Source organism: Fundulus heteroclitus, chromosome 11 (genome assembly GCF_011125445.2).
Source record: "Fundulus heteroclitus isolate FHET01 chromosome 11, MU-UCD_Fhet_4.1, whole genome shotgun sequence".
NCBI lineage: Eukaryota > Metazoa > Chordata > Actinopteri > Cyprinodontiformes > Fundulidae > Fundulus > Fundulus heteroclitus.
Window position 1 is genome coordinate 25,746,996 of NC_046371.1, and position 62,272 is coordinate 25,809,267.

At 42.6% G+C, this 62,272-nt stretch overlaps 7 protein-coding genes across 18 annotated transcripts in view; 1 reads left to right on the top strand and 6 right to left on the bottom strand.

Moving 5' to 3' along the window:
- The window catches only part of taf1 (TAF1 RNA polymerase II, TATA box binding protein (TBP)-associated factor), a 21,381-nt gene extending 17,683 nt beyond the window's left edge, over positions 1–3,698 (bottom strand). For 4 of the 10 annotated variants that reach the window (XM_036143260.1, XM_036143259.1, XM_036143252.1 and 1 more), the window contains exons 1-10: positions 3,366–3,697; positions 3,091–3,205; positions 2,776–2,899; positions 2,569–2,685; positions 1,815–1,934; positions 1,432–1,673; positions 1,112–1,327; positions 602–844; positions 272–509; positions 45–152 (exon numbers count right to left, since the gene is read on the bottom strand). In XM_036143260.1, coding sequence (XP_035999153.1) covers positions 45–152; positions 272–509; positions 602–844; positions 1,112–1,327; positions 1,432–1,673; positions 1,815–1,934; positions 2,569–2,685; positions 2,776–2,899; positions 3,091–3,204 — 1,522 coding nt within the window. In that variant the 5' untranslated portion in view covers position 3,205; positions 3,366–3,697. Of the gene's footprint in view, positions 1–44; positions 153–271; positions 510–601; positions 845–1,111; positions 1,328–1,431; positions 1,677–1,814; positions 1,935–2,568; positions 2,686–2,775; positions 2,900–3,090; positions 3,206–3,365 lie in introns of all 10 variants that reach the window. The other 6 variants (XM_036143256.1, XM_036143251.1, XM_036143257.1 and 3 more) reach the window with 2 other exon arrangements.
- A 1,728-nt stretch (positions 3,699–5,426) lies between these two features.
- Positions 5,427–11,965, bottom strand: fam76b (family with sequence similarity 76 member B). Of its 2 annotated transcripts, none has more exons than XM_036143262.1 (10): positions 11,399–11,963; positions 9,544–9,608; positions 9,397–9,451; positions 9,092–9,247; positions 8,803–9,002; positions 8,331–8,381; positions 8,158–8,235; positions 7,894–8,029; positions 7,710–7,811; positions 5,427–6,537 (listed from the first exon to the last, which is right to left on the bottom strand). In XM_036143262.1, the coding sequence occupies exons 1-10, from the start codon at positions 11,483–11,485 to the stop codon at positions 6,448–6,450; spliced, it is 1,020 nt and encodes a 339-aa protein (XP_035999155.1). In that variant the 5' UTR covers positions 11,486–11,963; the 3' UTR covers positions 5,427–6,447. The 2 variants fall into 2 exon arrangements, with proteins under 2 accessions (XP_035999155.1, XP_035999156.1); XM_036143263.1 differs by having other exon boundaries at positions 6,418–6,537; positions 7,894–8,026; positions 11,399–11,965.
- Positions 11,966–13,733: 1,768 nt separating this feature from the next.
- On the bottom strand, positions 13,734–25,090 carry mtmr2 (myotubularin related protein 2). Its single transcript, XM_036143264.1, has 16 exons — positions 24,835–25,090; positions 22,909–23,011; positions 22,790–22,813; positions 21,721–21,787; positions 21,488–21,582; positions 21,312–21,416; positions 21,044–21,148; positions 20,882–20,965; positions 20,633–20,782; positions 20,364–20,552; positions 18,640–18,825; positions 18,326–18,532; positions 18,146–18,238; positions 17,952–18,065; positions 15,369–15,545; positions 13,734–15,270 (listed from the first exon to the last, which is right to left on the bottom strand). Exons 1-16 carry the CDS (start codon positions 24,912–24,914, stop codon positions 15,106–15,108), a joined length of 1,944 nt encoding a protein of 647 aa, XP_035999157.1. The 5' UTR covers positions 24,915–25,090; the 3' UTR covers positions 13,734–15,105.
- A 1,765-nt stretch (positions 25,091–26,855) lies between these two features.
- cwc15 (CWC15 spliceosome associated protein homolog) lies at positions 26,856–30,984 on the bottom strand. The gene is made up of 7 exons (XM_012867227.3): positions 30,863–30,984; positions 30,328–30,469; positions 28,981–29,093; positions 28,768–28,871; positions 27,622–27,732; positions 27,371–27,501; positions 26,856–27,245 (listed from the first exon to the last, which is right to left on the bottom strand). Exons 2-7 carry the CDS (start codon positions 30,456–30,458, stop codon positions 27,116–27,118), a joined length of 720 nt encoding a protein of 239 aa, XP_012722681.2. The 5' UTR covers positions 30,459–30,469; positions 30,863–30,984; the 3' UTR covers positions 26,856–27,115.
- A 4,432-nt stretch (positions 30,985–35,416) lies between these two features.
- si:dkey-125i10.3 (zinc finger protein 185) lies at positions 35,417–52,144 on the top strand. The gene is made up of 8 exons (XM_036143265.1): positions 35,417–36,090; positions 37,600–37,690; positions 37,830–37,907; positions 49,167–49,259; positions 49,360–50,541; positions 50,635–50,697; positions 50,863–50,965; positions 51,632–52,144. The coding sequence occupies exons 1-8, from the start codon at positions 36,081–36,083 to the stop codon at positions 51,746–51,748; spliced, it is 1,737 nt and encodes a 578-aa protein (XP_035999158.1). The 5' UTR covers positions 35,417–36,080; the 3' UTR covers positions 51,749–52,144.
- si:rp71-1d10.8 lies at positions 41,335–45,908 on the bottom strand. Its single transcript, XM_012867170.3, has 2 exons — positions 45,605–45,908; positions 41,335–43,288 (listed from the first exon to the last, which is right to left on the bottom strand). The coding sequence occupies exon 2, from the start codon at positions 43,280–43,282 to the stop codon at positions 41,981–41,983; it is 1,302 nt and encodes a 433-aa protein (XP_012722624.2). The 5' UTR covers positions 43,283–43,288; positions 45,605–45,908; the 3' UTR covers positions 41,335–41,980.
- On the bottom strand, positions 51,932–58,100 carry plp1b (proteolipid protein 1b). 2 transcript variants are annotated; one of them, XM_012867174.3, is made up of 8 exons: positions 57,981–58,100; positions 55,810–55,996; positions 55,568–55,724; positions 55,159–55,336; positions 54,849–54,922; positions 54,616–54,681; positions 52,732–52,813; positions 51,932–52,623 (listed from the first exon to the last, which is right to left on the bottom strand). In XM_012867174.3, the coding sequence occupies exons 1-7, from the start codon at positions 57,982–57,984 to the stop codon at positions 52,742–52,744; spliced, it is 738 nt and encodes a 245-aa protein (XP_012722628.2). In that variant the 5' UTR covers positions 57,985–58,100; the 3' UTR covers positions 51,932–52,623; positions 52,732–52,741. The 2 variants fall into 2 exon arrangements, with proteins under 2 accessions (XP_012722628.2, XP_012722626.2); XM_012867172.3 differs by lacking the exon at positions 57,981–58,100 and adding an exon at positions 56,395–56,621.
- Positions 58,101–62,272: the final 4,172 nt, after the last annotated feature.

A 62,272-nucleotide genomic window follows, 5' to 3' on the forward strand; every position in this document is an offset into this window, starting at 1 on the left:
CTATTTGAGAAATCTATTTTGTGGTGAAAAATAAAAGCACACACCCTGATTGTCATGGCTGCTTTTTTCCCTCTTAGAGCCGGAGATTGAGGAAGCCTTTGGGATAGGCGGAGGTGTTGGCGGGACCAGCTGGGAATTGCTTCGGGTCAGACCTGCAGGATTACACAGCGTAGGATGTTATTCCCTTGTCTTCTAACGTAACAAGGTACCGAGGGATGTGCAGCGACGCAGCTACTTAGTTGTGACACGTTATGCAGGCGTCTGGCCGTACCCTGCTGTGCGTTATAAGCGTTGGCGTTCCGCGTCATGCTGGACGGGAGCCACCCTGCCAAGCTGGCTCTCTGGGTCTTGGTACCCTTGTGCTTTACATCTTCTCCGTTCCAAATAATATCATCCTCCCACTGGAGCTGGGTGACCATCAGGAACAGCTCGTTCTCCAGAGCCTGCCTTGCTTTATCTCCGTCATCGTCGTCCCCATCCGTGTCCATGTTGTCGTCGTCCCTCTGGACCTAAAGACGTAACATGGAAAAAAAAAATTAAAAAAAATCACTGCTGGCCCAGGAACTCTAATCCTCCTTTGAAAGAAACTGCGCAAACACACCTCTTGGGGAGGTTCTGTTATTTCTTTAGGCAGATCTTGTTCCTCTGTCTCACTGGAAGGATCTTCTTTGAGCCTGAACCCGTAGTTGAAGTTACTTCCGTCCTCGGGCACTCCCAGCATGTCGTACCAGAGCTGGGCGGGACCATATCTCCATTCTGCTACTTTGGGTCGAGACTCTGTCTCTTTGTCTGCGTCTCCTGATGTCTGCGAGAACTTTGATTCTACCGGAGCCATCATGGTTATCTAGAAAAACATTAAAAAAAATATGTGGGGAAAAAAGTTTTAGCGCTTTTGCATATAAACCAGGAACCGGGAGCTTAACGACAACTGATGGCGGTGGAATTTAAAATAATATTTAAACATTTTAAATCAGATTTTCGTCCACTAAAATATTAAAGTAAGTCTGGAAACTTAAAAACTATATTCCATAGTTAATTCTCCTTTTTTTTTTTAGCCTTATGACAACTCTTGACCAAGGCTACGAGACCTGGCAGCTCTGGAAAGCTTTACCTCGTCATCAGAGAGACACTGCTCTGGAGGTGGAGGCAGGGCGTACTCGTAAATCCATCCAGACTTCTTCTCCTGACTTTGCTCTGCGAGGTCCTCCTCCGGCGGAGGGGTCCCAGGCTGAGGGTCTCTGTGTTTGCGCTTCTTTTTCCGGCGGGCGCTTCTCCAAACCGAAGGCATGTTCTTTCCAGGACCGAATAGTCGCAAGAACCTAAGGACCTATAAGAAAGCAAGAAAATATAAAACTAAGTCGTATGTTTCAATCTAAAATTATTAGATGACATTAAGAATAAAAAAAAAAAAAAAGAAGAAGAAAGATTTACCTTGCCGGGCTTAAACTCAGGAAAGAGTTGGGTGACACTCGGCAATGCCTTGGCAGCATCCTTCTGCATGATGCCAGCGAGAGGCAGGGTGAGCCTGTCTGGGGGCCCTAAAACTCCTGAACCCTGACAGGGTCGGTCGGTTTCTGACTCAGAGTCCGAAGAGCTGCTGAAATCGACCTTGTCGGCCGTGGAAGACGGTGCAATAATGGAGGGCAAGATGATGCCATCGCCCTCTTCCCCAACTGCCAAGATAGAGACAAAATAAAGCAGGATTAAATGGTCGCATTGCATCATTTGATTTGAATAATTCAGTGTTCATAAAGTCATCATTTATTTAAAAAAAACCCTTCATAACAGTGTTCATAGGTGGTTATTTTCTTTACCATTTGTACCGGTGGGGGATTCCTCTTTCTTAAGTGGAGTGGGAAGAGTCGGCGGTGGGGGAGGAGGCATGAGCTTCGAGTCAATATCCTCACAGTCGGCATCATAATCGTCCTCATCATCTAGGATGGAAGAGTGTTAAAGGTAAAATTAGACAAAAAAAAAAAAAATCAAAAATCTAATGGTTGAGCATACAAACAATAAGGACTTTTAAAATCTAAGAAAGTGGAACAACATGAAAACAACAGTATTTCAGAATAGAAAAAAAGCACGCTTAACATTAAATTTCTTTTGCTAAAAGCTTACAGCCAATTGACTGTTCAGACCAATAAACCAGAGTTAAATAGATGAACGCAGGTCTTTTTGCCCACTCACACTTTTCCACCTTTGCATTGGTGGTTATTTCATTCATGATCAACTTTTTTTTGGGAAATGAAGACGTCTACCAAGGGACGTTCCCATACGGGGGCCACATTGTACCCGATGTGACAAACAACAAATTAAAATACATTTTTTTACATTGTACTCTTAAGGCTACTATAAGAGAATTTGGCTTTTGTCTCAAACAAATTACATCAGATTTTGACCAAAAATCGGTTGTATTTCATAAGTCAACTCCTGCAAAGAAGGTGATAACATAACGTTTTCAGGAAGTAGCATACAATTAAATTAAATTGTGATATGTACACTTCTATGATCATCTGTGGGTCCTAACGGGGAGTACACATTGACACCAGGGAGCTTTAGGACGATCACCTGTTTTCCTGCTGGGCTGCAAAGACCCCATCGCCTGGCGGTACTTTTTAGTCTCATCCTCTGCAACCTCGCTGATGTCAGAGTAGTCCACAGCATCGTCGGTGCTCTTCACCCAACCTGCAATAGCAGACACAAACACATTAGAAATACACCACAGCTGGGCGCCGACTACAATATAACCAAGCGCTCCCCATCCTTCATCCTCACCCTCTGAATCCACGCTTACAGACTCCCTGTTTTCCTCACGATCCTCGTTCTCGTTGGCCGTGAGCTCGGTGATGAGAGAGCCCAGACCCAAATTCCCCAAACCAGCCAGATGCTTCTTGGACTCCTGGAGCAAAAAAAATAAAATAAAAAAATCAGCCAAACAGAGACAGAACCTCTATTTAAGCTGGTGAAATACTCATACACCAAGATCTAAATGTTACCTACATAGTATGATGCTGTAATAACAACTAATTTGTCGCTGTTAAAAATCAACACTAGCGAAACTGAGGAAAAGGTGATGTTGAAAACGCTCACATTGTCAAGAACGCTGTCTCCCTCCAACTGGCCGTCTTCATTGATATTTCCGAACAGGAAGCCAGTGAGGGAAAAGGGCCGATCCTGGTCTTCGTCGCTGTCTGAATCAGACATCCTGCAGCAGAAATAAACAATGTAAACACGTTATCATCCTTAAACTCTCTGAGCTACAGGGGTACGCCGACGGGACGTAAGCTACGCAACAACGACGACGTATTCCGCGTTACTGTTTACATTATAAGACCCGTACTATATTTAGTGAGTGTTGCATTTACCTTCTCTGACTTCTCTTTAGAGTTAGTGGGTTTTTGGTTCAAGCCAGCTCGATGTATTCACTGCATGCTAACGCAGGCGGCTAAGCGCTACAGGGGCTAGCTAATGCTAGTTACAGCGACAGAACTGTAGCACGTCAGCTAAAAGCTATTTTGTTATGCATGATTTCCACCGCGGCTGTGTTAAACCTGCCAGGTTACGATAAATAATGTTAATGCATTCAACAGAAGCGTCACGCAGCCTGGTTAGACGCGAGGTTTTGGTTTTGTTTATGCAACACACTGACGCTAACAATAATACCCAACTTCTGGACGCTGTCCGCCTATAACTTCAACGCGAGACTTTGACGCGACCCGGATGGGCTGCGTCACAGCGTGACGCGTTTACTGGCTGCTGGGAAAGTTGTCAACATTTCTTAGTTTCTTATCTGACGAAACCCAAAAAAAAAAAAATAATAAATAAATATTGACATAAATATGCTGTTAGAATATTTTTTTGCTGAAAAAAAAAAACACACCACAAACACCACATTTCCCCCGAAAAACAATTTAATTTTTTATATAGCGATGTTCTTCAAACCATTATTTTTGGTGAATTGTGACGATTATGAAAATCCCAAATTCAGTTTCTCAAGAAAGAAAAATATCAGCTAGTTTAGATAGATTAAAGGGGAAAAATTATAGCACCATGATTGTTATGTTATCCTGACTTGACAGTTTCTGATTATAGTTTTCTGTATAACAGAATAATAAATGAGTGGAAGGGGGTGGGGGTTAGAAATGGCGTACAAGCAAAAAGGAAAACAGCCAAGCCATGTTTTTCACTGTTTGGGTTGTCTTAAAAGTTTTTAGTTATTGCTCTGACTTGCAGGTACTTTTTTTTTAAGCTGTTCCAGCAGTGGAAAACAGCTTTTAGTCAGTGTGCCCTTGCCAGATAAAGTCAACAATCTTATGGGCACTTCCCTCATATCAAGTTCTTGCTCAAGGACGTAAATAAAACTGAAAACATTCTTGAGTAATATGTTCACTAAGCAAAAATGACATTCCATAAACAACTAGATTGTATGTCCTCTGCTTCATAAACAGCTGAAAAAGTGCATAGACTTCTTCCCCTCTGTTGGACATTAAACCAGACAAACTTTTCCTGACTTAGGAATCCTGATTTAGGATTAGTCAAATTTGTTGTTTTTGCTAAATGCCAGAACAATGAGAATAGATTTTCGTTTTAAACTCTCATACATCATATTTGGTTATGTTGCCTTTTAAACTGCGTGTCTCAGATATTTTAAGCATCTCTTCACAAGACTTGTTCAGTAGTCTGTTAGAATTTTGGCCCATTCCTCTGGACACCACTGGTGTATTTATTTGTGGGCCTGCTCGCTTACAAGTGTCTTTTTTGCGACAAATTTCTCTGAGATCAGGACTATATGATGGCCTCACCAAACAATATAAGGACGGCATGTCATAAATATGCCCCAGGGAGAAGTCAGGTTAACAAATGAGAGTTCTGGATGTTTTTTTTTGGGGGCAAAATAACCAGAAACACATCTTATATACATTTTACAGACACAACCAGCATACTGGTAGAATACTTTAATGTGGGATTTTGCTCCTCTACTAAATAAATGTAAAAATTGTTTAAATAAACATCACTGAGATTATCCATCGATTGTTTTTACCCGCTTATTTTTAGTCTTTGTCTGGAGTGTCCGTCTCCAGCGGTCATTGGGCGAGAGGCAGGGTGCACCCTGGGTAGGTTACCAATCCATCACCAGCAACAGGACAAACAACACAGACACACTCGTTCACACACAAGGGCAATTTAGGAAAACCAATGAATTTAGCTTCTATATTTTTGGACTTAGAGAGGAAGCTGGAGAGAACCCACAACTTTTGAGATTATGCTACTGAAAAAAAAAAAAAATCTATATTTTAAGGCTTTTCATTCATCTTCATTAGGAATGCCAATAATAGACATTGTCACCATCTGTACAAAAAAAAAAGTGCTCACTAGATTCTAAGTTTAAAGTGAGGCATCCAAAGGTCAAGAAAACAGGCACACGGTAACAGTTTAGCCAGTTTTTAATAGTTTTAAACACTTGAGTTTGAAAAAAAGTACAAAAGTGATCCTGAACGCCACGGTATGAAACCAACCCAGTAATGTAGGGTGATAGGTGTGTTCCTTTAAAAAGCATCTTCTACAGACGAGTTCATTTCGACTGGCCGTACTATACACATTATGTACTCGCTAAAAACAGAAGCAATGGTTTAAATACAATGATCGAGACCAGAAATACATTTAAAAGTTAGCCTTAAAAAAAAAAAATTATAATTAAAAAGGAGCAGGAGGAGGAGAAATAAGTCTCACCACAACATCGTTCTGGTGTCTGGCAGTAAAATCATGCTGTGTTGCGACTGCTCCAGCGCAGAGGACCTGCAAAGCCCCTGCAGCTGTCGCACAGTGAGAACGTGGGGAGCCAAACGGCCTCAGACGGCCGTTCAGACGGCTTGCTGCTGGTTTTCCGGAGTCGTTCCAGGGAGCGCTCTGCTGTTCCACGATGACCCACTCCACATTTGCATACATTGTACATTTTCACATAATCTCTGTCATGGAGAGCTCATTTTGCACAATCGCATCCACATAGAAAAATATAAATCGATGACTGCTATTGAAGAGACCCCCTTCCCCCAAAATGTGGGCTACTAAAAAAAAGGAAAAGGGGTAAGAAATACAACTGAATAAATAAATGCATGACATCCATAATCACCAAGAGTCACCAGAATGCTCTCCACATTAGCACACCAAGCTTGTTTTGTTTTGGCCCGGCAGTGTTAGAAACAAGGGCTCCATCGAAAGTCCTGACCCTCAAGGCGATCTCGCCATCGCACACCTAAAATATGCATTTTTTATTTTTATTTTTTTCCAGAGAATGTAACAGCTGGTATCCTCGTACGACGTCGTCTCTCCCTTCGGCGTGTAAGCAGCGATCAAAGTAGATGGCAATGAGGAAACACAGGAGGGAGACTCTCACAGTGTAACGAGAATGAAGTCGCTCTTTGCCGTCGTCCGCTGACCGGCCCGTCGTTAGGGCAACAGCAGAGAGCTTCCTGTTCGGTCGAACTTTTTGCCCTTCGACAGGGCGGCGACTTGTTTCATCAGCTCCCTGTTCTTGGCCTGCGGGAGGACACGAACGGTGAAATCAGAGCGGACCCGTTTTTCTCCGATGCTGGACGCCACTGAACGCAGCGCAGCGGAGGAAACGGAAACTAGAAGATCAGACTGGCAAGTTTATAAAAACTTAACGATACGTCGCGGCCATATACCAGCCGTTGTAAGGAGATAAAGACTCTTAAAATTTACTGGCTAATTTGATTGGCAGTGCAAATACTCGGAAAAAACAGAAAGTTTCTATAGACAAATCAAAACTATGAAGCCTTTTCTGTGCACAAAACCAAACTAAAGGCATAGAGTTTGAGTCAAAGGTTAGAAACATACAAGTTGATGCATAAATTATGTATTTTCTTAGTTTTCTGTTGGATTCAACACTGCCTTGATATAGAAACTTAACTTTTTTGCGTTTTGTTAGTTATTAGGTAAAAAGAAAACCTGATCTGTGCACCCAGCCCAACTAACATTGACATTTTAAAAGGTTGTATTAGATAATGTAGTCTGATAGTTGATTACAGTGAAAACTACGGCAGGACAATAAATCAAGATTTGAAAAAATATCGAATAAAAAAAAAAAAACAGATATCAGACTATATCTTTTATATTGAGATGGTCTACATTTCAGTATAATTATTCTGTTATGTATTCCAGCAGGTTATTTTTCAGCTGTTTCTCATATTTATCTATAGCTATTTGTTAAAATAAAAAGGTGCCTGTGAGACATTTTGAATAAATCTTAGATTCAGAAGTGTCGTTGTGTAGTTACTGTTGAAAAACGTGTTGAGATAAATATTGTGTATCTGCATTCAGCCTAAAAACATTAAGATATTATTCTTGGTCCACATCACCCAGCCCTATTGAGAATACCATTTGTTTTTTATGCTGCCAAAATGAATACATACTTTCCCGGCTAGTTCCAATTTATGATTTTTCCTTACGAGACGCGGTGGCCATAAATGTGGGACAGCGAGCGAGAAGGCGAGGAATCAGAATAGTTCAGTTCCTAAAAAACTGGATCCAAGTTTTCCTGGTACCTGCACACCTTACCTGTTTAGCCATTAAACTTCCAACATAAATGGGTTTCTTGCTTACACGCATAAAAAGAACTTTAAAAAACCCAGGCAAAGAAAACCGCTCCAGACCAAACTGTTTGTTAGCGCCGCAGGACACCATCGTACCTGCTGCAGCTCCATGGACTCTTTGTGAGCCTTCTCCATTTGGTTCATCTTCACTCTCATATTTGACTCCTGGTACTGAAAGTCCGCTTTAAGCTCTGTGAGCTGGAAAGGGGGGTGGGGGAAAATTCAGATAAAGAAAGAGCAGAAACTCACAGCTTTGCTTGATCAGGGCTGGAAGACTCACCTTCCGATCCTTCTCCAGGATGGTCTGATCCCTCTGCTGAAGAAGCCTCTTTAGTGACATCACTTCCTCCTTCAGCTGGCTGATGAGGATGAAGTTGTCCGTTCCACCAGAGTCCATGGACTGGGTGATGGAACTGCTGTCGGGACGGAGGAGGAAACACAGAAAGGAGCTTGTGAAGGTGGGAGACAAACATAAACAGGTTTCTGCAGCTGTGGAGCGGCACTCCATGTTTCCCCCCCGTGAATTAAAGCAAACCGGGAATACCTGTCCCCGTTGGATGGCTTCATCTCCAGCTTTGGTTTCTTCTTTGGAGTCTCCTTCTGGATTGAAGACGATTTATGGCTGCGAAGAAAAGCCAAGAGGACAATTTCATTATGAATATTCAAAACTAAAATCTAAAAAAGTTATTGACGTGAAAGAGAGGGCAGCAGCCGTACCTCTGCTTCCACAGTCCCGGCTCTTGCTCAGGACTCAAGCTCCCACTCAGCCTGTTAAAGAAGGGGGAAAACTTAGCAAACAAACATTTTATAAATACTATTATACATATTAAATTTCATACTAACAAAACAAGTCAGGAAGACTCCAGATTAGCGGCCATCAGTACTAGTGAGAAGTTTAAAAATGAAGCTCAGAGACGTGAGAAGCTATTTAAGAGACAACTGTCGGCAATTCGTTCAGACTACGTGAGAGTAGAAGAGAAAAAAACTAAAGCGGATAACAGGAAGGCTAAATGTACTACGGCAAAGTTGTTTTCATCTATCATTGAGGGATTTCAACCTTTGTCTTGAAAAAGGTTAGCAGCCTTTTGAAAACACCAGAGTTAAGGCAAACATCTGCATTCTTCTCCAGATGGTGCACACAGAAGGCTAACCGCGCTAGCCGCTAACAGGCCGCCTGTGGCGCACGTACTTGTGGTGGGAACTGCTGTGTCTGTGCGGGTGGTGGTGGTGATGATGGTGATGGTGGTGGTGGTGCGATCTGGAGTGGTGGTCTTTCTCGTTCAGCGAGGAGGAGTTGGAGGAGCCGAAGCCCTTCCTCTGTTCTTTCGTCTTCTGCAGGACGCGGCGGTACGACAGAGTGCAGAGCCAGCACAGCAGCTTGCCGTCCACCTGCAACACAAGCAAGAGACGGCGGTCCATGAGACCCTGCCCTCCCCCACAGGCCGCCAACGCGCCGCACACACGCACACGGCCTTCACCTTTCGTCTCCCCTCCTCCTTGCGGTCAAAGGCGCACTGCTGCTTGCACTGCTCGCAGGTCTGTGGGGGTCCATATTTCTTCTCTGAGTTGGTGCAGCGCTGGCACTTCGTCCCGATGAAAGCCGCAATGATGTTACAGTACTGGCAGGGTTTGGGCTGTAAAAACAAGAGGGATTAAAACGTTTAAAAAAAAAAAAAAAACATCAGTCACATATATGCAACAACTAGCTTAAAAGTTGGGAGCGCGAGCGCCGCGGTCACACGCGAACTACGCCCTGACACCTTTAAGGGAGTCTCCCACTCACCGTTCCGAACTGCTTGACGTTCTGGGCACATTTCTTGCAGATTGTATTCGTTTTGCTGCGGAAGAACAAACAAAGAGGGTTTAAAAACGCACAAAGGAATCCCCAAGGATAAGATAACAGAAATAAAAAGGCTGGAGCACGTCTCACCTCTCCTGCTGAAACTCAGACCTGCAGTATGTACACTTTACGATCGGGTGCGCAATGCGACACTCCTGCAACAACAAACAAAAAAAAAAGACCTTTTATTTTTATTTACACATTCTCCTAAAGCAAAGATTTGACTCATAGACGTCGCAACAGAAATGCGGAAGCAAACCCTTGGTGGATAAGTACACGTTCTGTGACTGGGGGAGCGATGTTTCTTGGCTAAAACATCTGAGAAGGCCACCGTGTGATCAGGAAGCGGTTATCGGCACCCCGGGTAAAAAGCCTTGATTGTGTGTCGTTCAGGTGGAAAATATAAGCGCGCCCCCTTCTAACGGATGTGCCGTTGTGTTGTCCATCGACGTTCTGGTTAACATGGATCAACACAGCAGCCCCACTTGAAGGACCCGGCATGCTCTCTCGTCTTTCCCATTTTTGTTTGTTTTACTTTTTTTTTCTATTAAGCGTGAGATTATGCTAACGTGCTAATTTTTTTTAATATATTGCATAGTTCTGTTTAAACTAGGGCTGAACGATTTTGGAAAAAAATCTAATTGCGTTTTTTTATGTTAATATTGCAATTTAATGCGATTTGTTTATTTAGTTAATTTATCACGTCTTTTTAAACATATACAAACAACAAATCAATCCGTTTCATCGCTGTGCAGATTAGGTGCTAAAAGAGCCGATGCGTCTCAACGCAACTCAACTGACTACGATACATTTCAACCAAAATTGCGATTTGATTTTGACTTTTCTTTGCATTAACCACAAGCAACAAAAATTGCCTCTAGATAAAGACGTTTGTAAACAAGGACCATTTAAAACAAGAACTTTTTTTTTTTTATTAATCAGAATATTATTCAATAGAGCAGCTTTTAATTGATTTGGACATCAATCCTTATTGAACATAAAGTGCAACCAACAAGCAAAACTATGTATTAAACTGATTGACCACAACTTAATGCTGTGGTGAGATTCCTGAAAGTTCCTGGTAAAACAGTCTGATTATATAAACTCTAAAACAAGTGATAAAATTAGATTATCTCACTGCTGCAACTTTCTTCCCTTCCATGTGGAGGAAAACACTTTAAACATGTTACCAACACCTAAAAGACGCGTCTGATCCACTAATTGTTACATTGCAGACCTCTGCTATTTGGAAATTGCGCTTTATAAAATTACGATTAAATTGCAAATGCGAGTAATTGTGTAGCCCCTAGTTTAATAAACATATTTTACCGGGAAGCCAATACTTGTAAGGGGGGGGGGGGGCCTCTGTACACAAATAGCACCACTCATCTTATCTTTTAGGGACACTCTGGCGTTATCGCGGGAGATAAATCGCTTTAATTCGCCATCTTTTAACTTGATAAAGACGTTCATGATTTCATCCGGTCTAAAGCTTTCAGTGGCTGTTGACCTTCTCCTCCAGGAGGTGATGGGGAGACATTTAAAGAGAGAGAGAGAGAGAAAAAAAGGTTCCAAAACACTAGTTTTCCAGGAGCCTGGCGTGGACGGACGTGGACATTATATAAGGCTGTTCTCGGAGTGAAGAAGGCCACAGATCCCCAAACTGCACCGAACAAGCAGCGCCGCCGGAGCAACACGTTTGATATTTCAGAGGTGTCCGCCGGGTGACCCGCTGCCGAGCCTTCGGCAGGTCGGGGTGTGGTAACGCCGCCCTAACTCCGCCGCGTTCGCGTGGACGCTTTCCAAGCGGTTACATAATCAGAGTCCTTGCTAAATCTCTCCAAGGTGGCCATAACAAACAAACAAATAAACACACGCGGGAACAACCACTCTTCTAAGGTCGTGGTTGCTCCCCCCCCCCCCGCTCCCCGTCCCACAGTCCCACCTTGCAAAGCTGCTGGCCCTGCGACAGCTCCTCGAAGGGGTACCGCTGGTTGCACTTCGTGCAGGCGTACAGAGCCGACGTTGCCATTCTCGCACACCCGAGCCGAGCTAGCCGAGGTCGACACCGAGCTCCGGCCGCGCGCCGAGCGGATTAGCCCCGCCGCTGTTGGTGGTGAGAGCCGCTCGCTGCGGCTCAACGGAGAGCTGGGGACCCGCACCGCGTTGGCAGCCAGCGCTGGCCGACGTTAGCCCGCTCGGCTACGTACAGAAATAGCTCAGCTGGAGGGAGCGAGTCAGCGGCGAAGAACAATAAACTCCTGAGCTCCGGGCTCTCTTAGCTGCGTCGTGCCCGCTGCGGCGGCTTCTCCTTGGCTTTTTAATGGCGTCGCGTCGGAGTCGATCCTTAATAGCGATCAACTCTGTGGAGTTAAGTTTTCGCTGTTCTCGCCGAGAAATGTATTTTTCCTTGTGTTTTCCGTGCCTCTCTCACTCGCTCGCTCTTTTCTTTTTTTTTTTTCTTCTTTTTGTCGCGTAACCGGAAGAGGCCGACAGCCCCCGAAGAAGGAAGGAAACCTATCGCGACACAACATCCGTCCGCGGGATTTACGGTTTGAAAACGGGCGCAGCCAATCAGGTGTCCGCACAAAATTAACAGCGTTCCATGTCAGATTTTACAATCATATTATTACATGGACATAACAGCGAGTTCACCACATTCTCTCTTTGAACGTTTGAAACATATTTCTAATAGGCACCAGTATATGTTTACACAGCAGATAACGATCATTAGGTATTATGTGCAAGGATGCTCAGTGTTCATTCCTGTACCTGTTATATTGTTGTATTTGTATTGACTACAAATGTATTTTTTAAGAGATCTGGGGTATTTATAAAATCAATAATCATTTAGCAAGAAAAAAAAAAGATAGCACTGTGGTTCCCCTGGATATCATGGGTGAATCTCTGTTTATCTTCAGAAAGTATCCAGTCAGGGAAATCCCTACACGACTTTACCTGTTTTCTGTTTATGATTCATCAATCAGGGACTTTGACTTTGGTTACAACACTTACAGCAAAAAAACATTAGGTACAAATATACAAACAGTAAGTTTTTTTGTGTGCTTTTTTTTGTATGTGACAGACCAACAAAAACTGATAAGTGTGGTTTTTCAGCCCCCTTTAGGGGACACCCCTAGATATTATTTATGGGTGTCCGATTAAAGTTTAATCGGACACCCCTGAATAATATTCTAGTGCAACCATAGGCCTCCTGAGAGGAGTTGAAACTGCATTTCAAAAACAAAATCCAGCCATTCCGTGTAGGCCTCAAAGGGTTGCACAAAACACAAAAATTAGTACCGTAGGTCCTCTGGACAGGTTCTTTGATGAAATGTCTCTAGACTTCTTCAGTCTGGGGAGTTTCAGGTAAACTCAGCCTTATTTGCAATTTTTTGATCTACTATGCAAAGGTACTGAGTTTACATGAAACTCAAAACAGGCCTTCTTATTTTCAACTCTAATGGCTCTTTTCTGGCCTCTCTTCCACGAAGCCCAGCTCTACGGCAGGTACCGCTCATTGTGGTCCTATGGTCTCTGTGCTTTCTCCCTGATTAATACCCTCCTTGCCTTGTCTGTGTGCTTTGGTGAGCGGCACTCTCTTGGCAGGTTTGTTGTGGTACCATGTGCTTTCAATTTGAAGATGATGCGTTTGACTGTGCTCTGGGGAAACGTCAAAGATGTGGATATTTTTTGCCAACCCCACCCTGACTTGTACCTCTCAACAACTCTGTCCCTGACTTGTCTGGAGAGCTCATTGGTCTTTATGGTATGCCAATTCCACCTTAGTGCTGCTGCAGCATCTGGGGCCTTTCAGGAAAGGCGTGTTTCTACTGACAGATCTCACATGACACTTGGATTGCACACAGGCCAACGTCTTTTCACAAATTATGTGACTTTTGAATGTCACTGGTTGCACCAGAACTTTTTAGGGTCTTCATGGCAAAGACGGTGGATTCATGTGCACGCAACGATTTTCCTTTCTTTTTATATGTAGTTATCGTTTCACTTCACTAATTCAGACAGTTTTATCCTAAAACCATCATAAAATATAATTTGATAAAATAGACCAAAAAGCCATATTTTTATCAGTAATAGTTGCAACCAATGAAAAATGTCATATCACTGACAGAGTGAAGAAACCCGTCTAATCAGTTGTTTATCATTAATATACAAGCAAACTCCAGATAAGCCTCTTAGTCATAGACAATCATGCCACTAATTTCTGAAGATAGTTAACTTGGCCGCTTCCCCATTGAGAAACATAAATGACTACACAGTTTCACTTTTAATAGTTTAATACGGTTTGAAATCTGACAGTGAAGTTGGACAAAGGAGGAAATAAATGAATAAAAGGTAGTGCATACAGCATGAGAAACTGTGTGGAAGTGTTATGACTTTAATAGCTGTACATTTTAAAAGGGACAGTAATGCAATATCAGTGACATTAGAGATGTACGTGTAGATACAGAGAAAGACGCACTTAAATAAAAAACAAACAAGAAAAAAAAAACAGGAAAAATTAGTTTGTGAATGGAGAATTTAAAAGCTACAATGTAAAAACGTAACATAAGAGTTCCACAAATACAGACAGCCCCTGAAAACCTTTCTCACGCTCCCATGAAAGGCACTTTTTATAACTAAGGATTATAAAAAGATATTACTGTTAGTGCTACTGGGGCGTTTGGCTAACATTTGAACAGTTTTAAAGTGAGTGTTGCACATATGCGGCAAAACTTACTAGCGGTGTTTTTATTGTTCAACATTACAATCTGTGCACACTTTTGTTTTTATTCTCGACTATTCATAAAAAAAAAAAGGCACAAATTCTAATTATTACATTAGACTTAATGAGCAAAATTAACTCAAAATATGTTACAAGCTTTGCAGCTTACTGATATGACCCAGAAACAATAAAAATATGAGGCTAGGAAAAGGATGCTTAAGAGTTACAATAAATAATGTTAGCTTCTTAGAGAAATTAAACTTACAACAGTTAAATTGGTCAGTAGAAGGAATGTCATACATAGTGTCTGTCCTTGAAGTGAAAGAGATATCTGCCCACTACCGTCTAAAAGGATTCATTTAAGAAGAGGAACCATTGTGTTCTTTATGTTGACGTCAGCATTATTTCTTTTCAGTTCTAGCCTAAAACCAATACTTAAAAACTCAAAACTTTGTTTTTTCTGTTGATTTTCCCTTCTACTTTGGTTTTTTTGCAGCACTCTTCGTTCACAAATTGCCAGCTGCTTTGCTTTGAAATGAACATCAAGTAGTGAAGTGAGGGTTCCTATGAAGCACATAAGGCATAAACATTAAACCCAAACAAATAATTAGTGTAGATAAAACAAAGACAAATGATAATAGTGGGTTGGTCGACAGGCATCAAAGTCCTTCCTTATTTTCTTTACATGTTCTCTGACCTCAGAGGACTAATATGTTGTATATGGCTGCAGTCCAGTGATCTCAGAAACCTCCGATGTAAGCAATCTACCTGAATTCATGACAACTCTGCCTGTTCAAACTTTTGGTGGTAGTGTATTAATCCCCTAAAGATGACCCTCAGGTCCTTCTTGGCTCCAGTTGTGACACCCATTCCTACTTTTCCAGGCTCTCGCAGGCGGGGCTACACTTTCATAAGAGCAGAATGTGTCAAACGAAGGTCTGCACAGGAGTGATGGAGCGCGTGGGCGAGCTTGGCCTCTCTGAGGATGATGAAATGGAGCGGTTCGTCACCTCCCTCTGTAGCTCGTCGACTCTCTTCTGAAGCTCGGCTCGCTTCGCCAGCAGCTCCTTATGGCGCTGGTGAATGGGTTCCTTGCAGAGGATCGAAAAAGAGGCCTCCATTTTAAACCCTGGAACACTTGAGGAGTTCAGAGAGAGAGCGCGCATTGAGAGCTGATTTTGCGACATACCTGCGGTTTCATGCGAGGGTTCCAGCGGATGTAGTAGCCAACCCAAAGCTCCAGGTGGCGTAAGCTGACGACGGGGAACAACACCTGGTTTGAATAGTTTACATACATTGGATTTGTGAACTCCTCTAGCTGGCTGTTAATGTAGGACCACAGCGAGACTGTCCTCTTGGGAATTTCCTTTAAATGAAAAAACAAAAACAAAAGTATTTGTAACAACTGTACGATTTTTCCCCCCCCACATCATCTTGTCTATTTTTTTTTAGCTTAGTTTTGGATTCGCTTAACACATGTCACAGCAATGATCTATGGTTGTTAATCTCCTGACACGCTACTCAGACACTCTGTCTGCGACGATGAAGATTCAACTTCAGGTTTTAAGTAGCTTAAACAGCAGCGCAGTCTGAGCTTCTTTCAGATTCATTAAGCCAGTGATGCGCAAATGAAAATGTTTGGGAGTTGGAAAATTTTGAATTCCTGTATTTTTTACGTGATTAACTTGAAGTAACCACAGCTCATTCTTAATTAAACCGCACCACAGGCAGAAAATAAATGAATATGTAATCTGGTTTTGTAGGGGCTGTATGTACACAAGATACGGCTCTGGGGGGGAGTAGATATTGAAAATATTTGCCTCACTCCTTACTTTAACCTTGACTATTATGCATTTCTCTTCATTGCAGAGTTAACTCATAACCTAACTATCAAAACTAATGGATATTCTTGAGTTTTTTTCTTCTTTTCTTTCGAATTGCTTTTGTCGTCACTAGTGAGAGCTTGCGGCAGGCAGGGAGCGAGACCAGCTGCGACTTTCCAGCAGCGCTGCGCGGAATCAGGAAAACATGCAACGGCACTTAATTGCAGTGACAATTAACCCATGTTTTCCCACATTCTTCTTTCTTTTATGATATGATATCCAACTTCATACTGTATTCAAGCAGTATTTTGCAACTGTGTTATTGCGATCTTTGCTTAAAATATTGTGCAGTTCTAGTTTGCAGGTACAACAGACAGATGGAGAGGAATAAAGCTGGAACGCCCATCAGGTTGTGCTTTAACGGCAGCTATTCCAGTCAAAACGTCCCTCATCGTACTTTGTGACAACTAGGACAGGAAGATATGTAAATAGGATCACCTTTATGGAGACTTAAGCCACATTTAATGACAGTTTGAGTGAGTATAGAGAGCAAGAGAGGTGTAAAAAGATGTAAATTAAGAGGAAAAGGCCACGTGGCAAATACTAAGTGATGTAATAATCAATATGTTAATTATGTAATGATCTGTATGACGTGAACTTAGGGCTGGACGATATCGAAAAAAAGCTTATCGATAAAAAAAATGCATATTGATCGATATCGATAATTATTGAAAATATTTAAAAACATATTTTATGTGCAGCTCTGCCTGGACATTTTATGATATTGCTAAATGATTTAATTTTAATAAAAAACACGAACACACAATTCCAATTAAATCTTTATTTAACCAACTTTTTTAACTATAACAGAATTTTTTCAAAGAAAAGTGACTTAAGACACCTGAGTTATGTTATTAAATACTGACAAAGAATAAACTAAAGTGACCAGTAAAATGACCAAAATAAATATACCAAAATCATTTGATCACAAAGAAGGGAGCCCAGTTTAGCTGCTATACCTGCTTTGTTTTGGAAGAAGCTCCGTAAGATTCCTACGAAGACGCGGAGCGTGTGGAGTGAGCGGAGTGAGCGGCTTACGTGATGAAACTAGTTGGTTGCGTTACCAGACTTTGTTTTTACCGGTTCCTTGCAAATTTTACAAATCACTGGTTTATTTCTGTCAGACTGGCGAACTAGTAAAACCCCGTTTTGGGACCGTTTCCTCCGCCGCTACTTGCTGCGACATATTCACGTGCTCTGTGTTGAGGTTTGAGAGGGCGGCGCTTTGTGACGCCGTGCCTGGGTCCGCGATTACGATTGGTCGAGAGGAAGCAGTGACTGCAGCATCAACTAATATGATAGGCTGAAAGGAAGGAAGGAAAACTGTATCGAACTTTTATCGACCCTGTTTTTTCCTATCGCGCCACACGTCTATCGATCCATATATATTGTTATTGAATTATCGTCCAGCCCTATGTGAACTATGAACATAATGTCATAACATGAACCTCTGTGAGCTGATTCCAGCTAATAAATGTCTTGCAACACGGAGGGTCTCTGCCTGTTTCACATTAGACATTTATCCCACGCAATTAAGTATAGAGAGAAAAAAAACAATGCCAGTACAAGATTACCTTATTCTGTCCTTTTGTAGGACAGAATAAGGTAAAAATGTACATTTTACACTGTTGACCCCCCAAAAAAACATTTCCTGTGTAAAGTGGGGGTACATATTAAGCAACACACAACGATGGGACAGGATTTGATGTCTCACTAAATATGCTCCCATTTCTTCACATTTAGACTTCTGAAAAAAGTGTTTTTAAATACCTCAACATACTTAGTAAGGAACAAAGCAGTCGGACAGCAGCTTAAGGTAGTAAAACGAATAGCTACACAAGAAAATCTTCAGGATCAGGGGAAAAAAAAGAAAGAAGGGGGGTCCTTACTTCCTTCAGCCTTTGCTGTTCACTGTTACACAGGAACGTCCCAAACAGGCAACTGTACAGGTGCTCCAGGATGGTTACCAGGAAATATTCGTTAAACTCAAAAGCTGCAGGAAACTGCAACAAAACAAAAACATTATTCATCATGGGAAGCTTTCTAAAAACAGAAATGTCTCACGCCGTCATCCTTCACTCGCCTGTCGAGTCAGCTGCCACACGCAGTCGATGAACTGGATGAAAACGGGCGAGCGGTCTGCATCCGTGTGGTTTTTGTCGCCGTGTCCGATACGCTGACACAGCCGAAACAAGGACAATCAGTACTTTGGATTTTTAAACCACACCACCAAAAAAAAAAAAAAAAAGTAGTTTCAGCCTACCAGCTGGAAGCGATGTCCAAAACTGAGCCACTCTTTCTCGAGCAACACTTCAAAGCCGCGGATGGTCCTGTAGAAACCGTCCAGCATGAGCATGGACAGAGAGGTGAGCTGGGCCGTCCTGTCCCAGCCGTCGCTGCAGTGCACCACCACGGACGTTTTCCCAGACTCCACCTTGTCTGCGATCCTCAGTGCGCCTGCCAGGATCAGCTGCAAACACACCGGCAGGAATACCAACACAGAGTAGTGGAGAAACGTAGGCGGTGGCCTCACATTCATCCCACCGTCCTCTCCTCTAGATAACCCGTCCTCCCCACCTTGATGTGCTCCAGCCAGTGAGTGGACTCCAGGTTGGACAGCCAGTGCGAGTCCTCGATGTTGGGGTAAACCACATCTTTCAGCTTGCGCAGCGACTCCCTCATGACGTGGATGTTGTGGATGTCCAGGAACACCAGCTCAGCGTTCTGATACGCGTCCTCACTTTCGTATCCACCGCCTTTCATCTGTAGAAGAGCAGCAAGAGAGAAAACGACCATCAGGGAAGCCAATGTCCAAATAATTACATAAACACACAACTTTTGACCATTTCTGCCCAATGAAAGTTGCAAATTAGTGACCGCCTTCTTTCTTCTTAATTTTATTTCCTTTCTCACTGAGCTGTATGTTTACTGGAAAGATTTCGACTCAATGCAATTATTGTTGCTTTCTACAGGATGCAAAACGAAGGTCTGAATTTCCACGCATCGGTTGAAATGTTTTCAGATCTTTAATTTCTAAAAGAAACAGAAACTGCACATTTCTGTTTAGGAGCTGGAAAATTACAGTTCCTAGATATAAAAATAGTCATACCTCGAAGTTGAAACTTCCATTTGTGTAAAACCAGAGCTTGTAGTACATTCTGCCTAATGATATAAGCAAATGCTACCAGTTCAGTCTGTTTGCACCTCTAATTAAACTCATCTCCATAATTCTAGTGAAAACTGTTTTTAAAGGGGACCTATTATGCTTCCCTTTAAACATTAGGATAGGTTTATGGGCTATAAAAAAAAGGTTATTCCATGTTTTGCACAAAATCAGTCTCAAATAGTGAAATCTCACCTTTCCAGTTCAGCCTATTTTGAGCTCTATTCACAAAGAGCTGTTATAGGGCTCTGTCACTTTTATGCAAGTAAGATGTAGCTGCCCTCCGCCACCAACTAAATGTTTAAACTTACACTTTATACATGTGAAAATGTCTTCAAATAGATGCACAATGGTACAACCGTACAACTTTGACCTTGGGTCAGACCCAGAAGCTGAATATATCAGGAGCCTCCTGCACAACCAGCAAAGTTGCAGCAACGGTTTCTAAATGGTTAGCAAGTAGCCTCTTCCTACAGGGCTACCTTAGAGAAAGTTCCAGAGCTACGTTGAAAGCCACGTTCCTGCAGTGTTAAATTATCCTGTTATATCTTCTCAACTGCCTAGAAAGATTTATTAGTGAGTGTTATGCTTTTATAAAGTGTTGGTTTGCGTAAAATACTTCTAGGAGGCGTTTTGGTTGTTTTAGGTCATAAGAATCTGAGAGAGAAAAAAGCAGCTAATAGTGCTAGCATCCCTATAGGATTTGCAATGCAAATTAGCATCATGCTAAGCATTAGTTGTCCGTCTTTTCAGCGGTAGTTAAGTGTAGGGGACTTATATGCACATTTTCCAGCATGTATTGATGCCAATGTTAAGTTGTTATTCCATTAATAACTTCATTGTAAGATGTGATATAAAAGTAGTGTGCTAAATGTTTATATGTTACAGTTTTACTTTGCTGGGGTTGCTAGGTGAGGGGAGGTGCCCGGCTATTGTGATGTAATAATCGGGAAGTTTTTGAAACGGCTCGTTTTCCAGACACCAACAAAACATTTACTTCTTGCCAAATATAGGTGGATGCTTTTTTTTTAGCGCTTAGATTGTTTCTAGAAGCAGCAGAGAACCAAATGGAAGTACAAAGATTTAAAAAGTGAATCTTTTCCACAATAGGTCACCTTTAAAGATGAATTAAACTGACCTTGTTGGCGGCGGCGTTGACACTGGGTCTGGCATCAAAAATGAAAAGTTTATGGGACTGAGCGTTGGCATCCATGATGGCCTGCAGGTATTTCTCGTCCTCTTTGCTGCGCTTGCCGTTCACCCCGACCATCGGCTGGCTGCAGCGCGTCACGGTGGCCTGGCTCTCTGGGTGGATCCACGACAGCACCTGCCACGCAAAGTGCGGGAGAACATCAAGCGCAGCTCGCAGGACGAACGCGCGGACGTTGAGAGGGAGGCATCACTCACAGGGATCCTGCCCTTCGCCCTAAACGCGGCCACCCTCTTCAGCTCTTCGTCGGGTATGTTGACCGGAACCACCAGGGTTGACGGGTATGTATCGCACAGCTCGAAGTGATCGTTGACTTTTGTTATCCTCCAGCTTTCGTTGGGTATACCCTGAACACACAAAAAAACCAAAAAGCAACAAATGTAAACAATACCATTTATAAGATTGAGAAAAAAAAAAAACGTTCAGACTACCGCTTCTGGACGTACCTGTCTTTTGTACTCGGCTATGGGATCATACACCTTCCACCCATTTTCGGGGAAAACTTGCCCGTATTCAAAGGCAAAGATTTGCTACGAGGCGAAGGGGGGGAGAACTAAATCAGTCGGTGATCTGTGCAGCGGTGACGTGACGGCAGCGGCGAGTCTTACCAGGCCGTTGGAAACGGGAAACGCAAATTTCATCAGAACTTCAAAAATGGACTTCTTGATGGTTTCCTCCAGCTGTTTGTGTGCAAACCGTAGATTACGCATATCCTGCAGAGCAGCGGAGCAGCGGGTCATGGGCAAAGCAGATGTTGCGAAATATTTCTTTCACTACACAGCTATAGTAGAAACATACGCTTTTACGTCTACTTTTCACAAAAAAAAATAAAATAAAAAAATCAAGAAATAGCAATTATTTGACCAGCGTATTCACCTTGCAAACTACTCCATAGGACACATCGCCGCGGGTCGAGGCGTTCCCGATTTTTTCCACGCGGCTTACAACTCCCAGAGGCATGTCCAGCATGAACGCCGGCTCCTAGAGGTGAGAGCAAAATTTTAAAAAAACTAATAAACGCGCTCCCAATTATTGACACCGACCACACATACCCTGTCCATGGATTTAAAGAAGAGCCTGTAGTTGGTGACCATGACGGTTCCCCTCAGCGCTCCAGTGAAAGGACAGAAGTAGGTGATATCGTGTGCTGTAGAAAACAAAAATCAGGATCAGGTCAGATTATTAAAGAATTATTCTTATTTTAGTAACTAGACGAAAAGGGTTTGCTCTTAATGGGTGAAATCTGCTTTAGTGGCAGCCAAAGGAAAGGAAAGGAAAGGGTTACCCATGTCTTGCACAGATTCATTCGGCAGCAGCTGTGGCTCTTCTTTGTCCGACTCTCTGTGCACCTTCTGAAAACATCCCCAGAAACAAAACAGAAAAAAAAAAAAAAAAAAACACTGAACACAAAGCAGTCATTTCATCTCCAACAGGATTTCAACAAACACGGACCTGAGCAGCTAGAAGCCATCCCTTCATTCATTCATATGAATCCGGCTCCTAAGGAACAGAACTGACTTAAAATGCTTTAAGGCAACGATCAGGAGTTTTTCTAAGCAAAACTCGTTTACTGTGAACGCATGACACAGCTCATGTTGAAATCTCCTCCCTAAAGTGTCTTCTCCTGAGGACGCACATGCTCAAAGTGAAGGATTGCTGGAAAATGAACAACGTGACGCTACAGACTGTGTCCTGCTGCCCGTTTAGGACGAGGGATTGCTGCAGAGTTAGCGACTCGATGCCATCGGCTGCTTTTCCTTGAACAGAAAACTGAAAACCAATAGAAATAATCCTAAATTGACTGCATTGCTTCTTGAATAAGATAGAAATAAAATGTATTTCACTGAATCTGTATTTATCAGCGCGATCAAACTGAATGGACGGTACATTTTTGTATAAAAGTTTAATTTTATTTTATGGTTAAAGCGCCGTGAGACTGCATTGCTGTGAATTGGCCGTTATAAATATATTTGAATGTAATTAAACCAGGAATAATCTTCTTGCTTTCTTCATTTTCTATTGGATGCTACACTACCGCTATAAAAACCCGTTTCTCCGTTACGTTCAATAGACGTAAGAATGGAAGAATAAATTAGTTAACTTGGAATCGACCGGCCCCGCCCACCCTAAAAACAGGGAAAACCAAACCTGTACATCTCCAGCTCTTTGCTAAACGTTCTGTTCAAGTCGTTTTAGATTTGTTATAACAACAAGCACATCCTTTGAAATTCACCAGTTGCTAAACCGACTTTAAAATGACCAAAGAAAGTTTTAAAAAACAGCCCAACGAGTCCTGGAGAGCTGGCAGAAAGTGTGGCTCCAGAAAGGGTTCAGAAAGCTGTCCGGCGACGTACCTTGGCGGTAGCTTTGGGCTTTACCTGAGGGACGCAGAAAAGAGGAGAGATGGCCGTTAGTGTGGAAAAAGTTCCTTTTATGGCGCTGCAGATCATCGAGCGGCACGCAGGCTACAAACCCGGAGCTCTGGAGAAAACTCTGCAGAGGTCGACACGGAGTCGGAGGACAGAGCAGAGGCCGGCTTGGCCGGGCCGGAGCGGTCCGAGCGAGAGGTGGAAGTGCTGGTGGCAGATCATCAAATGACAAAGAAGAGGAAATAATCTACTTCAGCTTTTTTTGTTTTCCTTTGACTGAAAATCAGTGTTTGCCAATGAGTTAGTCAACACGGCTGCATTAGCCCACAGGTCCTATGTCAGCAGCGGAGCTACAGTGTCTTTTAAAAGTTTTTATATGCCTTTTTTTTTTACATCGTCTCACATAACCTTCAATGAATATTTACACAAAGCAGAGCCCAATTGTGCTGGTTGAATTGAGACATGGTTTTCAATCGGGCTTATGTTTGATGTTCAAGGAAGAAAACGATGATCGTCATCAAAGTTTTTGACCAACAGATTCCCAAACACACGTTTCCACTGAAAATGATGATGATGATGATGATGATGATGATGATGATGATGCTGGTGCACCTCAGAACATGGATTTTGCTCTCTTGTTCACAAATTAAAAACAATACGTTATATGTTGTCTTTGTCTCCCAAAATCGATATTTAGCGCTTTCAAATTAATGCTCAAAGTCATTCAATCAACAAAACCAGACAAATATTATATTTATGTACAATTTATTGAACACTGATATAGTAACAGGAAAATAAAGCGCATTTGGTTCGATGCATTTAACGTATCACAGAAACCAAAAATGTGCCCAAACGTCTGATTTTAGGGACGAAGGCGCCTCTAAAATCCTGTCGGCCGTTCCGCAAATTTGTCTCACTTGCACTTCCTCGCTGTGAACAGTAACGGCGCGCTGTGATAACGCCCCCTAGGGGTTGGGAGGTATATCGATATTGAAAGCCAGAATATCGATATTAAATCGTTTTTAAAAACATCGACATTAACCGTTGTGTCGATTTTTATGCACAGCCCTCATCTTTATCGTGATGAGAAATTTTTCCTGAAGCCGATAAACGTCCAGCCCCATCAAGCAAGGCGACAGCTTTTACGGCATTTTACAGCTTTTCAGTTACAGATGCGGATGTTTTATTACTGTTCGTGGAGAAACATCAGCCCCGTGAAGAGCCTCAAGTCCCGAGGCTGAAGCACATGGATGGCACACACCCGTCATCTTTTTTACATTTTGTCTCATTTACGTGTCCAAGGCGTAAAGGATTGCCGAAGCCACGTTTTTCTGTGTCTACCCGGAGAGACAGCTCAGAAATCTGAACCCTCCCTGTGCGACCGCTGCTGCCGTTAACCCCTGGCCCAGAGGTGTTTTTTCCTCTGGGTCTGTTTTCTTTCCTCTAAACAGCCAGTCGGTTGAGGGAGAGCATTTTTCTCGCACTAAACCTGGTTTCGCTGGAGGTTCCTTCCCACCAGCGCTGCGTGCTTGGTCAGGATGAGGGGTTGCTACACACTCAGTACCTCAGTCACAGTGCCTGAAAAAGTCATTTTTACCATCTGGCATCGCATCATGGAGCAGACTTGACTGTATTTGCTTATAATCGGGATCATTTCGGACTGTTTGCACAGATCTGAGAGTTTCAGGCATTTTTCAAGGTACGTGCTCACAACCAATCAGACTCATGTAACCCAGGAAGTATTCCAACAAATTTTAATTTGATATGTATAGCGATATTTAAACTGTTTATTTCGCCTACCGTTTGGTTTTATTTAACGCGTTCAAATAAACACTTTAATACTTTAAAATGTTATTTTACTGACAGCGCGCGGACTCTTATTGATTCAAGACTCCGCCGAAGTAGTTACACATCTGACATTAAAGTAGCGAACATTGAACGCGTTTATGAAGCCTCTGTGATCAGTAGCCTGTGCGTTTTCAGACTTTTAGCCCTGTTTCAAAGCCGTGGGTTGTGAAGGGTTTAGCTACCTGGACAATGAATCAACACTTGGCTGTCGGGAGGAGGAGGGTTTCGAGCCCAAACTATCGATGCTCCCGCTCTTCTCCATCTTCTCCTGCTTCCAGAGCTTGAACAGATGGCAGGACGAGCCCCAAATGCGCGATTAGGCCGGGGTTTCCGCCGAACAACGCCTTTAAATGCTCACCCCGAGCCTGGCAAATCCTCAAAAACAAAAGGAAGCTGCCATTTTTTCCCAGCAGCCTCCCAATCCGCCTCAAACGGGATATTGTGGCGGGGCGGCGCCCTCTGCCGGCTGTCTGTGGTAACAGCAGGAAAACTAATATCATCCGCCCAGATCTCTGCGAGAAATGTTTTTATTACACGTTAACAAGATAGAAATCAAAGGCGGATAACATTCACAGAGAGATTAAGCCAAACTTTTCTAATGCGAATTTGTTAAATTGTCTCATTACAGCCACAAAGCGTGACGTAATTTATTGGGATTTTATGAAATACATAGACTGCCGGTAGTGTGGAATTAGGTCGAATCAATTTTTTATTTACAAATTAAAATGTGAAAAGTGGGGCATGCATCTGGATTCAGTTGTTTGTTCTGATACACCCCCCCCCCACACACACACACACACACCCTCCCCCAATAACAGCCAGCGCATCTGATTGCAAGTCACTAAATGATGAAAAGGCTTGTTGAACCGCTGCACCTGATGGTCTATACCAGCTTTGCGTGTCTTAAAGTTGTTCGCTCCTTTTTTGTAAAACATTTCAAGTTTCATCAGATTAGATGGAGTCTCTTATCATAAATCTTCATCTCCAATTGCAGACTGTCAATTGGATTCGTCTGGACTTTGACTAGGCCATTCTAACAAATGACCTAAACCAGAAGCCCACAGCCCTGGCCCCCGGGACCCACTGTCAGAATCAGAATCAAGTTTTTTTCTGATTCTGATTCTGACAGTGAGTCCTGCATGTTTTAGGTGTTTCCCTGCCTCCACACACCTGATCTACATAAATAGGTGATTAACAGGCCTCTGCAGTCCTTCATGGCTGCTGAGGATGTAATGCAACCATCTGATCCTGGTGTGCCGGAGCAGAAACACATGTAAAACGTGGAGGGCAGTGGGTCCCGAGGACCTCTGATCTAAACCACCACATGTCGCCCCGCGAGAAGGGGAACCTTTGCTCCAGTCCCAAGTTTTTTGCAGCCTCCAACAGGTTTTCTAACCTCAGGATTCTCTCGTATTTAACTTCCATCTTCATACCAACTCTGACCATTTTCCCTGCTGCAGATGGAAGTATTCCCACAGCTTTATGCCAATGGTGTGTTCAGGTTGATTTGCATAGTTAGCCTTCCACGCAGCATTTTGAACTGACAAGCGCATACTGTTTAACATGTTTCCCTATCTGTGATTTTTTCCCCCCCATTTAAACCTTATTTTACATTTGGTATAAAGGCACATCTGACTGCCAACTTTGAGGTGTCCAAATTAGCCTTTGTTAAAGCTATTAAAGATGCTTGAGCTTTTTTTTTTTTTTTTACTTGAACTTTGGACAACCACAACCACGCAGGAATATATTGATCAGAGCACCCACCATTATCAAAATTGCTTGACGGTTTGAAATACATTCATAATTCCTGTTTTATGTAATTTCCATAAAACATCACCAACAGTCCAGTGATAGTAATGTTGACCCATGAACTAACTTTTAATGAGTAGAGGGAAATAAGTTCTCATCTTTGAGTTTTGGCCTTGTGTAACTGGAAAGTTAGTAGTTCTGGCCGGTATAATTTCTTTGTTTTCAGTTCTCACTAGAGCTCTATAATCTAAGACTTAATCTAATCAACGCTTTGATTTTAGAAGGAACATAATGCATTATTAGCAAATATTTTACTATAGGTATGCAACATAATTTCCTTGGTGTGGTGTGGGATTTAAAACTTAATTTCCATGTGCTTGGGCTCACCTAAATGTGGATTTTAGGTGCGCCCAAACGCCTGCAAGTATTTAAAGAGACATTTGAAAGAAAAATATTAGTGAGCAAAATCAATGTTTATTGAAATAAAAAAAAAAAAACACAAAGAAATGTTGAATCACATTTTAAGACATTTTCATCAGGTTCAAACAAAGGATGAAAGTCACCAACTCATTTATGTACAGCTATCTACCTGTTGACTCTGCCAATTGTAAATAAGTTTCTGGGGCAATAAATGCCATCTACCGTTTCAGGGTCGGAGAACAAAGATAAAAAAAAAAAAAAAAAAAAAGTCTGATAAAACACGAAGCAAGTCTTTTATTTTACATATTTTTCCATGAACTTCTTGTGGAACTCGGAGCGCAGCGTATCGTTGACGAAGCGTTTCTCCTTCCGTGCCTCGTCCACTCCTTTGGCGCAGTTTTTAAACACAACATCATCGTCCCACCTAGACAGGGGACACAATGATAAGCATACGGCTGGTGACAGTTGTCTTAATATGCATTAACAGTGCTAGTTAAGACTACACACTCGCACACAGATCGTGTAAACAAGTGTTTCTAAGAGACTTACCGCCGTTTGACTCTAAATGTGTTTTGAACTTGGGTCTGCTGCTGCTGCTGTCCGGCCAAATTAATCAGTGGATTTCCACTCAAGATGTTCTCCATGCGAATCCTCTCCTCTTCTGCCTTCTGCTCTCGCTCCTAAAGCGGAAAACAAAACAAAGACCTTAAACACAAACGGAAACCATTTGGGTCTTCTCTAACAGAACAACAGCACGTTCAGTTCTGCAACGCGTAGAAAGACGAGTGTGCGAGCTTTACTTTGCGTTCCTGCTCCTCGGCTCGCTCTTTCTTGATCTTCTCCAGTTCGGCGAGGAGGGCGGCGGTGTCGTCATCGTCGCTGTCTTCCTCGGAGTCCTCATCTTCATCCTCCTTAAAAGAACGAAGGACAAACAACACGGGATGTCCAGTCAGAGTTTTACACAGGCTTTAAAACTGTCGCATTAGAGCAACATGGTTTATTGTTACAGTAGCTGTGTTTCCATTCAATTCGCGTGTGAATTTTTGAGCGAACTTTTAAAATGGTTTGCACGTCTTGCGAAAAAGAAAGTGCGCATCAGACGTGTTTGTATTTAGTGGTTTGTAGCGAATTAACCAGGAGACGCGCGGGTTAACGTCGTCATAGGTCGGCTGTAATAAACAGTAAGTAGATGTTGCTACCTGGCACCGACCACAGATCAGTACTGGAGCGAGGCTTTAATGAATGTGACTTGTTTTCTTTCGCCGGTCCACACGTACTTGTTGTTGCTTCCAGACCCGTTTTCGAGCGTTATGGGAATACCTGAGAAGATGTCGGTGACAGAAACGGCTGATCAGTCATATAAACGTTCGCTACGTCAGAACGTATTCAACGAATGTTTCCATCTCCTCTTTAGCGCATTAGATGGTTTTCCGAAAAAGTCAAAAACCACCTTAAGCAAGCGGGAAAACTTTTTTTTGCCTAATTTAGTGAGTTAATTTGAATTTTGACGTTTTCACCAACCCCTTCTAATGCAATACTCCAAAATACGCATCAAAAAACGTTGATGGAAATGTGACCAGTGACCTTTTTAAAAATGTATCAAACGAACTTTGATTTGTTGTGAAAACGATAAACTGAAAACCCCAAAAACAAAAAAATAATGTTAGGATTGTGGATTTTACTACATGTTCTGCTGATAGTTCCATAAGAGCTGCAATAAATATCAACAGTGTATGATTAAAAAGTTACGGTATGGCATTTATTGCTAAAACTGCATTCCTTATTCCAATTGGTGTCCTGAAGTAATTTATTCAATAACTGGTAACTTGTTCTTTGTGAACCTTTGTCTTTTGGAGCTTTAACTACAGTGAGGTGCCTTCCCAGCACTGTAATCTATCCACCATAGTTTTCTATGTCCATATTCTTCATCTCTAGTTCGTACTTACGTCAGTCAGAGGGTCATCAGCATCAAGGTTCGCTGCTGGGATTTGATCCAGTCTGGGCCTCTTGGAAGATGATGAAGAGGAAGACGACGATGATGTGGTGTGTTCTGGAAGAATAAAAATATTCAACATGCATCTCATGGGTAAAAACATTAGAAGAATTTCAGGACTGTGCCGGGAATATAGCCTGAAAGTAGTTTGTTTTAAAACAGTAACCTCTGGGTCCCCTCTCTCTGGTCTTTTCACGTGCAACGACACGTTCCCTCTCCTCCAGCTCCCTGCGGAAATCACGGGCACGCACCTCCTCTGGGGCATCCTGGGTAGGTTGCCTGACAAGAAAGTATTTTTTTAGATGAAGAAATTAGAGAGCTTTTGGCTCCGGTGTTCACCCTTAGAGAGAAAAGGTAGAAGATACAGATAGAAATGTTAAGCTAAAAAAGGTTGATTGCATGGTGCTGATAAAGTCACAACACCATGCATTTACTAATTAGGCGTGGTTCCATCAATGAGTCTACGGGTGGCATGTTTGGCCCAATCACTGGATTTCTAATTACACACTAGCCGCGCCGTTCCCTGCTTCCTCTGTCCTATTACAGGTTTAAGATTTCTATTTGGAACATCAACCAAACACACACAGTATTCAGTTGCCAATTTATTTCCTTGCTGTTAAAGACAGATTCAGTTCATGGCAGTAAACCTGTTGAAGAAAAAAACAAAAGCCAAAATACTCTCCATTGCTGATTTTAATGGGAGAAATTTTTGTACAATAATCCAAAAGTTGCGGCCTGTGATCTGGGATTACGACAAAACAGTAAACTCCACTTGAACATAAATGTGTCCACGATCATTCACCTGCTGCTGGATGTTTGAATCTGCTCGGTCCGCTCCAAATTCCCCCTCCACCAGCTTTTTATTCCTCCACAGCTAAAGCCTCGTGAAATGAGTATTTTGCAAACAACTAACCTAATTCTCGCTCGCTGTACCACTCTCTCCCATCTTGTCATTGTCGCCTGACTCTTGCGCTCGCATCCGAATGTTTAAGGGACATTTGCGCCTGCGGATCTGAGCTGCCAGGCTTTAATTGAAAGGCATCTTGAATTACACTGATTGGAAAATGACACCAGGACCACTGATTGGCCATTGGCAGAAGTGTTACTTATCCAATACGATCTCTGCATGAAGTCAAAAGTTTAAGAACATGCATATGTACACATATAGCTGGTGCTCCCGTATGTATTTAGGAAACTGCAAAGGGCATAACTTTGCAGTTTGTTTTAAGACAATTAATATGCTGTTTGGATCACAACTTTTTAACGAGTTTTATTGTAAATTAGAAGGACAGAAATTACCCCTGTAGTTTCAGATTTCAAAATAAGCAAATATCTATTTCTTAACAAGCACACATGATCTTTGCATTACTTGAAATGTCTGTTAAGATCCGTTTTAAATTAAACTTGTCTTCTCCATCTCCTTAAAAACAGCAAAAACGACTTATTATATACTCTAATTCATTATTTGTGAAACATCTAATGCTTGAAATAGCTTCATATGTGATCTACTGACCTGTACTTTATTTTGGTATGACCTGGGAGATCTCGGCTGGAATACTGTTTGGAAAGAGCACTCAGATCCCCCTCTCCTTTCCCCCTGCCTCCCCTCGCAGGCTCAAATGTTGGTCTTGCAGCCGTAGTCATCTTGGATGGCTCTGTTTTGTCAGAACGTAGCACATTTAATAGCAACACACCGGGATGGAAACCACGCTATTCGGTGTGTTTGAAAGCATCTAACACCGTCAAGATACTTAACACAGCAAAGACAATATCAACGTGTTCGTCATGATTAACCTGATCGTAATTAGGCGAATCCCACTGAGTGGTAAGAAGACTTTAAAAGACAGGTTAGCATGTTAGCTAGACATGCTAAAGAGGTGCTGACAGGCTAACCTGGTTCAACCCCGCTGGTCTCGTCAACTGTGTATCATAAATGTTCCACTCAAAATGTGTGAGATGATAAATTTACTATTTCATTTATTAATTTTATATAAGATTCAGAGGCCTAAATAAAGCAGGCTTTTAAAAGTATCCCCCCAAACACTTACCAAACTGCTAGCACACAACAGAAGACCTCCGCTGCCCCGTGTGTGGCGTCACTTCCGGAAGAAAAAAGAAAAGAAAAGATGCGTTCACGAAACTCGGATAAAATATATATTTTTTATCCCTCGGCACCAAACGGCATCATCATAATTCTGTGATGTATTTCTAAACCTTTTTCACTCGTCAAATATATTTGGGGTCCAGGAGATGTTAAAAAACGCAACAGTCACGACTTGCAGTGTTCGGGTAGAGTCGGTAGGGGGCAGACAGTGGCAGCCTACAACATATTGTGTAAGCACATAACCTGGATTCTTATTTACAACCCATCCACGCTGCTACTTTTCAGTGTTTCCATGCTAACGTGTGTCTTGCACAATGACACATTTTTGGACCTTCCTCGTATGCCACCCGATCATAAAATACTGAAGAAGTAAAACTGACTTGAACACAAGGACATAATTGATAGCTGATAATACTCTAAAACAAGTCTGTCTAAATCCTAAATGGAAAACAGACACTGTTGTTTTTGCATGACTCTTAAAAAATTGTTCAACGCCTTAAGGATGCAGCACAAACTATGTTACTTATTCTGACATTTCAGACACATTTCTAGTCTTTCCTTTGAAAGAACTCCCCAAGCTTTGAAGGTATAAAATAAAACCTTTGCTACATACACAGATCATGCAAGACATTATGACCACTGACTGGTAAACTAAGTACCACAAATTTTTATTTTCAATGTGATATTCTGTTGGGAAATAATGGACCCAGACTGGAGCAGGATAGGAAAAACTGCTTAATGACCATAAGAACATGTCAAAATAGCCCGAGGAGCCACACAAACCCGACTCCATGTAAATTATGTGCTCAAACAGATGTTGATCTGAACAACATAAAGTATATAAGGAACGTATATCTATTTATTTAATAGTGAAGCTCAATATATCTTAATAATAATAATAAAAAAACTCAACTGTTCTGCTCAGAGCTTGCTTTCCATGACTCTGAAATGCAATCTAACTCATTCTCTTTTCTCTCTTCATTTAAAAGTTTATTTTTAACTGCCTTCGAAGTTTCCATTCTATTAAACCTTCTTTACTCATTAAGGGTGTCTTTTGTATTCATTTACCACAAACGTTTTAAAATTATATTTTGCCTTTGCTGAGCTGAGTGTTTTACGGGATCATAACAAGACGGTTCAGATAATGCGGGTACCAGAAAAAACACACAAATTCTTCTTTGTACTGCCTAATTAAAGGGTGTTCAAGATTGCAGTTTGGTCACATTTTCACATATAGTGCAAGGTGTGTAAAAATGAAGGCAAAGAAGGGGAGAAAATGGCAAACTGTCACTCATATCAGGTCATCCAAATTAAAATGATTTCTTGTTCATATATACTTGAAGTCCTTGTAGAAACATTGTCCTAAGATATGTTCTTCTAAAATGACCAGTCTTCTCAAAGTTTGGGTTGATTAACTGAGGTGTTGTATGAACAAACAGAAATAACCAACCCAAAAAAAACCCAACACATTAATAATCTGAAAGATGCCTATAAATACCCTTTCTCTTGTTATTCAGGGGGCAACTAGACACACAGATGCATCCTAAGCTCAGATATAGGAAACAATAACTTCATTAGCTGATTAAACAACACACAATGAGCACACATTCTTGTTATGTAATCATTGAAAATCAACTACTCTCTATGCTTTATTTGAACTGTCCGTCTGTCTCATCATTGTGATGCTGCTCTGTAGGCATGACTGCTATATTCTCTGGTGACATTTGCAGAGTTACTCCCCTTGAAATATCTGTTTCTAAAGAGTTTAAATATTTTGTCAAAGGCGGTTCATAAAACATACGGAATAGGACAAAACACAAAGCAGAATTCACAGGGAACATCCGCTTTGCAAAAATATTCACACCCATCTGTCTTTTTTCTCCATATTTTGTCGTGTTGTATTCACAAATCTAAATACATTTTATTGGTAATTTACACAATACACTAACATAAAGTAATGCCTACGACGGAGTATTAGGGCCACACATGAACGGGAATTTTTTTTTTGCCATGACGAGATTAAACTCGACATGGCGACTTTAAAGTCGCCATGTCGACATTAAACTCAACATTTCGAGAATCTCAAATTCAGAAATGCGAACCCGGGTAAGCATCACTAGGGAAAGACGTTACGTTATTGGTAGGCCACCGCTTCCAGTGATGATTATACAGTTGCAGCACGGCAAAGACTACCTTCACACTTAATTAAAACGCAGAGACTGCAGCTGTGGAGCGCGGTTGCTCTTTTCTCCAAACTTTGGAATGTCGAGATTAAAGTCGCCACGATATATCAACTTTATTCTCGAAATGGCGAGTTTAATGTCGACAGGGCGACTTTAAAGTTGACACGTCGAGATTAAAGTCGACATGACATTTCAACGTTATTCTCGAAATGTTGTGTTTAATGTTGACATGGGCTTTAAAGTCGCCATGTTGAGTTTAATCTCGTCATGGCAAAAAAAAAAATTCTCTTCATGTGTGGCCCTAATACTCCGTCGTAAATGCCTGATTGGGATGTGAAGGAAATTTTAAATTGTAAAAGTTGGTAGAATTACAGAAATGTGTCATGTTTTGTTTTCATTCACTCTTAGTTAAGGCTTTTAAAAAGACAGTATTTAACTGCAATTACAGCTGCAAGACTTTTGAGGTGTGTCCTTACAAGATTTGCACACGTACATTTTTATCAATTCCTTTTAAGAAATGAGAAATTCATGAACGGCACAATCGACAGTGGTCTACCTAATGATTGTCCCACCTGAGCGGTGGACATCTGCAGCTCCTCCAGAGTCACCATGGATCATTTCACTGCTTCTCATTTTAGTGTTCTCCTTGCCAAGACTGCCAGATTAGGCGGGCATCGGTGTCTGGACAGGTTTGCAGTTGTGCCATGGTTTTTCCATTTTCAGATTTATACTGAGATTACATTCCACACCAGGAGGGACTGTTTACTAACTATGCGACATCTGGAGGCCATTGGTTGAACTGGATTTTATGCAGTGTCATCAGGGCAAATGGGGTTGATGCAAATTCATGCCACAGATTCTAGATTTTTATCAGGCAAATGTTGCCAATCATGTATGATTTGCCTTCGACTTCTTGCCTGACCTTAAATTGGTCTATCGCATAAAGAAGATAAAGTTATGGGGTACCTGTGGGAGACACTGTACTGACACTTAAAAAAAGAAACAATTTCTCTTTTTATCTGAGAGAAAGGACAATGTTGCTGTTTAACGAAAACTGGCATTCATAATCTCTGTTGGAACGACTTCTTGATCTTGATAATAAAGTGAAACATTTTTTTTTTGCTTTCTCGCATCTTGTTTCTTCAGTCAGAGAGATAACATATTTCATAACTATTTGGAAAACGTTCAAAATCTGCCTTCAATGAGATTCCTACACATTTCTCACGTAAACACGTGAAACTTTTTTTTTTGAGTCAACTATCCAGAGTTCCCAGTCCTTTATATTCACTGTAAAATACAAAAGGAAAGGAGGCAGGAAACAAGGAGGGTAAAGAAGGACACTAAAAGGTGACCGAGGAAAGATTGAACGGGGAGTGGAATAGACAGAAACAAAGAAAGGAGGAAGGAAACAAGAAAAAATAAATAAAGAAGGGTATAAAGGAAGGAAAGGTGGAAGGAAAAGAAAAGAAGGGGAAAATTGGAAGGAAAACAAGAAATAAAGGGGAAAAGGAAGGACCCATTAAGATAATGTAACAGAGAATAAGTTCTGAAGTTACAAATATCATTTTTATAGACCAACTTTATTTTTCCCTACTTGTCCAGACCTGGACCCATCCTTTCCTCCAACATGTCTGCCACCATCCTATTGAGACAGAAATGAACAAAATGCATATTTGAGCTTTTAAAAAAGGCCGAGGCTGACGGCTCTCTCCAGGCACAGGTTCTCGTCAACAGGCTCGCTCTAGCTTAGTGAGACATTTACCAGCAAACATCTCTTCATGTCATCTGCGCTGAACCGTGCAAGTTCTATGCGGATGCCTTTTACTGAAAATGATATCGCAAGGGTCTGATAAGGAAGCTGATCATACCTTAAAGTAGTTTCAAATCAGGTTTTTCCTGATTCCTGACATCTTTTCACGCAGAACAGCATGTTGTTCCACAAACGTTTTTCTTCAAAACCAGAAAGGAAACAAAACTAAAAAGCTTCCTTATTGACAGCTTAAGGTTTATAGTGTGTGGATTATTTCAATCATTCTTTTTTCTTTTTAAATAATAAAGCCTGTGACTAAAGGTGCCGACCAGAACTGCGTTCTGCAGGTGATTTTGAGATGCTTTCAATATCTCACTGAGGAAAAAGCTAGATAACAAACCACCCTCACCTATGATTGTCAAGAAAGCGCAACTAAAAAAAAAAAAAAAAAAAAAAATCTTAATGGGTAACATCTTTGGAATGCGGCTTTTCACACATGAACAAAAGTCAAACTAGCAGGAGGGAGAAAAAGCTGAAGCAGTCGCAGGGGCGCGGAATCTGAAATGACAGGTTGGGGGCGGGGAGGTGGGTGTTAAAGTATCACTAGCAGTCTGCCAGCCGCCAAAGACGCAGAGGAGGCTCGACATCATCCGTCTGGACGACCCAAGCTGACTGGAACAGGTGAGAGCAGCATATCCTAACCCACCCCCCCCAAAAAAGAGCAAAAAAAACAACCCAAAAAGCGGGCCTCTTTACAGCGGTCCTGCTCTCGGGTTCGCAGACTTCTTTTCACCGCTCATTAGAACGTCTAAATTGGCTTAATTTTCAATGCATAGCAAAATCTGACCCGGTTAATTGGTGCTGGCAGATCCTTATTTAGATTCATTATAAGAGATTAAAAACCAAGCAAGGGTCAAAGTGTTAACAGCTACTCCAAAAGGGAAGACAGAGAAGAAGTGACAACGCCAGACAACGTAAATAAAAGGCCAGGGCAGATATCTCAGAGTGGAGGGAGAACATGGTTTTGTTTTTGGAAGAGTAGAACGTTGTTTCCGACCGAGCTGTGGTGAGGGTGAAACTTGTTTTCAATGAGGGAAGAGGTTTTGCGAGTTGTGGCTCATTAAACCGATGCAACCTGGAAAAAAAAAGCAGGCAGGAAAGGAACACAGACAGCTTGGTTCATTCAAACTCTCTCGTCATCTCTCCAGGTCGACTGCCGTAGGAACGTCATGTCAAAAGGCAAGTAGTTCATCTTTTAGAAAAGTTTTTTCCTTCTTTAAGACACGAGTTGTGCTGCTATTCGCAGGGGTGTCAAACTCATTTTGGTTTAGGGGCCGCATACAGCCTAATCTGATCTGAAGAGGGCCACACGAGTTAAGTCATTGCAAGATTAAATAGAACTAATAAAAGTGGACTTGTTGTTGATTTTTATATTAAATGAATTTCACTTTTACACAATATATTATGAATAACCTCAGCGTTTTTAAGAAAAGTATGTGCAATTTCAACAATACTTTTACTCAGTTAAACATTTACTTGTGCATTATGCATAATAACTGATCACAGTGATTGGACAATGTTGAAAAACATTTATTCACATTTTTTGGAACTTAAAAACACTGTCCTGCATGACAAAATACATCAAACAGATAAAAATTAAGAAATTATTTAAAATCAATTTTCTACATCTGAAGCTCCGTAATACTAGCCTCGTGAGACCATCCTGATCTCGCGAGCTTTCAAGGTTTCACTCGCAGATCAGTCTGGCTACTCTCCGTTAAAGAAAATTTGGAGCCGTTCACCAAACGAACGTCCAATCAGCATTGGCTTTAAGGCGGGTTGAAGTGTGACGCAACGGGAAGCGCGACAGTTCGGTCTAAAGAACATGGCGGCTTCAGCCGATGAAACTAGCGTTAGCGTGGCTATCGAGCAAGTTTTATCGGAATTACAGAGTATTTCTTTGCTGAGCTAACAAGCCTTTACCTGCAGCAGCAAGAGTAGCTTGGCTTGTGGTTGTGTTTTCGTCGTCGCTCTGTTACGAGCGACGACGAATCTGATTGGTTCATTTGGCCCGTCTATCACCAACATAGGCCAATCAGCTAACCAGTATTTTCGCCCCTTCCCAAAATTACTTCAACGGAAGGTTTCCAGATGGATATGTGAAGCAAATCTATCTGGCGGAGTCAGGTAACCGTAATACCATCTGCTGATTGAAACACAGCGCCCCTCGTGGACAATATAGGAACTGCAGATTTTCAATTAAACAAAGTACTTTTTTTTTTCAATAATTGTTTTATCATTCTCTTCCTTTTATCTCCTCTTTCTTTCACCTTTTCTTTTTTCTTCTTGTTCTTCTTTTCCTCTCCTACTTTCCCATTGTAGTGTCCATATCATTTGAGATATTCCCCGCATGAATCATAATAAAACTATTCACATTCATAAATCAAGCGGAGCACATGGCAAAAGCAGTTCTGCTTCACTTGTGAAAGTCAAATCTGATGAGCTCTTTTTGGCATTAAGACAACAATTCTTATTGCCACATTGCCAGACAGGACACTGGGGAAAGAGGAAAAAAAACAAAACAATTTTTTTAATTTATTTTTTTTAATAATGATAATGCATTTACCCACCGGGCCGGACTAAATTGTTCGGCGGGCCGGAACTGGCCCGCGGGCCGTATGTTTGACACCCCTGTGCTATTGCAATGAATCCAGAACTGACAACGGTGTCGTACTTTCCATCGGTCAGACGTCGACAGACAGCAGGTGTTGCAGAACATCAAGGTCCGCAAGGCACGCAAGAAGGACGGCAGCTGGATCCAGACGCCTAAAGATGCCGAGTGAGTCCATCTGAACCAGTGATGTTAGACACGAAATGAAAGAAGCAGCAAGAGCCTTTCCCAACTTAATAAATTACTTCTTTCTAGAACTATCCAAAAAAACAACAACTAAATAAACCAGCCTTCTCCTGTCCCGTAGTGTGACTCCTGAAGTGAAACAGAAACCTGATCCAGCCAGAAGGAGTTCATACGTCCTGGAGGCGATCAAAAAATTTGAGTAAGTGCTACAACAAACACACATGCACATCTGAAGATCTGCTCCCTTCTGCTGATTTAAAAAAAAAAAAAAACATTTCTGAACTACAACCAACTTCAGTAATGTAACCTACAATATTAGGCAAACGTGTACAGCTGTACCTCAGTAATTTAGAGCGCATCCTTTTCTGCCACACTTTGTTCTTCCACTTAATTTTCCCATTAACATGCATGGATGCAGAGCTCAGTGAATAGCCGCACGTGTATCCAAAAAAACAACAGCCTGTGTGTTTAAAAAAATAAATCCCAGATGTATATGGCCCAAACCTACAGAAGAGTATATTCAATTCTGACTTTTTTCTCAGAATTCTGATTAAAGTCAGAATTCTGACTTTAATCTCAGAATTCTGATTTTAATCTGAGAATTCTGATTTTTTTCCTCTGAATTCTGAGATTAAAGTCAGAATTCTGACTTTAATCTGAGAATTATAAAAAAAATCTCAAAATTCTGAGATTAAAGTCAGAATTCTAACTTTAATCTGAGACTTCTGATTTGTTTCCCTCAGAATTCTGACTTTAATCTCAGAATTTTGAGAAAAAAAATCTGAGATTAAAGTCAGAATTCTAACTTTAATCTGAGACTTCTGTTTTTTCCCCCCTCAGAATTCTGACTTTAATCTCAGAATTCAGACTTTAATCTCAGAATTCTGATTTTTCTCTCTCAAAATTCTGAGATTAAAGTCAGAATTCTAACTTTAATCTGAGAATTCTGATTTTTTCCCTCTCAGAATTCTGAGATTAAACACAGAATTCTCACAAAAAAGTCAGAATTCTGAAATTAAAGTCAGAATTCTGATTTTTTTTCTCAGAATTTAATGCTTTTTTTGAATGGCCCTAATCCTCTTCTGTACAAACCTTAATAATTTAAAATCAAACAATCTAACGGCTGTGTATAAAACGTGTAGCCCAGGGTGAGATCGTCTGTTGGCACTCGAGGCACAAATCGCCATCTTTGACGTCAGAAACAAAACATTACCATTGCCCCTCAGTTGCGTCCTTGTGGCCCTACGGTGTACAGGTGACCTGAACAGTAACTTCTGCACATCGATCTGAATATGTCCTATGTTTTTCCTCTCCAGCAAAAAAACAACGTATTTGTTAAAGGGTCAAATGCATCAATGTTTTACCGGCTTTGAATGTTGAGCCCTGTGTTGTAAACCCTGTGCCTAAGAGATTCAGTTTGAACTGCTTGATCTGAGATTGTGTTCAGCACATACAGAAATGAAGCTTAAATATTCTGATGGCCGTACTGCTGTTGCTAGCTGGCATGGTGTGATTATCATTTAATCAAGATAAGGGGTTAAAGCCCCAGTACCTGTGCCAAGGTGTCCTACCACAGTGCCCCTGAAATGCTTTGTTGAGGGGGGGGGGGGTTTGCCTCTATAGAAAGCATAGGTGTAGACAGATGTGAATGACTGCTTGCTTTTACTTGTGACGGAAAAAGGCCTGAAAAGTATTTTTATAGAACCTAGATGCAAGATTTGTTTTGTGCTAAATCTGAGTAAATGTGTTAATATCAATACGACCTGTCGTCTAACTGAAGCAGACAGAAGCAAAGTCATTAAAAATAAAAACGTAATTTAAATCGTCTCCCTGAGAACATCCATTGTGTCCCTCCTTCAATGGAAACAGCATGCAGTGCTTGGATCCATTTATGCAAGCACATTAAGTGAAGAACAAAATCTTCCCTTGGCCAAGCAGGTTTTTCGTTCTGAGAAAAAAAAAAAACTGCAGAATAATAATAATAATAAAAAAAAAAAACAATTTTAAAGCTGCAAAACAACATTTTACAGCTCCCACACGCCCCTTCTGTTAGGCCCTCTCTCCCTGTAGTGACAAGGAAGGGAGGCGCTGGTTATTATACAGCAGCATGGTGTGCTGCGGCCTCGCACTGCTGCTCGGAGGGAAAACGTGAAGATGTGGTCGAGCTGTGCCGCCCGCTGACAGCTGCGCTCATGACACATCTGTCAGCGTGGCTGCAGCCACTGCAGGGTCTTAGTGACCATCTAACTGGCTGTGACACATGACACTGCGCTGGTTACGTCTCAGCAGCGCTCCTTTGGTTTATGCTTTATTTGAGCTCTTCAAAACGTGTTGGGACGCGCTTAGTGCTTTGGATTTCAATAATAGTTTAATTGGGAACTTTGCATCCAAGTTTGTTTTTTTATGCTTTATTATTTAGTTTACACAACAATTTGGACCAATAGGGAACAAAATAAATAAATAAATAGAAAACCAAGACTTCTCTGCTCTTTAGATACCCACTGCAGGCCACGTCTATCGTCACCTCTGGTACAGATGTAAAAACAAACAAAAACAAAAAAAAGTCTTAAAATAATAATCTTCTATAATATAATCTCATAGTGAAAAAAAAACCTTTAATCTGAGTACATATATTCAGTGGAAAAAAACACACTGATACACCATTAGATTTTGCCTTCTCCTACAACATCTCCCAGGAAGTGACAAAAAAATGGTCGCTGTAGTGTTTGGTGAACAAGCTTGGTGGTGGTTTGGATGGAGCTTTACGAGCAATGCCCTACAAAAGACACAATGATGATCTATTTTCAGTTTTCGTGTAGAGTCAGCATTTTTTTTTTTATTTAAAATCTCCTGGTGCATTCATTGAAGTCTGATGCCACGCACTCCTCTATCAGAGCGAAGCAGACCGTTACGTCTGAAGTCCCAGCCAGCCAGAGTTCAGCAAACCTTACCTGGTTACGTTTGTGACAGAAGACAGAAAGAGAAACAGTGTCTAATGGTTGCAATAGAGACTTTAAAACAACAACAACAACAATAATAATAATAATAATAATCTTTATTGTCATTGCAACATACAATCCAATGAAATTTGTTCTCTGCATTTAACCCATCCCCTTGGGGAGCAGTGGGCGCCGCACAGTGGCAGCCCACCACCCGGGGAACCATCTGGGTTTAAGGGTCTTGCTCAGGGACCCGGAGTGGCAGTCTGTGGGAGTTGAACCCAGAACCTCCAATGCTCTAACCACAAGGGCTGGACGACAATTCAGGAACAATATATATCGATCGATAGACGTATATTGATGATACAAAAAAGGGCCAATAAAAAGTTCAATACAATAACAATGTTCATCCTCTGCAGTCTCGTCATGTAGGTTAGTCATTACATCCTCTCAACCAATCACAACGCAGACCTAGGAACCAAGCTCCGCCCCCTCCAAAGAGTTCAGAGAGCACAGGTTCTTTTTTTTTTTTTTGAAAAAGTTGCAGTTTTGGTAAAAAGTTGGTTGAATAAAGGGTTGAGTTTGAATTCAGTGTTTATGTGTTCTTTATCTAAAAATAGGTCGCTAAGCAACAGCATAAAACGGCCAGGGCTGCACTTAAAATAGAGGTTTTGAATTTGTTGATAATTATCAATATCGATCAATATGATTTCTATTTTATCGATATGCTGTTTTTTTTCTCTCTATATCGTCCAGCCCTACTAATCACTAGTGGTCAAGACAACCGTGACTCATAAAGATCAACACACCGCTGCCGTACTTAGATGGCATGCTCTCCTGTCTTTCCGGTTTTGAAGAGTCGCTGTATCACGCCCCATGGCCCCCTGCTCAACCTAAATGAAAACACGTGACAAAAACAAAACATTCCCATTCAGGATGATTGCTGGAGGGCCAAACAATTGTTGCACGCTAGTCGGCTTGTGGAACACAATCCATCTTTTACTTCAATAAATGTACTCAAACTAAAATAGGGATTTCTTTTTAGTGTGTGATCAGACATTATTATCAGACCTTACATCAACACGTCCCCTTCTTGTGGCCGGCGGATAAACTGAGCGTCCTGCAGGGAAGCGAGGAGGGGAGGGGGTGGGGGGGTGGGGTTGCTGCGCGACACCTCGACAGTGCTGCAGACCCATTCAGCATCTTAATAAGCGGGACGAGTCTGAGTTGATTGGGTTTGGTGGAATTATGCGAGCGGCCACGGATTCCCCCGGAGAGCCGACCCCCACCATCACCCCGAAAGGTACAGACGGCCTGACGAATTGGTAACGAGCTAGGAGGAGGGTCCGGCCGCTGCCAGCTGCGCTACGGAGAGCAAGCCTTGTGCCGGCTCTAACGAGGAGGCGGGGCCGGCGCCGTGCGGGGGGATTGTTAAATGAGCCTCGTTAAGCGCGTAGTGGTTGGGCGGGAAAATGCCACATTTCCTAAAACCTTCCTTCACCATCCGGACGCCCTCCTCCTCCCTCGCCGCCTGGTACGCTCTGCTCAGCAGCCCCGAGAACTCCTTCTTGCTGACGGCGAAGTGGCCGTCGGCGGCGCGGCCGTCCCCGGCGAGCGCCGCGAAGCGCCGCTTCAGGGCGGCGGAGAGGCCGGCGTCGAGCGGCTGCAGGACGTGCGAGCAGTGCGGCGGCAGGCACAGCAGGACGACGGCGCCCTCGCGCGCCGACTCCACCACCTCGAGGCTCACGGGCGCCTTGTGGCCGTCGAAGATCAGCAGCAGGGGCCGCTCCTTTGGGGCGTGCACCAGGAAGTGTTTGAGGAACCACTTCTTGAAGAGCTCCGAGCTGACGCAGCCGGAGTCCGACCACCCGTAGAGGGCGTTGGGCGGGCCCCGCGTCTTGTAGCACACGCCCCCCGGGTACGCTTTGGAGTAGACGATGAACGGGGGGATGTCCTCTCCGGCTGCGTTGAAGCAGGCCAGCACGGAGACGTGGTCCCTGCAGCCCGCCGCCGCCGCCGGCTTGTGTCCGGGACCGGCGGCGGCGGCGGAGAGGCCGGCCTTCCTGCGGCCCAGCTGGTAGCCCGTCTCGCTGCAGCTGTAGATCCGGCCCGGCGAGTTGCCGAGCCCGTGCGCGTCCACGACCGTGCTCAGCAGACGGAAGAACTGATCCAGCGCCTCCTTCCTGACGCACGCCGTCCTGCCGCGCGCCGCGCCGTCCGCGGGCTGGATGGCGATGTTCTTCTCCTGCCGCCTCCTGAAGTTGAGCCACCACGTCTGGCCCAGCTTGGAGAACGCCACCCTCCGGTGCTGGCGCTTGTAGAGCGACGACGCGAAGGACACCACCTGCTGCTTGGTGAGCGGGAACCCGTGCTCGGACACGTACAGCGAGAACTCCACCAGCAGCTTCTCGTCGGCGGAGGTGATGAGGCGGGCCGGCCCGCTGCGGCTCCCCGGCGCCACCCGGCCGCTCACCCGGTCGCCGAGCGAGGACTTGGGGACGGCGAACTCCTTGGCGGCCTGCCTCACCGTGCGCCGGCCGGACTTCACCTCGGTCAGCGCGCGCTCCATGGCCTCCTCCGTCCATTTCTTCTTTTTCCTCCGGCCGACTTTGTCAAGATGGTTCCTGGATGGCATTTTGCTCTGGGGAGAGGCAGGAAAAGATTATTTTAAACGACGACATCAAAGCATCTGTGAATAAAGGCCCATTCATACCCTACGTTTGGCCTACACGTCCGTATTTCTGTCCGTACGTTCTATCCGTTGACTCCTTCATACCTCCGTCCGTTGAGGTGCGCAATAACCAATATGTCCTCTAGGTGGCAGTGCTGGGTGCCAATGATTCGTCACCGATCAAACACGGCGACGGTCCAAGACGTGATTTTGTTGTATTTGCTCCGTAAGTAAACTTTTTGTTTGTCCCTGTCCCCCGGACACGACACATCATATGTGTGGGTAGTTGTGGACAAGCTCCGCAAGTCGTTCCTCGAATCCCGCCATTGTTTAAAGGCCAGAATTCTAACCTTCTTCGTGATTTTGTCGACATTTTGTACTACAAACTCAACAGCGCCCCCACCGTTTCCGGTAGTATTTCTCCGTATTGATCCGTTTCGTCCGTAATCGTAAGCTCCCAATTTTCGTGTCAAAGTACGGATGAAATCGACGGTTAGAACGTATGAAACACTCCACACGTATCCGTATCCGTCTTTTACGTGAGGTATGAACGGGCCTTAAGGCGATGAAAGCGTGACAAAAAAAAAAACATGGTGAGAAACCATAGCCTCGTGAGCCCATCCTGATCTCGCGAGCTTTCAAGGTTTCACTCGCAGATCAGTCTGGCTACTCTCCGTTGAAGAAAATTTGGAGCCGTTCACCAAACGAACGTCCAATCAGCGATGGCTTCGAGGCGGGTTGAGGTGTGACGCAACGAGAAGCGCGACAGTTCAGTCTAAAGAACATGGCGGTTTCAGCCGATGAAACTAGCGTTAGCGTGGCTATCGAGCAAGTTTTATCGGAATTACAGAGTATTTCTTCACTGGAAGAAGAGCAAAACGCTGCTCTGGAGGCTTTTCTCAGAGGAAAAGATGTTTTTGCTCTTCTCCCGACTGGTTTCGGCAAGAGCTTGTGGTTGTGTTTCCGTCGTCGCTGTTAGTACGTCATATGCTTCGTTGATCTGATTGGTTTATTTGGCCCGTCTATCACCAACATAGGCCAATCAGCTAACCAGTATTTTCGCCCCTTCCCAAAATTACTTCAACGGAAGGTTTCTAGATGGATATGCGAAGCAAATCTATCTGGCGGAGTCAGGTTAGAGAAATCATACGAACCAAAATAAAGATGTATGCAGTCATGTTAAAATTTGTATCCAGCTTTTGATTCTCATAATTAATCACTTACAACCCGCTTACAACTAATGATAACAGTACAAATATAAATATAGAATATTAGTCAAATTATTAATAATAACATGAAACCTATATATTGAAATAAATAAAAAGGACAACAAAAAAAAGACAATAATTGATGACTGGACTGCCTTCTTGATGCTAACGCATTATTTTCCCCTTTAATTTTAAGTCCACCAAGCTGTGCTATAGCTCACACGGATTCATTTAAAGCGACGGGGGCCGTTTTGTTTTTTTGTTGTGACCGGCTGCTGGTAACAAAGTGGCTAAGGATCCAATTTAAAATGGATTCTTCTTTACTAATTAGTTTGTTGTGTGTTGACAGAGCCCTTCAGCTCTTGGGTGCAGGAGCCTTTTTATGGCTGAATAATTCAACAGGGCAGAGCTAGGTGGCTCAGAGAGCAAACTGGGGCTGCACAAAATTAGGAAAACTTGCCGTAATTAAAGTACTGTTGAATAGTGCGATAAGAATATCCATTGCAGACCACCCCCCCACCTCCTATGTTTCCATCACTTTCCATATGCTTCAGCAACTCAGTTACTACCATCATACATAGTCAGAGTAAACTAGGACAACCTGTTTAAATATTCCTGATGTCTTATCTTTTTTTTTAATCCCGAGAGAAAAAATAAGTGATTTGGTAACTGGTCTTTGTCTATTTTCTCTGCGCGAATTTCATTCAGCGTAGTTCCACCCCTGTTGTCTCTTTCCGATTTGTCTCCAGGTTTACTTCGCGGTCTGTCGGAAAACTCATACACCTCATCTTTTTTTTAAAGGCAGGAGCCGCTTTAGTTTTGAATTGGCTTTATAATGTAGTTGAACGTCCGCTATGTGTATGCTTTGGGTAAAAATACACCGTATAAAACAGCATTGATTAAACTGAGCCCCATAAACGTTTAAAAGCACGAAAGCCCCTAAACGCACCATGCAGTGATGAGACGCCAATGAGATTCGTGATGAAGACGTTCAACCATTGAATTAAACCGCGTTAGAACCCACTTTCTATGACAAAGGCATCATTTTTGGACTGTAAAGCAACAATAGCGCACTTACGGGTCAGGAAAGATCCTCGAAATATTCTTATCCGAAGATGATTGGTCCTGTGTTGGTTTCTCCGTGGTGAAACGTGAACGCTACTGCATGTGAAGTACGATGCCGTGCAGTCTGGAGGCTTCTGAGGGAGTTTTAAAGTTGACAACATAATAAATAAACAGTCGCTGTTTCATCTCCCAGCTCCGGAAACACAATACATGACATAATATAGCAGGAGTAAAGCCTCTGCTTCCCTGCCTAGCATGGAACTGCTACAGCAGAAGCACAACCGGAAGTCAAGCCGAATCGATTTCAAGATAAAAGTCTTAAAGCGACAGTTATCTCAATAAGCTTCATGGGGTGTCCAAACTTTTCGGCACGTGGGCAAGTCAAAAGTACTTGACGGTAATTAATAATAATAATAATAATAATAATAATAATAATAATAATAATAATAATAATAATAATAATAATAATAATAATAATAATAAAAAATGACAGTATGTTGTGACTTTTTTTACCTGCTATACTAAATAGGATCATTTCAAACAAACAAATTAGATTTTCTGTAGGAAAGGGATTTACAAATCATTCCAGATCCAAAATTTACAAAAACGGCTTTGCTGATTTGCCGTATCAAAAGATCTTCATCCAATCTGCAAATTATTTTAGGCTTTATTGAAAAAATACAGATTTCCTTTTGGTCTAGCAATGTAAGAGCAGGATTTGGCTGAGTATTTCTGTGAAAACAAACACTTAGCTGCCGTATTTAGCCAATTTTAATAAATGAATTCAAAGCAGATTTTAATGCACAAACATCTGCATTGGAGTAAAAGTCATTTGATAGATGTAGTCATATTTACTATGAAATTAAAGAGAATGGAAAAAGTGTGGTGATTAAAAAATGAATGCTCTGTATCATACCTAAAATGTTCAATTCTAAGATTTTAACCTGTTTGTAATAATATTGCCCTAATTAAAAAATAAAAGGTTTCCATCTGCCACTTGTGCTGATAGGTCAGATCTTTCATGAAAGGCAGCTGGAGAGCCAAATACAAAATTAGCACAAGATACTCAAACCCAAATGCCCCTTAGGAACGTACATTGGACACGCCTGGCCTAAAATTAAAACAAAACAAACAATTGGGTGGGGTACAGTTTTCAAAATCCAATAATATTTTCTTACACTTTGTTTAATTCAAATAGCAGACTGAATATTGATCATATGTGATGTATTATTTCCATCATTTTTTTAGACGACGTATTATGCTTAAAAATGATTTGATTTCGTATTTAATTCTGATGTTTTTTTTTAAACTATTACTTCAAGTATGAAGCTTGACCCACATGGTTGTTGTTGTTTTATTTGTCACATTAATAAAACAGTTTTATTTCATTTTTGTTTTTATTTGTTGATAAACATGTATTGCTTATATCTTTGAATTACAGATTTCATTCATTCACTCTTTCATAAAGCTTTAAACAATGCCAATGAATTCTAAGCAGAAATTAATTTTTAGTTAACACACAAAAACTACATTGGATAAACTTAAACAGGTAAAAAAAAAATGTTGTCATAAGTACACTTTATACAGTGTATTTCAATCCAATGTTGGATCTACATCTATAGCCAGATCGACACTACTGACAATTGTTACGTGGCGATTGAAGTGAGAAGAGTCTTTAGTGTGTTAAGTCCAGGTTTTTATTCTTTTCTATTTTTGCTGTAAATAAATATTTTAGTTTAATGTCCCTTTGGTAGGAATAGCTTTCTCTGCAGCTGTGCATTATGTTGGACGATGTAACATTTAGCATTGTTATCGTTGTAGATCTCAACTATTGTGCAGCACCAGATTGCAAGTCTCATTTGATTGTTAAAAAAATAACCAAACAAGACTTTTTCTTTTGAGATACTGCTACACGAAGAGTAAGCCTTTAGCTCCTGCGACCTTATGATGCTCTGTCCATGCTGTTAAGCATTATTGTAGTGCGTGACGAGCCACTGCTGAATAATTGTATCACAATCCACTCATTTACCAGTCTACTCTCCTGTTTCACTGCAATGCATCCAGTGAGACGCATGCTGTGAACAAACACGGCGTTGGCATTTGAAGCATAATTTATTAGTTATGCAGCTCATGTACTTATTATTCCCATCTCCCAATGCGAACTTTTTGCAGATATTTCTTATGCAAATAAATAACATGCTTTGGTTCGTATTGAAAAAGAGACTAAATTATGTTCTGAACTCCTAAGACTTGAAAAAGTCCACAATGTGTCAGTTAAGATTGCTACTTTATGCGCGTATAATATTCGTTCCTCAAATACGGATAATTACCAGATAGTAAAGCATTTAGATGTGATTGCTGTTTCGAGTTTAAACCTAATGAAAACGTCCCTGCCCTTGCCTTCAAGCTGAATTCTCGCAGTATTTGTGCGTTCACAAACACACATGATAGTGTGCAGAACAGAGCGCTCCACATTGACAATCTGGTTTGCCAGGTTAAAACTTTCCAAGAGATAACCGAAATAATGTTTTAATTGACAAAGTTCGCCTTCAGTTGTGTTTTGTATTGTAACCTGTTAGCACCTGGAAAGGGTGCTGCATGTGCTGAATTTTAACTCAGAACAAACTGCTATGTGAGTTTGCTCCCACTGCGCATCTGCAAAATCAACGATCTTCAATGGACGATCAGGATCAGGTTACAATGGAATATTTCACCTCCTGTTGAAAACTCTTGTTATATTCCAGATTTGCTAGTTCTACGCTATAGCAAATGACTTCTCCAAGAGTGATCAAGAGCAAAACAGTTTTCCACAGACTTCAAACAACTACACTTTTGAAAATATCATCGTAGTTCACATGCTAACACTGTTTTATGAACATTTAAAAAGCTATCAACTGCATGAACCTTCTAACCGTCACCATCCATGAGATAACTCTCATAATGTCTTCATTTTAATCAATAATTTAAGCTGCTGATCTTTTAAACCAATGATTTTTTCTCTCACTACTTGGAAGCAAACGGTAATGTGCCACCAGTTATCTTCCCGTGTGAAACACCGACTGAAAACAGAACATGTAAGACATTTCCGGACAGGGTAACTGCCTAACAAAATAGCATTCACTCAAACCATTATAATATATTTAAGTTGCTTTTATTGCGTTTTACACAGGAAAATACATGATGGTGCACCGCCTTCCACTTTTATATCCTGTGTAAATAATCATTAGCTTCTTTAAAAATGAGTGCCCAATGCAGGTGTGACAATGATTTAGGGTTAAATCAAATAGCTTTAGCCTGAACCACTAAAATGCTTTTCAACCCGCAACCCTGCTGGCACAGACAGGGGATGAATGGTTGTTTTTTTTTTCAAACCGGACTTAAGACGGTAGAATTCTGCTTTCAGCTTCGCTGCCCTCCAAACTAGCTGTTAACTTTAACTTTATAAACTTCTCGTGTCCTGATCCTAACCTTTCCCTTGAAGACGTTCAGATTTCAACTGACTTTTTAGTTTAATTTAGTATTGATGCTGTCAGGTGAACTTTTTCTGAAAGTTTCTTTCACCCGTTGTGTTTTAGGAGTTCAGCTAATGAGACAAATGAAGAGGTCGATCCTGCTAAAGACGACGCACCTCCTGAGGAAACGAAAGACAACACCACCAGAGATGCGAAGTTAGTATAGAACGGCCTCTCTTTGGCTGTGTTTGCAAGATGCTGTAGAGATACAGTAATTTTTTAGATACTTGTGAATAAATATCATGCTCTGTTACAGACTCAAGCCTCCATCAGAAGAGTTGATTAAAAGGCCAAAGACACGAGAGCAAAAGCCAATCCGAAACACAAACGGAGAAAACAAGCAGGCGGAAGCAGAAGCACCAGCTGGCAAATCCAATGGAGAGCACAACATGGTGCCTGCAAATGTCAATAAGGAGGAACAAATCCGACCAGCTCCTGAAGCAAGCAAAAACGTTGGTGCAGCAGAACCGCCACCTGCCAAAAAAACGGCGGGGGTCAAGGGAACAGTCGCTACAAATGCAGATGACCCGGTTTCCAGTGACCCTCGGGTGAAAGCGATCGCCACAGACACCGCAGCGGTCCCCGTTATTCCCGCGGCAGTGCTGCAGCCTCAAGAGTACGCTTTGATCAGAGCGGAGCCAGCAAACACAAGTAGCTCGGAGGACGGAGGGGAAGTATCCGTGCCAACTACAAAGGGGAATCCAGAGAAAACCCTGCAGCAGGAGACAAAAGGAGAAATTGTATCCGCCGCCTCTCAGCTTACGGTGGAGGATTTGCCTGAGAGCGCCGCTGCTCCAGATGAAGGCGCTTCTCTCCAAGCCAGCGGGGAATCTGACATGCAGTTTGAATCAGCGAGCAAGTCGCCTACTCGGCCTGCCAATGAAACACCTGCAGAGGGCATTTTGAAAAAGCACCCCCCAGAACAAGATAACAAAGAATCCGTTGAAGACGAGGTTGGGGCTCAGGTGGAAACCCCCGATGTTGATAATGCAACACCCGGTGAGGGGTCTCCTCCAGTTAACAGCGTGCAACCCGCCATCCATCCCATGCCTGACTCGCACGCCGCTGAAGGCGTCGTCATAGCTGTGAAGTATGAAGTTGACCCAATGGCCACAGACGAGCCGCTCTTCGAAAGCAGGACGGAGAAGGCCGCCGAGGCCGAGATCCGGTCCGTCGCCAGTACCGCCGTCGGGCAAAATGTCGAGCCATCACCTGAAGATGAGGTCCGTCACATGGATTTGAAAATTGAAGACGCTCTTACACCCATGCACGCTGGGGATGCTGAAACTGTTAGGGGCGCTTCGGCTTACGGAGCCGTTGATCTGACAAATGCGACAGACGTGATGAAAGCACCCGGCGAAAAAGCTGCTCCCGTAACTGAGGAGTCAGACAAACCTCATGGAGGGGAGCCGAAACAGCGGCCTGATGATACCGAAGTGTAAGTATGCTTTCACAAACAGTGACAACATGATTCAATAAAATGCCTAAGATTTGTTTTAACATTATTGCTTTTTTTTATTATTATTTATAGTGCCGAAGGGCTTCAAAAGCCCAGAGAAGCGGTAAATTCTACCAAAGCTCATAACAGATCCAGGTAGGTTTACGAAGTGTGGCATTTCTAGCATCAGCATTGTTTGGCATTCTTTAGAGGAAAATATCTTGGGGGGGGGGGGGGGGGGGGGGAATATAGTGCATGGTTATGACAAACGCTGAAGGCTTTGAACAAAGAGGTAATATGATGTTTCCAAATGTGTTTTAGTGATGGAAAACCTTTGTGCTCTTACTGCGACAAAGTCATCGATGGAAATACCAAGATCACTTTGAGCGAGCCACCCGTTACATGCCATCCAGAATGCCTCAAGGTTTGTATTGCTTTGCATGTTTGGTTTTCAAATACACACTGCCTGGCAGAAGTATTCGCACCCCTTAAAATGTTCAATATTTCATCAGGTCACAACCACAAACTTCAGTGTATTATATTGGGGTCTTTTGTGACGGGCCTGTACAAAAACCAGTGAAACCTGCTTTTACCGCAGTCTGTCTGGTATGTCTTAAAAGAACATCTAAAAACCAGTTTTGTCTCGTTTGTCTTTACAAAATATCTCAACGCCAGCCAGATAGGATGGAGAGTGTCTAAGAAGTGAAAGTGTCAAGCGTTGCTACAGATCCTCAGCTGGATGTACGTAGGTCTTGACCTTTTACCGGACCGTTCTGACACGGGTATGCTTTGATCCGTTGCGGCTCGAAGTCAAAAAAAGACCCAATGCCACGCATTTCAGATTTTTACTTGCAAAATCCTTTTGAGCAACGTATCCTCCTTCCTTCCACTTTACAACAACGCGTTACTGCGTGCAGTCACATAAAATCCCCACGAAATACACCGAGGTTTGTGGTTCGGGCCGTGGCTAAAGGCGGAAAAGATCAAGAGCCCTTAATGCTATCTTCATGACACTGTACAGCTGCCAGCGGTGACTCTTTATCATTGCTTCGTTTTAATGTGTGTGTGTGTGTGTGTGTGTGTTTTGCAGTGCGGCGTTTGCGCTAAGGCCCTGGGAGACTTGCAAGACCGTATTTTCTCGCAGGGCGACGTGATCAAATGTGGCGACTGCTTTGAGAGATCGTTTCACAAAGCTCACGGTGAATAATGCGCTCCCTGGGAATCTCACCAGCCATGGCCCCTCCTGCTCTGTATGCTTTTTATTTCATTTTTTTTTAAATGTTTTTCTTTACTGAAAAGGATCACTTGGTGTAACGTGTTAAAAAGTTGTGTAATAAATAAAATAAAAAGTACGTAATTTACAAAGATGTACGAATAAAATGCTCCACAATCAGCAGAAAGTACTTTAATGCCACATACATTATATGATTAAAATAAATTCAAAGATCAAATCATTTCATTAGCCTTAACTACAAATGAGCACACACAGCGCGTGTCAGCTGCCGAGCAGTTATTTTCATTTTGACCTCTCTGTTGCTTATTTTAGGTATCATGAAGACAATTCCTCACATTTAACAGAAAGGTGGTGGGGGGAGGGGGGGGGGGGGGGATAAGGCACAGCAGATTTATTTTGAAGTGAGAAGCTCCAAGAGAAACCCATGGTACATTCAGCTTCACTTGCTTTAGACTCCTGATGCCGAGGTGGGGACGATAAGGCAGCAGCAAAAAATCATATTCAAAACCGATACCTGCACCAGTAAACACTGAACAGGACACACACACACACACACACACACGTACACACACAGTTATGACTTGCAAAGCAAAGCTGTCATTGCTCTTAATTATTCATGAAACCTCATACATCACAATCAGCTCCAGCGAAGCCTCACAGAGCGAATTAAAGGAGAGAGAAAAAGAGAAAGAGAGGGCAGAGAGAAAGAAAATGAACAACAAAGCTAAGAGAATCATCTGAGAGGACGGCTTGTGGAGCAGGCTGGGGCTCATTACTGCGGGTGAATTATCTTCATCTCGCTGTCTGTTGTTCACACGTAACGGTGAAGGGAGACGTTTGTCTGTTATCTGAAAAAGAAAAAAAGAATGGCAGATGATCCAGGTTTGAAAGTTTCCCTTTCAAGAAGGAAGAACTAGAATGTGGACTTGCATGGGTATCTGAAAGGCGGCAGGCACCTTGAAGCACTTAGCGAATTCCTTTTCTGCCCAGGAACCGCAAGACTGCGTAGTTGTAGGTGGTGGGGATCAGATACAGAATCTGAAAAAGGAAGGTGAAGGAAAGACAGACGTGAAACAATATTAATATTCTACATTCACGCTGAGAGTTTCTGACATTCGGTCAGCAGAAACGGGGAGAAACCAATAATGGCCTTTATGTAGTCACATTGCAATCTTTGGTTCCACATGGTTTAAAGAACAAAAGAGAGAAACGTGGATGTTATCCTGTCAAGACTTCAGAAATTGATCAGAGCATTGCTCCTGATGCCAGTAGCAGCAACAATCTGATTTCACAGCTTCTTGGTTATTTTAGAAAGTGAACTTGGAAAAAGCAAAAGCAAGTACCAGACGAATTAGACATCGGTTTCCCAGTTAACGGCAAGTCAGAGCTGAGCCAAGGACAAATTGAGCTTCTGTCAAATAAAAAAAATACTGCGGTCTGAAAAATGTCAAAGTGGCTTATGTTATCACTACTGGGGCGGCAATATGATACTGTTGATGATACTGTTGCCAGAGATCTCAATCCGTTATCTCTACTCAGTTATTCCTTCTGTTTTGGGGGGGGGGGGGGTTGTAGTCTATTATCTCCACTGGACATTAGGTAAGAGGCAAGATGGACCCTGCACATGTTGCCAAAGACACAAAGACACACACAGGACTCACAACCATGCAGTTTAGAGAGAGGTCAATTAACCTAACATGCATGTTTTTTTTTTTTCTATGTCTGCAGGAAGAAGGGTGAGTACTTAGAAAGAACCCACACGTGAATGTGGAGAACACGCAAACTCCATGCAGAAAGGCCCACAACGTTGTCGCTGCAGGGTATATGACAATGTTTACTGAACTGGGTCTGGTTCCTGGATGTGAAAGGGGAGCGCTCTAAACTTCATACTCGGTATAAAATTTGAAACCCTTATTTTGAAATAAGAAAGGAAACAATTCTTGTATTGCCATGTTGTGTTGACAGCGTCCCAAAGGCTGTCCATTGACCAGATTTCATTACGAAACCCTCCATTTATCTTGTGGCATTTTGGGCACACAGCTGCTAAACAGTAACAAAATGCCAGACATGACACGGGTGATTTGTAAGCACGGTGATGATCCCGTGACAGGCTAACAAGTAGCTGGTAAGGGCGCTAAAATCAGCACCTGCTACAGAGCTATCAGCAACACGTCTTCTAATGGGTTTGGACTGAAGTGGATCATCCCTGGTTGAAAATCTAAAATGCTTAGACTGATTAAATATGAACTGGATAGTTTTAGATTGAAATCAAATCTTCATTCTATGTGTGAGCATACAAAATGGGAGCATTTTTAGTTTTTTTTTATCAATATGGATGTGTTACAATTAGATGATCATAAACTGCTGAACATATTATCAACTTATACATGGACAGACACATTTTTTGATTAAAGAAAGAGGAATTATTGGTTTTCCAGCCTAATTTTGCTCATTCCCATTAGTTGGATCTTTATTTTCCATGTCATTGACACATAAGTCTGCATAAAGTCCGTGGTGGTCCACAGCTCATGACAATGACCCTCCCAGATGAAACACTTCAACATAGAATAGAGAGAGCAAACATATCAAACTATCTTACGAAATTAAACCTGTGCCAAAACCAAGAGCTTTGCAGCAGTTCAAGTGATTAGCATTTTTACTATCTCTTCCACTGGATTACATTTCTCACTGATCGATAAATGAAGTTGCTACAATCTGAAGATGTTGCCGGCGAGACACTGAGTACTCCTTAACTCTTGACAGTTCTAACACTCCAAATAGAGAGCGAACAACAAGCCCTTTAAATGTGGAGCAAACAGAGCAGTAAAGAGAGCCCTTACCAGCGCCAGGAGAGTGACTCCAGCCCCTGCAAATGTGGCTATGTACAAGTCATAGGTGGTGTGGAACTGTAAGAAACAAAACAGACCACTGGTTCAACTTCGATTTATATACATAAACTGCTTTTTCTGCCTTATTATCATTCACTTAGATAAAAAGACGTTCTCACAAAATCGTGCAAAAAGATGTAACATCAAACAACGATCCGGACATGATTCTTAAGCAAATAACTCACTTCGCTGGTTTTGCAAATAGACGCCAAGGTCATGCCACAGGACTTGCCCGGCACCGCATCCCAAGGAAGCAGGCCTGAAATGAGAGCATGACATAAGCGAGGGGGGTCTTCTGGCGATGCTGAATCACGGCAGGCCTGCGACGCATGAAATCTCCGTCGTTTCACGGCAAATTCAACCATCAGTCACATGGCCACACCCCATCGATTAATCCCCTCGCTCCCAAGGGCACATTAACACGCTGGCCGGAGGGAGGGGAGGGGAACGGAGGGGAGGGGCATGCGGCAGTCGTTCATTGTTTGAGCAACCCACCGTACTGCCTGGCGTCCATGCAGATCCAGCTGTGCTGATTAATGCTGGGGGTGGTTTCTGCCAGGATGTTGATGCTGTGGCAGGTGTGCTCCATGTTGAACAGGAAGAAGACGGGGATAGCGCTGAAGGCAAACACCGCCAGCCAGATGAAGGCCAAGATGTACGTTACTATAATGAACTGTTGAAGGAAGAAGGTTTACGGATCAGTCACCCTTATAGGCACCCAGGTGTCAAAGTGAAAAAAATTTTTTCGTTAAGATCAACCGCAATTAATGATTCTGAGGGGGGGGGGGGCGCATACAGAAACAAAGAGGGTTTTATTAACACAAACCAGCATTCAGGAACCAAACAATAACCTGCAGTCATAATCCGGCCCCCAACTCCCCCCCCCCCTCCCCCCCACACTTACCGTCAAGCTGAGGCAGCGGCCACACTGGGTGCTCCTGAACTCCCCGAAGGTTTGCTTGACCGCGCTTGTGGTGTAGAACCCCTCAGCCAGCAGCAGGATACCGTAGAGGAAGAAAAACGATGCCAGGCCATAGATCACGAACTGGAAGTATTTGATACTGGGAAAGTTGCAGGGAGAAAGTCAGTCAAACGGACAAGCCGAAGCATTTTTCCGAGCGTCAACTCAGTTCGGTCACAACTCACAAAGATGCCATGACATCAAAGTCCTGAGGGTCACGGGCAAAGTAAGTCTCGACCAGCACCTCCGTCTGGGCCAGCGCCTCGTGCCCGCAGCCACAAAACAAGGCCACGCCTGCGTAGCACAGCAAGGTGGCCACCAGGGAAGGGTAGGGCACTGCCCCAATGCACCGGATACAGCAATCATAACAACCTGAGGGGGCATAATATATCAGCACACAGGCGGCACACACCGCACATATAAGCACACAGCACATCAAAGTCACTGCACGAGGTGGGCTCTTTCAGCCCTTAGGCTACGAGAAAGCTCTCGCTCCGGCTGCAAATCCATGAGCATGTGTCATAACCCCCAAAAAGGCAACAGAAAACAAGACAAAAAAAAAAAAAGAAACCACACAATTAACCAGCAATAACAAACAAGGGTTCAAGCAGCGTCTCCAAACAAAGCGTCCACACTAAAGCAGTCATCGCCGGCCTCACGCCGATCTTGTACACGTCTTCCGGGTTTAAACAGCCGCGCTGAAGCGTTTAGCAAATATCCAAGGGGTTAATAGTAAAATGCATTGCCAGAAATTGGATAGAGAAAAGCACCTAAGGCTTTGCAAAGCCAGTGTTGTTTGACCGGAAACATTTGCTGCCTGCGATGCCGTACTCCGCAAACGAGAAAAGGTCCCGGTACCGAGCCGTGATGCACAGCGCTGTCTACGAGGTTACGCTACTGTACAATATTGCTACGCGTCTGCGCTGATTTCATACGTGTGTGACGGCTCCTCTGCTTGTGCCAACACCTCACAGCTTGGTCCCAAGTAAATCTGGTCCTGCCCCTCGTCCCGCGATGGTCACAGGCGTCACCGGGCCCATTCAGGGACGGTGGTGCAACGCTGGCTTCACCGGAGGGGGGGGCAAAGAAAAGAGCCTCTCTTTGTGGCTCGCGGATACAATGTCCATTGTGTTCGGAGAGATCGGAGATGAACAAAGGGCAGTGATGTCAAACAAACAAACAAACAAAGGCCGTCATGGCATGAGAAACAGTGAAGTGCGTGATGGCAGAAGGGGTAACCGGGAGCATTTCAGCACCCCTGGCAGAGCGACCACTCTGGCTATCCCCAGCTGGCTGAGGCTGGCACTGGGTGTCAGTGTGGATAGGGGGGCTGGGTTCAAAGAGCGGGTGGAAGGACAACTAGCAGAAAGAGGGGGGGGGGGGGGATTCAAACAGCTTCACAACAACGACCTTCAGAATTACAACAACTGCGCAGGAAATCCCAACGATTCTTAAATCTCTGTGCGTGTGGTTTTGATATCGTCCCTGAAAGGTTCAAGGAGCATCTGTGACGCAAGTCGAGCTAAAGTTACTAATCGAAACCGAAAAGGGGGAGTGAAAGTCTCCATATAAATGTGAACTGCTGCAGAAGGAGTTGTGGTCATGGCGGGGCGATGAATGCCACCGTTGAAATCTCCTTCAACTCCTTCAACTGCAGGGGGAGTGGTGGCCTAGTGGTTAGAGCACAGAGCTTTGGTCCCAGAGGTTCTGAGTTCAACTCCCACAAGCTGGCGTTCTGGGTCCCTGAGCAAGACCCCTAACCCCCAATTGCTCCCCAGGCGCCACACAGTGGCAGCCCACTGCTCCCCAAGGGAATGGGTTAAGATGCAGAAGTGAATTTCTCCATTGTGAGATCAATAAAGTTCAATTATTATTCGTATTTGTTGCAGTGAAAACGCAAGGGTCGCTAAGAAAAAGTGCAAATATAAGCTTGTAAGCAAGTGAAAGTATCTGACCTCTTTCCGATGAGTGACATGACTTAAGTCTCAGCCTCCCTGATTTTATTTTGACTTATGCCTAAAAAAATCACTGAAAAGAATGGGGATCCCTTTTCCACACTGAAAAGCACTCCAGACTGAGCAGCTGTGATCCTTTCTATTAAGTGTGAAATCCTTTTTGCTTGCTGAGCTCCAAAGGTGATTCAGCTGCAAATGAATATTTGAACCTAAAAGATTTCTTTGGTAGATGAAATTACAAGAATAATCAGCAAGCAAGCAAGCGTTGTGCGCGGTGCAAAAGGGCAACACGATGTCCACAGACATATTAAAAGGCAACATTAGGCAAGTTATGAAATTCACAGTTTTCAAATCCCATTAATAAGAGATGATAAGAGTTATTAAACATTCTGTGCACTCACCCATGTCCAGAAAGAAGAGCGGGGATATTGAGGTTTAGCTGGACGGCTTTGTGACTGATATGAGGATATGAGAAGTTATTCCCCGCCACCCTTATATGAATCTGACTCGCGCTTTTGTCTCATCAACAATAGATGGAGCACATCTCTCCGAGTCACATCTTAAAGTCACAAAGTCCCATTTCAGCTGCCAGTCAGTGTTTGTGTGGCCGCTGGGTTCAGGAAGGGGGACGAGAAGAGGGGCCAAAACCCTAATCTAAACTTTATTGCTCCTTTTAGTATATGTGGTGTGGTAGCTCTTCTGACTATAAGCTTGTTTTTACCCGTTATTTCACCGAAACACATGTTTTTTTCCACACGGTCACACATGTTTAAACGAAAATGTACTTTTTTAAATCTACAGTTTACAGGGATATTTATCCTTAAGCTTTGACCAATTCAAACATGCTGACCAATTTAAAATAAATAATATTTTACTCTTTTTGGGCAGTCCTCTCCTCTATCTTCTCTGTTTTATTTAACATACTCAGTATAAACCACAGTGTCCCCTTGAGTTTAACATGATTATGCCACAGACCTGTTCAGCTTTGTGCACAGTAGGATGCATTCAATTTGCTTTCACTTGTAAACATTTTGTCAAAAAACATTTTTTGTCGGCATGCAATGTGCCGCCTAGCTGCACATGCTAGAGGTCAGCGACACGCAGTCGGACAGTTTAATGCTCTCCTAAACACCGTGTTCATAGACAAAGAGATAAGAAGTACAGAGAGTGAAAAGAGTGAAATAAATCGCATCGCCAGTGACTGACATTGATGAAGTTGGCTAACAAGGGTGACATTGACGATTGGGTCCAGCTGCTGGGCTCCTTCCCTCCCTCCAGTTTGACCCAGTTGATGTCAAAGCGGGGTTTGAGACAAAGGAGCCAGTGTGGGATGGGAGAAAACACCGAGCTGTCCTTTTTTTTTTTAAGAGAATGTCTTCATCCTCTTCTCAGTTTGTATTTAAGGCCAAAGGTGGACCAGATGCAGGTAAAAGATTATTTCTGCACATCACTCTGCACGTCTTTACAGCCCCTGGAATGTGTCATATTATGTCATAGATCAGCAGAAATTATACTACGATCATGGTGAATACTCTGATTGGCTGATGGGTGTCCATTAAAAAGCGCTATAGGTCACCTATAACAAAGTTCTGCTCAAATAGCTTGATTGTTCTGAATTATCGGGCTGACTCAAGCGTTAGCTGGTAACGGCGAGACAGCTGACAAAACAGAGAGACGTTTACACATTTTTATAACACTTGGCAACACCTCACGAGCGATATTAAATAGTTATTTCAGCTGCTTCTTTTGAAAAACCTATGATTTTGAACATTAAAGTATTAATAAGTGATTTAATGTTTATTTCTTTCACAAGTGACCGCGGTATAAGCGGGATAATGCCCTTCGAGGTGTTCATTAGCATGAATAATGTTGAGAGAAAACTATTTGGAGTTTTATTTTGCTATTTGACACATTTTGGGGGACAGAGCAACCACGTGAAAAACCACCATCTGATCAAATGAGACCAGAACTGATCTTTCCGACTCACGTGATTGGCTGCATGTGTGATGGTAATCTAGCACTGTACACTGCTGCCCTGAACATACAGCCAGAGCTACAATGAAATGGTTTAGATCAAAGCATTCTCGTGTGCAAGACATCCCCAGTCCAAGCCCACACCAAAATCCAACTGAGGATTGGTGGCAGGATGAGAAATTGATGTTCGCAGTCAGACTTAACTTGGTGAAACCTTCACACTAGGTGTGCAAAGCAGTTAGGAGACATACGGCACAAGACCTGCAGCTGTAAGTAGATTGAAAAGTGGTTCTACAAAGAATTAACTCAAGGGGTCCGAATACAAACGCATACGACACTTTTTAAATTTGTACATGCAGATAATCTTGAAAAGTGTGCATCATTTTCAATCCGTTTAACAATCATATGTGACTTTGTCCAGGTACTATATCGCATGAAATTCCAATAAAACACATTGAAGTCTGTGGTTGTAAGGTGACAAATGTGAAAAGCTTCAAGGGCTTGGGAGAAGATTTGCAAGGCACCATGCAATTAAAGTTGAATTTACTTAAATTTAATCTTAATTGCATGTCACACCTATTCCAACACTTTGCAAGACACCATAATTATCTGAGGCTGTCACACACACACACACACACACACACACACACACACACACACACACACACACACACACACACACACACACACACACACACACACACAACAGTTTGAATAATTCTTTTGGGGACTGACATACTCACGGACATTAAGTGACTTCTTTTATGATGGTATCTTCAGAAAAAAAAAAGAGATCAGTAGATTCTAGTTTCCGTTCTCCGTCCGTTTATCTGCTAAAGTGGTTAGAGATCAAGCAATCAGAACGTAGAAAGGATTAATGAAACATCAGAGAGAGAAAAAAACATGGAGGAGTAGCTACAACAGAGGGAGACCTGGATCATCAATTAGCCTCTGATGTTGATCGGCTGCCAGCTTCGCATGTTGAGCCGTGTGAGAGAAAAAGGCATCGTAAAAAGGAGCAGGCAGGAACAATCTTTGAGGTCTCGCTTGCTTGGGTGACACACACTAAAAAACATTATTTCTAAATGAACTACACTGCAAAAGCTTTGAGTTTGATTGTGGTCAGTGATGTGAGGAGCATTGACGATAAATGATGGGACAGCCCATATTAGGGCTGGATAAAACATGCAGGATGTTACATAAGCTAATGTCAAACAAATAGACTTTCATTTCCCAGATGCCGTGAAGCTTGAAAATATCATTTATTTCTTTTTGCATAATCACCTTTAGTCTATAATGCACAAACGGGCTGTGTAAATGCGCTCTACATCATCTCAACAGCATGTAAGGGACGGTGTGTGCAGAACGTAGATACACAATTGTAGTGGGGGTGTTTCTGTGAGTGGACTCTGTGTGGCTGTTTGCTGTGAAGCAGATGCACTTGCTAATATTTACACACTAAATGCTGCGATATGCACGGGCCTTCGCTGTGTTTGCACCCTTCTTTTCACCCCGTTACCACTATGCTTCTTATGTTATCTTTTGTGACAAAGCATGCAAACAAAACACCCATCAGACAAGCAAGCAAGCAAGCAAACAAACCCCTCATCATTTAGCAGAGATGACCTCCCGTGTTGAGAGCTGAAATGATTTGGTTTGCTGAGTGATGAAGTAAAGTTCAGGCTGAGCTGTTTTCCAGCTGGGCGCCCTATTCGCCAGCATGTTTGATTGTCTTTTGTGATTATTTCAGGAGCGGTGTGAGGCTGTGTGCTTGAAGCCTGCAGGGTATGCAAGCAGTCACACAGTTTGAAGGAAGAAGAAGAAGAAGAAAAAAAAAATCCCCCTGTTTGCTTGGGGCAGATGCAGTCTGATAGTCGTACAGCGAGACCATGTAATTTCTGGAGTCTGTCAAAGAAATGACTGGTTGCTACTTCAAGGCAGTCCTTAGCAAGAGTGTATATTCCCTTTGTGCTTTTTTTTTTTTTGTATTTTCTCATGCCACAACCAAAGACTTGCATGCATTAGGATTTTATGCGATCAACCCAACGATTTTATAATTTTATTAGTGTAAGAAAAATACATGGTTTTCGAAGTTTTTTTTACAAATAAGCATGAAAAACGTGTTCTGCATTTAAAGTCTGTGTCCCACAGCTTTGCCCACACGGAGAATAAGACTTATTCAAAAAACGTTTAAGCATCTTTGAATCTCTATTGTCAAGTCTTGCCGTTGAATCTCCTTTGGATTTAGGTCTGTGCTTTGGTGAGGCCACTCTATCGCCTGATCTGCCACACAGAGCGTTATGCTAACATTTTGGTTACACCCGACCAGAGCACCGTCTTCCACATGTTTGTTGTGTCCTCTGGCTGGTTGCGTACTTCATGGGGGGACTTCTTGTGGCTTTCTTTAACTAATTTAACAATTGCGGAACTCTTCTATAAAGGCTGCACATGGCCGACATGTTCTACCACCTGAGACGTGGATCTCTATAACTCCTCCACTGCACCCGGAAATGTCCCCATTTCCATTATTTCAAACGGATAACATTAAAACTCAGTCTGAGTGACATATTGTCGGTCTGTATTGACTCTATGACCAACACTTTGGTCAAAGCGATCGTGTTGCGCATAGCTAGTGCTAGCTTGCTTTAGCTACTTTGCAGGTGACATGCTAATGTCTTTAGTGAACAAACTAAATAAATAAATAATTGAATTCCGGTGT

What these genes read in the sequence shown, in the direction of transcription:
- fam76b (XM_036143262.1), bottom strand. Translation starts at nt 11,485, where the DNA reads ATGGCAACGTCGGCTCTGTACGCCTGCACGAAGTGCAACCAGCGGTAC. An exon ending in AAGCCATCCAACGGGGACAG is followed by an intron (nt 8,030 to 8,157) that starts GTATTCCCGGTT and finishes CCGTCCCGACAG; the next exon opens with CAGTTCCATCACCCAGTCCA. An exon ending in TCCTGGAGAAGGATCGGAAG is followed by an intron (nt 7,812 to 7,893) that starts GTGAGTCTTCCA and finishes CCCCCTTTCCAG; the next exon opens with CTCACAGAGCTTAAAGCGGA.
- mtmr2 (XM_036143264.1), bottom strand. Translation starts at nt 24,914, where the DNA reads ATGGAGAAGAGCGGGAGCATCGATAGTTTGGGCTCGAAACCCTCCTCC. An exon ending in AGTGTTGATTCATTGTCCAG is followed by an intron (nt 23,012 to 24,834) that starts GTAGCTAAACCC and finishes ATCTGCCACCAG; the next exon opens with CACTTCCACCTCTCGCTCGG. An exon ending in AGTTTTCTCCAGAGCTCCGG is followed by an intron (nt 22,814 to 22,908) that starts GTTTGTAGCCTG and finishes TGCGTCCCTCAG; the next exon opens with GTAAAGCCCAAAGCTACCGC.
- cwc15 (XM_012867227.3), bottom strand. Translation starts at nt 30,458, where the DNA reads ATGACTACGGCTGCAAGACCAACATTTGAGCCTGCGAGGGGAGGCAGG. An exon ending in CTGATGACCCTCTGACTGAC is followed by an intron (nt 27,733 to 28,767) that starts GTAAGTACGAAC and finishes CGTTCTTTTAAG; the next exon opens with GAGGATGAAGATGAGGACTC. An exon ending in CCGAGGAGCAGGAACGCAAA is followed by an intron (nt 27,502 to 27,621) that starts GTAAAGCTCGCA and finishes TTTCCGCTTTAG; the next exon opens with GAGCGAGAGCAGAAGGCAGA.
- si:dkey-125i10.3 (XM_036143265.1), top strand. An exon ending in CGGCCTGATGATACCGAAGT is followed by an intron (nt 50,542 to 50,634) that starts GTAAGTATGCTT and finishes TATTATTTATAG; the next exon opens with TGCCGAAGGGCTTCAAAAGC. An exon ending in AAAGCTCATAACAGATCCAG is followed by an intron (nt 50,698 to 50,862) that starts GTAGGTTTACGA and finishes AATGTGTTTTAG; the next exon opens with TGATGGAAAACCTTTGTGCT.
- si:rp71-1d10.8 (XM_012867170.3), bottom strand. Translation starts at nt 43,282, where the DNA reads ATGCCATCCAGGAACCATCTTGACAAAGTCGGCCGGAGGAAAAAGAAG.
- plp1b (XM_012867172.3), bottom strand. Translation starts at nt 56,434, where the DNA reads ATGTTTCCGGTCAAACAACACTGGCTTTGCAAAGCCTTAG. An exon ending in GCCGCTGCCTCAGCTTGACG is followed by an intron (nt 55,337 to 55,567) that starts GTAAGTGTGGGG and finishes TTCCTTCAACAG; the next exon opens with TTCATTATAGTAACGTACAT. An exon ending in GAGTCACTCTCCTGGCGCTG is followed by an intron (nt 52,814 to 54,615) that starts GTAAGGGCTCTC and finishes TTCCTTTTTCAG; the next exon opens with ATTCTGTATCTGATCCCCAC.